Genomic DNA, 72,089 nt, shown 5'->3' with positions numbered 1-72,089 from the left:
CGCGGTTGATGTAGTGGAACGTCCTCACGTCCCTCGATCCGCCCCGCGAACAATCCCGCGATCAGTCCCACGATCTAGTACCGAACGGACGGCACCTCCGCGTTCAGCACACGTACAGCTCGACGATGATCTCGGCCTTCTTGATCCAACAAGAGAGACGGAGAGGTAGAAGAGTTCTCCGGCAGCGTGACGGCGCTCCGGAGGTTGGTGATGATCTTGTCTCAGCAGGGCTCCGCCCGAGCTCCGCAGAAACACGATCTAGAGGAAAAACTATGGAGGTATGTGGTCGGGCAGCCGTGAGAAAGTCGTCTCAAATCTGCCCTAAAAGCCCCATATATATAGGAGGAGGGAGGGGGACCTTGCCTTGGGGTCCAAGGGACTCCCAAGGGGTCGGCCGAGCCAAGGGGGGGAGGACTCCCCCCCAAACCGAGTTGTACTTGGTTTGGTGGGAGGAGTCCCCCTCCCTTCCCACTTCTTCCCTCCTTTTTTTTTTCTTTTCCTTTGATTTTCTTATCTTGGCGCATAGGCTCCCTTGGGGCTGTCCCACCAGCCCACTAAGGGCTGGTGTGTCCCCCAAAAGCCTATGGGCTTCCCCGGAGTGGGTTGCCCCCCTCCGGTGAACTCCCGGAACCCATTCGTCATTCCCGGTACATTCCCGGTAACTCCGAAAACCTTCCGGTAATCAAATGAGGTCATCCTATATATCAATCTTCGTTTCCGGACCATTTCGGAAACCCTCGTGACGTCTGTGATCTCATCCGGGACTCCGAACAACATTCGGTAACCAACCATATAACTCAAATACGCATAAAACAATGTCGAACCTTAAGTGTGCAGACCCTGCGGGTTCGAGAACTATGTAGACATGACCCGAGAGACTCCTCGGTCAATATCCAATAGCGGTACCTGGATGCCAATATTGGATCCTACATATTCTACGAAGATCTTTATCGTTTGAACCTCAGTGCCAAGGATTCGTATAATCCCGTATGTCATTCCCTTTGTCCTTCGGTATGTTACTTGCCCGATATTCGATCGTCAGTATCCGTATACCTATTTCAATCTCGTTTACCGGCAAGTCTCTTTACTCGTTCCGTAATACAAGATCTCGCAACTTACACTAAGTTACATTGCTTGCAAGGCTTGTGTGTGATGTTGTATTACCGAGTGGGCCCCGAGACACCTCTCCGTCACACGGAGTGACAAATCCCAGTCTTGATCCATACTAACTCAACTAACACCTTCGGAGATACCTGTAGAGCATCTTTATAGTCACCCAGTTACGTTGCGACGTTTGATACACACAAAGCATTCCTCCGGTGTCAGTGAGTTATATGATCTCATGGTCATAGGAATAAATACTTGACACGCAGAAAACAGTAGCAACAAAAATGACACGATCAACATGCTACGTCTATTAGTTTGGGTCTAGTCCATCACGTGATTCTCCTAATGACGTGATCCAGTTATCAAGAAACAACACCTTGTTCATAATCAGAAGACACTGACTATCATCGATCAACTGGCTAGCCAACTAGAGGCATGCTAGGGACGGTGTTTTGTCTATGTATCCACACATGTAAATGAGTCTTCATTCAATACAATTATAGCATGGATAATAAACTATTATCTTGATACAGGAATTATAATAATAACTATACATTTATTATTGCCTCTAGGGCATAATTCCAACAAACCATACCTCACCCATTAAGCTCTGCTAGTCTTGATACCTTTGGAAATGAGATTGCTGAGTCCCCTGTGGCTCACAGATTACTACAACACCAGTTGCAGGTACAGGTAAAGATTACTTGACGCGAGCGCGTTGATTGTTCATTTCGAGTTACTTCTTCTTCATCGATCTAGGATGGGTTCCAGGCCGGCAGCCTGGGATAGCAAGGATGGACGTTGCTTTCTTTTCTCGTTTGTTTTCGTCCATAGTCGGACCCTGCTCTTCTTCTGATATTTATGTATTGTACTGATGTAACTTGTGGCGAGTGTAAGCCAATTCCATATACTCTTCTCTTCAGTACATGTACTTGTAATGATATCCATTCTTGCGAAACAACGAGATGCGCTTCTATCTCTGTCGAGTCCCTCGTGCCAAAATAAGGATAGGATCGCATCTTGGGCGTTACAAGTTGGTATCAAAGCAGTCCCGACCTAGGAGCCCCCTTGATTGATCGAACTTGTCCGAGTCGAGTCTAGTGAAAAACTATTTTGAGTCTTAGTTATATCGAAGAGTAGGTTTCTTTTTTCTCCTCGTCTATGCTCTCGTGAGGTTCACGACTTAGGAAATATTAATTATACTCCTCTTCTCACTCAAACTTTTTTTAGGATCATGCGTATATTTTTGGAATCTATATGATGTCGATGTGACGGAGTTCTGTCTTGGTGCCTCTTGTCTGACTTGATTTCTTCTGGGGAGTTGAGCTCTAGGGGATTCTTGAGCACATCGTTATCGTTCAAATTTCTTAGTATCTCATGACGATGGATGTTCGAAATTGCTTCAATACTAGTAGTGGCGAGAGTAGTCCGGCTTCCCCAGTACTGGTGCAGAGAGTTCCGGATGTATCGCCATACATAGTATCATTGTGATTACGAGTGTCTGAAATAGATGAGGTTCCGAGATTCTGGTTATGTGTTGCGGATGTGATACATTGGACAGGTTAGTATAGGAGTTGAGTGATATATTACTCCTTGTATCCATGGACCAGATTGCATGACCAGAAATTTTGGGAGTTCTTAGGTGGGAATTCAAGTAGTTACTTATAGGGAAATCTTCCAAAAAACACATGATGTTAGGTTAGGGTTCGACATCTAGTGGATTTAATTGTTCACGGTCGACTTACAGCGGTTCTCATTGTGTCTTAATGAGTCCTTGTAGCTTGCTACAACTCGGGGACGCTTCGTATGTCATGTGCACTGCCTTGCATAGGATGACTACTGTAAGGATCGAGCCCGTGCGATCCTATCCACGAAAATATCGGACGGAATCTCTCTCATGAATTTGTTCTGGCTTGTTTCATAAGCCTCATCCCTTTGTTTTGTTGGAGTATGGTAATTCGAGTTGCTTTGATTCAAGTGGTGAATTCATATCTTTCCAAGAGGCCTTCTCATATTTTTATGGGAATGCAAATTCTTTTCCTCAATCAAATTGTCCTATCAATTCTTTTCAACCGGAGTCGTCATTCAATTCCTTTTCAACCGGTGTGCTTCTCTTCAAGTAATTCTATCCTCTCCAATTTTGTAAGATCAATCTCTCTTTTCTTTCCAGAGTTCATCTCATCTGTCCCAAGTTGTCTTTCTTTTGCCCACCCTCCCGCCCTTTTTCTTCAGTGATTCATTATCATCCAAGTGTATTCCATTTCATTATAGCTTCCGCTATCTTTATCTTTTCTCTCTTATCCGGTGATTCATTGTGAAGATTCTCAGGAGCTTCATCTTCATCTTTATTTATTCTTGTGGTCTTTTCTGGTGAATTCAATTCAGTTATCTGTGCCATCATATCCTTTTCATCCTTTAAATTATTTCCTATGTTGGAAATTCTTATCAACCTATCTTGTTTATTCATTCCTCTCTCTTTTTATCCGAAGTGTTGAAGATATCTCAGAAGTTTCTTATTTTCAATCCTTTCAATTATTTCGAGGGCCTCACCTCATCTAGTTTTCATTTGTACCGCTGCAACATCTCTCTTTCTGAGCAATCTTTTCAACGGTGGTTTCTTTGAGTGGGCCCATAACCCACAGGCTTTTCCGAGGATCTTTTCTGGCTCTTGTAATCTTTCCGGAGTTCTCTTATTCTTTTCAACTATGACGTAAGTATGAATTTCATCAGTCGTATTCCTACTTCAAGATCAATTTGAATTATTTCCCGTCTTTGGCTCAACCTTTCATTCTTCATTATTACGGAGTGTCTCAGTTATTCTTGGTGGTGTTCTCCTCATCATTTTTAGCTTGGAAGACAGAAGGAGTGTTTTTCTTAAATCTTGCTCCATTCTTGTGAAGATTGTCATATTAGCTTGTGTTATCTTCTTAATTGTTGTCAATCATGAGTATTCCTTCCATATATATTCGGTGCATTTCAATGGTGTGTTCATTTCTCGATTCTCCGAAAGCCATCATTTCAGAAGATTTCTTCGGTCTCAGCTTTCAGCTTTCATCCCAAATTCTTCCCAATTATTGTCTCTTTGTTCGTCTCTTTATTATCCCGGTGCCTTGTTCAGTTTTCTGTTAGGCGGATCAAGATCTCTTCATTTCTCAAGGTGTTCTTCAAGATTCTTGTGGTAGAAGTTCTCATGTTCTTCTTCGTTCTTTCTTGTAATAGCTAGTTTCTATTCTTTCTAACGGAGGCCTTGTGATGTTGCTCTCTTCAATCGATCATTTTGTATTTTCGAGATCTCATTGTTCCCTTGTTCAATTTAGTTGTTTGTTGCGAATCTTGTCCAATTCTCCTATCTTATCGAATTTTTGTTCCCCTTTTCCTACCGAAGTGCTGCTGAAATGTTCTGTAAATTCCTGCTTGTTTCTCATGTCATTCTTCATCTCTTTGCAACCTTCAAGGATCGTTGGTTTCACTCGTTTGTCAAAGAAGCAATTAAGTTTCACCTCTTGCTTTCTCATCCTCTCCCCTTTTCATTCTTGGATCTCGGGTCGAGATCCTCTTGTAGTGTAGAGAGTTGTGACAGCCCGAGACCGACGCTCCAAAAGATTCCCCTTTTATTCCATTTTCGTCGTGTGATTATTTTATTTTTCGCATCACCATCGCATCATGCGAATCATCCGCATTGCATCGGCACTCCATTGCCGCCAGTTTCAAAATTTGCATCCGTTATTAGCTGCCGGTTCTCTCCGTTCTCATTGCTGACCGTTTTGAGCCGAATCACACTCGCACGCGCCCGCGGCATCGTTTAAATCTTGTTTTTAAAAGTGTGTGTAAACTTTCTCTGATTGGGTTGAAACTTGGCGTGCGGTCTTATTTAGTTATAGGTAGGCCACCTGCCAAATTTCGTCGCAATTGGGGTTCGTCTGGTACCCGAACGGTCGACGGTAGTGGCACCGTCTTCGCACTATCATCAGATGTTTTCGGGGTTTAAATATCGTGTTGCCGCACCGCGCTATTTCCCTCTAACCTCCGCCTAGCCACTCTACACAGTCACCTAGACATCCCCGCGTCCGTGGTTGTTTGATCGCGATCACGTGGTCGAAAACTGATCCTGATTCGGATAAACCTAGCCCCTACGCCTATAAATAGGCACCCACTCTCTCTCTCCCTCGAAATCTATGCCCACCTAACCCTAGCCGCCACCCCCACAGCCTTCCCTCTCCCTCCTCCTCAGCCTCCAAGCCCGCCGAAGCCAATCCGGGGCCCGCCCAGGCCCGGATCGCGCCGCCCCCAGCCGGCTCCCTCCTCCTCCAGAGTTGTGCTGCTTCCCGCGCCTCCCTGCTCCCTCTCGCGCCGCCCTAGCCTCGTCGGCGAGCCACCAGGAGCCCGCAGGCCAGCCCTGCGCTATCCACTTCTTCCTCTTCTCTCGGTTCCTTCTCTCCCGTAACGTCTCTCTCTCCCTCCCGCAGGCACGAGGTGCGCCATGGAAGGAGCTCACCGGAGCTCCTAGGAAGCCGGCCGCCGACAGGAATGGAACCCTCGAGCCCGGATCCGTTCGTCCCCGCCGCCGATCCTCCGGATCCGGCAAGGGTCGGCTGAATCTCGCGCCTCTGCCATGACCTCGAGCTCCCTTGGCGCCTATTCCTGCGAGGGAAGGAAGGGGACGAGTCCCTAGCGTTGACCGCATGGGGGAACGTGGCTCGAGACAGCGCCAGCCCTAGATCGCCGCGGCCCACCTCGCGCAGCCTCCCCGAGCCGGCCCAGGCGCGCCCTAGTGCGCCAGCCGGCCTGCACGGCGACGCCGCAGGCCGAGCGCGCCCCTTCGGCCCATCCCCAAGCCTGCTCACCTCTCCAGTGCGCCGAGCCGGCCAGATCCGGTCCAAGAGCCGAGGTGAGACCCCAGCCCCCCTCTATTTTGCGCCCACGCGCTGATTAGTTATCATCCGCCCACTAGTTTCGGCCCAGTAAGTAGTTTTCGCTCATTTAGTACTTTAGGATTATTTTTTCTGTTAATTGGTATTTTTAGAAATTATTAGATATTTCAAACGCCCGTATCTTTTTACTCGTGCATCGATTAGTTTTCCGCGTAGATTAATATTTTACAACTTGCATGCATGTTTGAAGTAGTTTGACTTGTCGTATGCCCAGATTTGCGTGTTGTCCTAATAGTGGATTATTCCGTATTTATTTTCGTGCGTGTCCGGATTGCTCAAATCCCGTAGTTTAAATGCTCATGTTATTAGGTACCTTTTTCCATGTATTTTAGAGTAGTTGTTTGCATTTTTGCATGTAGGTTTCGTCGCTAGTTTGTTATATCGTGTTTAGGACATATTCTCGCATATACGTGTGGCGATATTTTTATTTTTGCAACCCCACATGTTATATATGTTTTAGGGGTAGAAAATCCATAGAATTTAACTTTGCATTTAGTTTTAGCTTTTGAGGAAGTTAGTGCACGTGATATTTTGCCATGTTGCCTTTTGTTTATTTTGTGGGATTTAATCCGTGCATGATATGAATGAGTTGTCAACTAGAGATATGCCCTTGGATGTGTAGGCTAGCCTCTGCTAATTTTGAATGAGTTGTCAACTCTAATTTTGGTTTGCTTGTTCTCAACATGCTAGAAAAAAGTGCTGGTTTGGATATGCTGAAATATTTCTAAGTCTGAAATCTGTTATATTTTGTTGTTGTCTTGCCATGAGTTTATCTGGTGATCTATAGCTCTTTTGAGGTTGGTGCAATGGAGTTAGTTGTAATCCTTAAGATTCTATAGCATGCTGTGAACTTTCATGCCATTTGGTGCCCTGTAGCATATGGTTTTGTTGCTGTCAATATGCCTTCAGATCAAAAATTGCACTGTCTAAACTGATATTTTCACTAAGTCTGAAACTGTGTGTGAGATGCCATTTTGTAAGTTCTTTTCCTAGTGATCCATGCTTCCATGCTAGATGTTATTAGTATCATGTTGTAGTGAATCTTTGCCTCTACTGTCTCATGCCTTGCTTGAGCATTTTGGAATTGTGAAGCTTGTTGTTCGAGGGTGTAGAAAATGATATGTGGCTGATTTTGGCAGATTATGACTATATCTTGTATAGCTTGTAGTTGTTGAACCGTTGCTCCGTTTTGATCGTGTCCTATATGAAAATTGCTTAGAATCTCGTGTAGTTTCATATTATCTTGCTAGTTATATGTTTAGGGATGCTTGTGACTGTTGTTGCACACATATTGCATTCATGCCATCATATCTTGCGGTGTTCGTATCTTTTGAACCGTAGCTCCGTTGGAGATGTTCCCTATGTGTAAATTGACTGGAATGACGCGTAGAATCATGTGAACCTATTTAATTTGTTGTTTAACAAATAGTAAAACATGTTAGTTCAGATATGGACAGAATTATAAATTGACGTATGAGGTCATCTCGGAGATGCTATATGTCGTTTCCGACCTCATTTAACATGCCTAGATAGACAGCTTAGTTACGCTTCACCCCTTACCATGTTTAACCACATTTAATATTGTCGTGTACCTAATAGTGAGATTACTAAATAATTCGCATGTGGAGTTTCGTCAATATGCAACTCGTTGCATATCGAACTTCACTTAATGTGTAGTGTATCTAGCCTGGTGTTTTGTTCCACCTTTGCCCCCTTAGCTTCGGCTACCGGTGTTATGTTCCATAAATGAGCGCTCCTAACATGCCTAGGGTTGTGATGGGTACCCCCTACATTCTCGTTTTTGGATAAAGCTTGTCTGGCAAGGCCCAACAATTGTTCTATATTTGCCCAACATAATAATACAGTTAATGCTGAAAAGCATAGGGCGTCATGAATCCGAGGATTAATTCTACATAATACAGGGAGGGCCAGTGCTGGTCCAAAACAGAGCCACTTGTGGGGCCACCCGGGGCAACTCGTGGGATTTCTATCCGGCCACCGTATGTATTGCTCATACGTCGTGTCCTGAGAATGAGATATGCGGCTCTTATCGAGATCGTCGACACGCCGAGTGGCCTTGCTGGACTTGTTTTACCTTTATTGAGCGTCTCGTGCGAGGGATTTTGAGGATGCTTTGAGCTAAACTTGAGGTTGAGGTTTTCCAATAGGGATCCGAGGAGATCACGGGTTTCCCTGATCGAGGTCATTCCATCGCAGCGTGTGGTACTTTGTGATGGACTAGTTGGAGCACCCCTCCAGGGTTAAATCTTTCGAAAAGCCGTGCCCGCGATTATGTGGCAATGTGGAAACTTTGTTTAACACTGGTTCTAGATAACTTGAAGTTAACTTAATTAAAACTTGCCAACTGAGTGCGTATCCGTGACTGTCTCTTTCGCGAGTTCCTTCTCCGACCGAGGACATAGTGGGGTTATGTTTGACGTAAGTAGGTGTTCAGGATCATTCATTTGATTATTTGTAGTTCACGTACGTTGTGCATAGATCTCCCCCCCCCCCCCCCTCTTTTATTCTTGTACTCGTAACTTAGCCACTAAATATATGCTTAGTCGCTTGCTGCAACCTCACCACTTAACCATACCTCACCCATTAAGCTTTGCTAGTCTTGATACCTTTGGAAGGAGATTGGTGAGTCCCCTGTGGCTCACAGATTACAACAACACCAGTTGCATGTGCAGGTAAAGGTTACTTGACGCGAGCGCGTTGATTGTTCATTTGGAGTTTCTTCTTCTTCATCGATCTAGGATGGATTGCAGGCCGGCAGTCTCGGATAGCAAGGATGGACGTCGCTTTCTTTTCTCATTTGTTTTCGTCCATAGTCAGACCCTGCTCTTCTTCGTGATATTTATGTATTGTACTGATGTGACTCTCATGTAGCTTGTGGCGAGTGTAAGCTAATTCCATATACTCTTCTCTTCAGTACATGTACTTATAACAATATCCATTCATGGGAAACGACGAGATGCGCTTCTATCCTTATCGAGGCCCTCGTGCCAAAATAAGGATTGGATCGCATCTTGGGCGTTACAAGTTGGTATCAGAGCAGTTCCAACCCAGGAGCCCCCTTGATTGATCGAAATTGGCCGAGTCGAGTCTAGTGTAAAATTATTTTGAGACATAGTTATATTGGAGAGTAGGTTTCTTTTTTATCCTCGTCTATGCTCTCGTGAGGTTCACGACTTAGGAAATTTTAATTCTATTCCTCTTCTCACTTAAAAAATTTACGATCATGCGGATATTTTTGGAATCTATTGAGGTCGATGTGACGGAGTTCTGTCTTGGTGCCTCCTATCTGACTTGATTTCTTCCGAGAAGTTGAGCTTCAGGGGATTCTTGAGCATATCGTTATTGTTCAGATTTCTTAGTATCTCACGACGAAGGATGTTCGAAATTGCTTTAATACTAGTAGTGGCGAGAGGAGTCCGGCTTCCCCAGTACTGGTGCAGAGAGTTCCGGATGTATCGCCATACATAGTATCGTGGTGATTACGAGTGTCTGAAATAGATGAGGTTCCGAGATTCTGGTTATGTGTTGATGGATGTGATACACTGGACGGGTTTTTATAGGAGTTGAGTGATATATTACTTCTTGTATCCGTGGACCAGATTGCATGACCAGAAATTTCGGGAGTTCTTAGGTGGGAATTCAAGTAGTTACTTATAGGATAATCTTCCAACAACTGCATCATGTCAGGTTGGGGTTCGACATCTAGTGCATTCATTTGTTCACAGTCGACTTACAGCGGTTCTCGTTGTGTCTTAATGAGTCCTTGTAGCTTGCTATGACTCGGGGACGCTTCGTATGTCATGTGCATTGCCTTGCACAGGATGGCTACTGTAAGGATCGAACCCGTGCGATCCTATCCACGAAAATATCAGATGGAATCTCTCTCATGAATTTGTTCTGGCTTGTTTCATAAGCCTCATCCCTTTGTTTTGTTGGAGTATGGTAATTCGAGTTGCTTCGATTCAAGTGGTGAATTCATATCTTTCCAAGAGGTCTTCTCATATTTTTATGGGAATGCAAATTATTTTTCTCAATCAAATTGTTCTATCAATTCTTTTCAACCGGAGTCGTCATTCAATTCCTTTTCAACCCGTGTGCTTCTCTTCAAGAAATTGTATCCTCTCCAATTTTGTAACATCAATCTCTCTTTTCTTTCCGGAGTTCATCTCATCTGCCCCAAGTTGCCTTTCTTTTGCCCACCCTCCCGCCCTTTTTTCTTAAGTGATTCGTTATCATCCAAGTGTATTCCATTTCATTATAGCTTCCGCTATATTTTTCTTTTCTCTCTTATCCGGTGATTCGTTGGGAAGATTCTCAGGAGCTTCATGTTCATCTTTATTCATTCTTGTGGTCTTTTCCAGTGAATTCAATTCAGTTATCCGTGTCATCATATCCTTTCATCCTTTAAATTCTTTCCTATGTTGGAAATTCTTATCAGCCTATCTTGTTTATTCATTCCTCTCTCTTTCTATCCGGAGTGTTGAAGATATCTCAGAAGTTTCTTATTTTCAATCCTTTCAATTATTTCAAGGGCCTCACCTCATCTAGTTTTCATTTGTACCGGTGCAATATCTATCTTTCTGAGCAATCTTTTCAACGGTGGTTTCTTTGAGTGGGCCCATAACCCATAGGCTTTTCCGAGGATCTTTTCTGGCTCTTGTAATCTTTCCGCGTTTCTCTTATTATTTTCAACTATGACGTAAGTATGAATTTCATTAGTCATATTCCTTCTTCAAGATAAATTTGAATTATTTCTCGTCTTTGGCTCAACCTTTCATTCTTCATTATTCCGGAGTGTCTCAGTTATTCTTGGTGGTGTTCTCCTCATCATTTTCAGCTTGGAAGACCAAAGGAGTGTTTTTCTTAAATCTTGCTCCATTCTTGTGAAGATTGTCATATTAGCTTGTGTTATCTTCTTAATTGTTGCCAATCATGAGTATTCCTTCCATATCTATCCGGTGCATTTCAATGTTGTGTTCATTTCTCGATCCTCCGAAGGCCATCATTTCAGAAGATTTCTTCGTTCTGAGCTTTCAGCTTTCATCCTCAAATTCTTCTCAATTGTTTTCTCTTCATTCGTCTCTTTATTATCCTGGTGCCTTGTTCAGTCTTCTGTTAGGCGGCTCAAGATCTCTTCATTTCTCAAGGTGTTCTTCAAGATTCTTGTTGTAGAAGTTCTCATGTTCTTCTTCATTCTTTTTGTAAGAGCTAGTTTCTATTCTTTCCAACGGAGGCCTTGTGATGTCGCTCTCTTCAATCTATCATTTTGTCTTTTCGAGATCTCATTGTTCCCTAGTTCAATTTAGTTGTTTGTTGCGAATATTGTCCAGTTCTCCTATCTTATCGAATTTTTGTTCCCCATTTCCTACCGAAGTGCTGCCAAAATTTTCTGTGAATTCTTGCTTGTTTCTCATGTCATTCTTCATCTCTTTGCAACCTTCAAGGATCGTTGGTTTCACTAGTTTGTCCAAGAAGAAATTAAGTTTTACCTCTTGCTTTCTCATCCTCTCCCCCTTTCATTCTTGGATCTCGGGTCGAGATCCTCTTGTAGTGTAGGAGAGTTGTGACAGCCCGAGACCGATGCTCGAGAAGATTCCCCTTTTATTCCGTTTTTGTCGTGTGATTATTTTATTTGTCGCATCATCATCACATCATGTGCATCATTCGCATTGCATCGGCACTCCGTTGCCACCAGTTTTCATATTTGCATCCGTTATTAGTTGTCGGTTCTCTCCGTTCTCGTCGTTGACCGTTTTGAGCCCAATCACACTCGCACGCAGCCGCGGCATCGTTTAAATCTTGTTTTTAAAAGTGTGTGTAAACTTTCTCTGATTGGGTTACTTGGTGTGCCGTCTTATTTAGTTATAGGTAGGCCGCCTGCCAAATTTCGTCGCAATCGGAGTCAGCATCGTACCCGAACGGTCGACCGTAGCGGCACCGTCCTCGGACTATCGTCGGATGTTTTCGGGGTTTAAATATCGTGTTGCCGCGCCGCGCTATTTCCCTCTCACATCCGCCTAGCCACTCTAGACAATCACCTAGACATCCCCGCGTCCGTGGCCGTTTCATCACGATCACGTGGTCGAAAACTGATCCTGATTCAGATAAACCTAGCCCCTACGTCTATAAATAGGCAGCCACTCTCTTTCTCCCTTGAAATCCGTGCCCACCTAACCCTAGCCGCCACCCCCACAGCCTGCCCTCTCCCTCCTCCTCAGCCGCCGAGCCCGCCGAAGCCCATCCGGGGCCGGCCCAGGCCCGGATCGCGCCGCCCCGAGCCAGCTCCCTCCTCCTCCCGAGTTGCGCTGCTTCACGCGCCTCCCTGCATCTCCGTGCTGCACCGCCTCTCCGCCGCCCTAGCCTTGCCGGTGAGCCACGAGGAGCTCGCAGGCCAGCCCCGCGCTATCCCCTTCTTCCTCTTCTCTCGGTTCCTTCTCTCCCGTAACCTCTCTCTCTCCCTCCCGCAGGCACGAGGTGCGCCATGGAAATAGCTCGCCGGAGCTGCTAGGAAGCCGGTCGCCGACAGGAATGGAACCCTCGAGCCCAGATCCGTTCGTCCCTGCCGCCGACTCCTCCGGATCCGGCAAGGGTTGGTCGAATCTCGCGCCTGTGCCATGACCTCGAGCTCCCTTGGCGCTTGTTCCTGCAAGGGAAGGAAGGGGACGAGTCCCTCGCATTGACCGCACGGGGGAACGTGGCTCGAGACAGCGCGAGCCCCAGATCGCCGTGGCCCACGTCGCGGAGCCTCCGTGAGCCGGCCCAGGCGCGCCCCAGTGCGCGGGCCGGCCTGCACGGCGACGCCGCAAGCCCAGCGCGCACCTTTGGCCCATCCCCAAGCCGGCCCACCTCTCCTCTGCGCCAAGCCGGCCAGATCCGGCCCAAGAGCCAAGGTGATGCCCCAGCCCCTCTATATTGCGCCTAGGCGCTGATTAGTTATCATGCGCCCACTAGTTTCAGCCCAGTAAGTAGTTTTCGCCCGTTTAGTATTTTAGGATTTTCTTTCTCTGAATTGGTATTTTCAGAAATTATTAGATATTTCAGACGCCCGTATATTTTCACTCGTGCATCAGATCGGAATGTTTTAAATATGAAACTTGATTAGTTTTCCATGTAGATTAATATTTTACAACTTGCATGCATGTTTGAAGTAGTTTGACTTGCCGTATGCCTAGATTTGCGTGTTGCTCTAATAGGGGATTATCCCGTATTTATTTTCGTGCGTGTCCGGATTGCTCAAATCCCATAGTTTAAATGCTCATGTTATTAGGGACCATTTGCCATGTATTTTAAAGTGGTTGTTTGATTTTTGCATGTAGATTTCATCGCTAGTTTGTTATATCACGTTTAGGATATATTCTCGCATATACGTGTGGCGGTATTTTTATTTTTGCAACCCCACATGTTATATATGTTTTCGGGGTAGAAAAATCCATAGAATTTAACTGTGCATTTAGTTTTAGATTTTGAGAAAGTTAGTGTGCGTGATATTTTTCCATGTTGCCCTTTGTGGATTTTGTTGGATTTAATCCGTGCATGATATGAATGAGTTGTCAACTAGAGATATGCCCTTGGATGTGTAGGCTAGTCTTTGGTAATTTTGGTTGCACTAGAAATCCATGTTTAGGTGTTGTTTGCTTGTTCTCGACATGCTAGAAAAAAGTGTTGATTTGGATATGCTGAAATATTTCTAAGTCTGAAATCTGTTATATTTTGTTGTTGTCTTGTCATGAGTTTATCTGGTGATCTATAGCTCTTTTGAGGTTGGTGCAATGGAGTTAGTTGTAGTCCTTAAGATTCTCTAGCATGCTGTGAATTTTCATGCCATTTGGTGCCCTGTATCATATAGTTTTGTTGCTGTCAATATGCCTTCAGATCGAAAACTGCACTGTCTAAACTGATATTTTCACTAAGTCTGAAACTGTGTGTGAGCTGCCATTTTGTGAGTTCTTTTCCTAGTGATCCATGCTTCCATGCTAGATGTTATTAGTATCATGTTGTATTGCATATTTCCCTCTACTGTCTCATGCCTTGCTTGAGCATTTTGGAATTGTGAAGCTTGCTGTTCGAGGGTGTAGAAAATGCTATGTGGCTGATTTTGGCAGATTATGACTATATCTTGTATAGCTTGTAGTTGTAGAACCCTTGCTCCGTTTTGATCGTGTCCTATATGAAACTTGCTTAGAATCTCGTGTAGTTTCATATTATCTTGCTAGTTGTATGTTCAGGAATACTCGTGGCTATTGTTGCACACATATTGCATTCATGCTATCATATCTTGCGGTGTTCGTATCTTTTGAACCGTAGCTCCGTTGGAGATGTTCCCTATGTCTAAATTTATTGGAATGACTCGTAGAATCACGTGAACCTATTTATTTTTCTGTTTAACAAATAGTAAAACATGTTAGTTCAGATCTGGACAGAATTATAAATTGACGTATGAGGTCATCTCGGAGATGTTATATGTTGTTTCCGACCTCATTTAACATGCCTAGATAGATAGCTTAGTTACGCTTCACCCCTCTCCATGTTTAACCACATTTAATATTGTCATGTACCTAATCGAGATATTACTAAATAATTCGCATGTGGAGTTTCGTCAATATGCAACTCGTTGCATGTCGAACTTCACTTAATGTGTAGTGTTTGATTGTTGTGAATTGCCATGCCATGTCTTGCATATCTTCAACCGTTCATGCATCATATGTGTTGTTCATCGCGTGGTGAGTATCGTGTGTTGATTCTTGTTTCCGGTTTGCTTTGTCTCGATAGAGTTTCGCAAGCGTGTCGGAAAGTGAGGACCCATTCGACTACGTCGCTTCGTCTGCTTCACGGAGTCGCTCTTCTTCCAAGCGGGATCTCAAGCAAGATGACCATTTCCCCAGATACCATTACTATCATTGCCATGCTAGTTTTACTGTTTCTATTGTTACGTCTCGCTGCCTACCACCTGTTAAATATCAGCCTCTAAACATTGCCATGAAAACCTTCAACCTGTTCACCACCTAGCAAACCACTGATTGGCCATGTTACCGCTTGCTTAACCATGTGTTAGCGTTGCTAGTTGCAGGTGCAATTTCTTCCATGTGATAACATGGGTTCCTTGTTATATCACCATATTAATGCTATCTAATTTAATGCACCTATATACTTGGTAAAAGGTGGAAGGCTCGGCCTTTCTAGCCTCGTGTTTTGTTCCACCTTTGCCCCCTTAGCTTCAGCTGCCGGTGTTATGTTCCATAAATGAGCGCTCCTAACATGCTTGGGGTTATTATGGGGACCCCTTAGATTCTCGTTTTAGGATAAAGCTTGGCTGGCAAGGCCCAACATTGGTTCCATATTTTCCCAACATAATAATACTGTTAATACTGAAAAGCATAGGGCGTCATGAACCCGAGGAGTAATTCTACATAATACAGGGAGGGCCAGTGCTGATGGTGCTGGTCCAAAACAGAGCCACTTGCGGGGCCATCCGGGGCAACTCGGGGGATTTCTATCCGTCCACCGTACGTATTTCTCATTCGTCGTGTCCTAAGAACGAGATACACGGCTCCTATTGGGGTCGTCGACACGCCGGGCGGCCTTGCTCGACTTGTTTTACCTTTATCGAGCGTCTCGGGCGAGGGATTCTGAGGATGCTTTGAGCTAAACTTGAGGTTGAGGTTTTCCAATAGGGATCCGAGGAGATCACGGGTTTCCCTGATTGAGGTCATTCCGTCGCAGCGTGTGGTAGTTTGTGATGGATGATACGTCTCCAACGTATCTATAATTTTTTATGGTTTCATGCTATTATCTTGTCAAATTTTGGATGCTTTGTATGCCTTTTATATCTTTTTGGGACTAACTTATTAACTCAGTGTCAAGTGCCAATTCCTGTTTTTTCTATGTTTGTGACCCTTTTCAGAGAAGGATTTTAAACGGAGTCCCAACGGAACGAAACTTCCAAAAAGATTTTTTTTTCCAAAACAAAAGACGATCGGGAGACTTGAGAACCAAGGTAGAGGTTCACCAGGGACCCCATGAGCCCTCATGGCGCGGCCAGGGGGCCCACGCCTCCCAGGCTTCTATGTTTAGAAAATGCTATGTGACTGATTTTGGCAGATTATGACTATATCTTGTATAGCTTGTAGTTGTAGAACCGTTGCTCCGTTTTGATCGTGTCCTATATGAAACTTGCTTAGAATCTCGTGTAGTTTCATATTATCTTGCTAGTTGTATGTTCAGGAATGCTCGTGGCTATTGTTGCACACATATTGCATTCATGCCATCATATCTTGCGGTGTTCGTATATTTTGAACCGTAGCTCCGTTGGAGATGTTCCCTATGTGTAAATTGATTGGAACAACTCGTAGAATCACGTGAACCTATTTATTTTTCTGTTTAACAAATAGTAAAACATGTTAGTTCAGATCTGGACAGAATTATAAATTGACGTATGAGGTCATCTCGGAGATGCTATATGTTGTTTCCGACCTCATTTAACATGCCTAGATAGATAGCTTAGTTACGCTTCACCCCTTGCCATGTTTAACCACATTTAATATTGTCATGTACCTAATCGAGATATTACTAAATAATTCGCATGTGGAGTTTCGTCAATATGCAACTCCTTGCATATCGAACTTCACTTAATGTGTAGTGTTTGATTGTTGTGAATTGCCATGCCATGTCTTGCATATATTCAACCGTTCATGCATCATATGTGTTGTTCATCGCATGGTGAATACCGTGTGTTGATTCTTGTTTCCGGTTTGCTTTGTCTCGATAGAGTTCCGCAAGCGTGATGGGAAGTGAGGACCCGTTCGACTACGTCGCTTCGTCTGCTTCACGGAGTCGCTCTTCTATCCGTCCACCGTACGTATTTCTCATTCATCGTGTCCTAAGAACGAGATACACGGCTCCTATTGGGGTTGTCGACACGCCGGGCGGCCTTGCTCGACTTGTTTTACCTTTATCGAGCGTCTCTTGCGAGGGATTCCGAGGATGCTTTGAGCTAAACTTGAGGTTGAGGTTTTCCAATAGGGGTCCGAGGAGATCACGGGTTTCCCTGATTGAGGTCATTCTATCGCAGCGTGTGGTAGTTTGTGATGGATGATACGTCTCCAACGTATCTATAATTTTGTATGGTTTCATGCTATTATCTTGTCAAATTTTGGATGCTTTGTATGCCTTTTATATCTTTTTGGGACTAACTTATTAACTCAGTGCCAAGTGCCAATTCTGTTTTTTCTATGTTTGTGACCCTTTTCAGAGAAGGATTTTAAACGGAGTCCAAATGGAACGAAACTTCCAAAAAGATTTTTTTTCCGAAACAAAAGACGATCGAGAGACTTGAGAACCAAGGCAGAGGGTCACCAAGGACCCCACAAGCCCTCATGGCGCGGCCAGGGGGCCCGCGCCTCCCGGGCTTGTGGGCTCCCTCGGCCACCTCTACATTAGGTCTTTCGCCTATATATTCCCTAAAATCCCAGAAAATATCAGGAGATCATCGAAAGTACTTTTCCGCCGCCGCAAGCTTCTGTCTCTGCAAGATCCCATCTGGGGCACGTTCTCGTGCCCTGACGGAGGGGGGATTCAGATACGGAGGGCTTCTTCATCAACACCATGACCTCTCCGATGATGCGTGAGTAGTTCACCATAGACCTACGGGTCCATAGCTAGTAGCTAGATGGCTTCTTCTCTCTCTTGGATCTTCAATACAAAGTTATCCATGATCTTCATCGAGATCTAACAAATGTAATCTTCTTTTGCAGTGTGTTTGTCGAGATCCGACAAATTGTGGATTTATGATCAGATTATCTATGAATCTTATTTTAGTTTCTTCTGATCTCTCTTATGCATGATTGCATATCCTTGTAATTCTCTTCGAGTTGTGGGTTTTGTTTGGCCAGCTTGATCTATGATTCTTGCAATGGGAGAAGTGCTTGGTTTTGGGTTCATACCGTTCAGTGACCTCACCCAGTGACAGAAGGGGTAGCGAGGCATGCATCGTGTTGTTGCCATCAAGGGTAAAAAGATGGGGTTTTCATCATTGGTTTGAGTTTATCCCTCTACATCATGTCATCTTGCTTAAGGCGTTACACTGTTCGTCATGAACTCAATACACTAGATGCATGCTAGATAGCGGTTGATGTGTGGAGTAATAGTAGTAGATGCAGAAAGTATTGGTCTACTTGTCTCGGACGTGATGCCTATATGTATGATCATTGCCTTAGATATCGTCATAACTTCGCGCGGTTCTATCAATTGCTCGACAGTAATTTGTTCACCCACCGTAATATTTGCTATTTTGAGAGAATCCTCTAGTGAACACTATGGCCCCCGGGTCTACTTTACACCATATTTTCAGTCTTACTCTTTTACTTCGTTGCACTTTCCGCCTTCAGATCTCACTTTGCAATCAATCTTGAAGGATTGACAACCCCTTTATAGCGTTGGGTGCAAGCTCTTTTGGGTACTCTGGACTTGACGAGATTCTCCTACTGTATTGATACCTTGGTTCTCAAACTGAGGGAAATACTTGCTGCTCCTGTGCTGCATCACCCTTTCCTCTTCAAGGGAAAAACCAATGCAAGCAAGTCTCCGTCAACGTGTCAATTTCTGACGCTGTTGTTTGAGAAGTAGCAGAAGGATTTCTGGCGCCGTTGCCGGGGAGGATCAAGTCAAGAACTCATCCAAGTAAGTGTCGCAAACTCCTCTCTTGCATTTACTTTTTTTGCCTCTCGTTTTCCTCTCCCCCACTTCTGAAAAACAAAAATTTACAAAAATATTTGTCTTTTTCGTTCGCCCTTTTCTCTCGCTTGCTTTCTGTTCGCTTGTGTGCTTGCTTGCTTGCTGAAGTCACCATGACTAAAAACACCAAACTTTGTGACTTCTCGAATACTAATAATAATGATTTTATTAGTACTCCGATTGCTCCCCCCACTAGTGCGGAGTCATACGAAAGCAATGCTGCCTTGCTGAATCTTGTTATGAAAGAGCAATTCTCCGGCCTTCCTAGTGAACATGCCGCATCCCATCTTAATACCTTCATTGAGCTTTGCAATATGCAAAACAAGAAAGATGTGGATAATGATGTGATTAAATTGAAGCTTTTTCCTTTCTCGTTGCGAGATCGAGCTAAATCTTGGTTTTCGTCTTTGCCCAAAAATAGTATTGATTTTTGGAATAAGTGCAAGATGCTTACATATCCAAGTATTTTCCGCCGGCTAAGATTATCTCTCTCCGTAATGATATCATGAATTTTAAGCAACTTGATCATGAACATGTTGCACAATCCTGGGAGAGAATGAAATTGATGATTAGAAATTGTCCCGCTCATGGCTTGAGTCTTTGGATGATTATACAAATCTTCTACGCTGGCTTGAATCTCGCTTCTAGAAATATCTTGGACTCCGCCTCAGGTGGAACGTTCATGGAAATCACGTTAGGAGAATCCACAAAACTCCTAGATAATATCATGACGAACTACTCTCAGTGGCACACTAAAAGGTCACCTACTAGTAAGAAGGTACACGCTATAGAAGAAATTAACGCGTTGAGTGCTAAGATGGATGAGTTAATGAATTTGGTTGCTAGTAGAAGTGCTCCTTTAGATCCTAATTATATGCCCTTGTCTTCCTTGATTGAGAGCAGCAACGCTGGCTTGGACATTAATTTTGTTGATAGGAATAATTTTGGCAACAACAATGCTTTTAGAGGAAACTATGTTCCTAGGTCTTTTCCTAGTAACCCCTCTAATAACTTTGGCAACTCCTACAACAATACTCATGGAAATTACAATAGATTACCCTCTGATCTAGAGAGTAATATCAAAGAGTTTATCAACTCACAAAAGATTTTCAATGCGTCCATAGAGGAAAAACTACTCAAAATTGACGATTTAGCTAGGAGTGTTGATAGAATGTCTAGTGATATTGATGCTTTGAAAGTTAGATGTGCTCCTCCCAAGATCAACATGGATGAAACTTTGAAAGCTATGCGTGTTTCCATGAGTGAGAGCAAAGAAAGAACCGCCCAAATTCGTGCTAGACATGAATGGCTTAAAAAGGCGTGTTCTCGTGATAAGAATCACGAAGATCTTAAAGTGCTTGGTGTGACTCCCATTGAAACTTTGTTTTCTTGTGTCAAACCTAATGATGATGGGGCTGGATATGAATCCACTTTGGTTGAAAAACGCCCCAATGATTCGGAGTCCATCTATCTTGATGCTAAAAGCATTGAAAGTGGAGTAGAAGATATTAAAACTTTGAGTAGTAATGAAATTACTACCTTAGATTTCAAGAAGTTCAATTATGATAGTTGCTCCTTGATTGAATGCATTTCCTTGATGCAAACCATGCTAAACTCTCCACACGCTTATAACCAAAACAAGGCCTTTACCGATCATATCGTCGAAGCTATGATAAAATCTCTTGAAGAGAAACTTGAATTGGAAGTCTCTATCCCTAGAAAGCTTCATTATGAGTGGGAACCTACTATCAAAATCAAAATCAAAAACTATGAATGCAATGCTTTGTGTGATTTGGGTGCTAGTGTTTCCGCGATTCCAAAGTCTTTATGTGATGTTCTCGCTTTTAATGAGATTGAGAAGTGTTCTCTTAATTTGCATCTTGCGGATTCTACTGTCAATAAACCCATGGGAAGGATCAATGATGTTCTTATTATTGCAAATAGGAACTATGTACCCGTGGATTTCATTGTGCTTGACATTGATTGCAATCCTACATGCCCTATTATTCTTGGTAGACCTTTCCTAAGGACTATCGGTGCTATCATCGATATGAAGGAAGGCAATATTAGATTTTAATTTCCTTTAAAGAAGGGCATGGAGCACTTTCCTATAAAAAAAGTAAGATTGCCTTATGAATCCATGATGAGGGCTACTTATGGTTTGAGCACCAAAGACGACGATACATGATTCTATCGCATTATGCCTAGCTAAGGGCGTTAAACAATAGCGCTTGTTGGGAGGCAACCCAATGAATTTATATTTTTCTTTCTGTTTTGTTGCGTCCACACCATCATAATTATGTTATGATAGTGTCTTTTGTGTTTCTTTATGTGTTTGAGCCAAGCAAAACCTTTATGACTAGTCTTGGTGATGGTTGTTTAATCCTGCTGGAAAAAGACAGAAACTTTTCGCTCATGAGATTATTTTTCATTTTTATTTAGACAGAGTTTTTGAGTTGATTCTTTTTGCTGCTGGTTGATATGCCTTTTGCCCAGGCACTCGTAATTGTTCAGAATTGTTGAGGTACGAGAAGTATACGAAGTATACAGATTGCTACAGACTGGTCTGTTTTTGACAGATTCTGTTTTTGTTGAGTTGGTTGCTTGGTTTGATGAAACTATGAATAGTATCAGGGGGTACTAGCCATGGAAAAGTGAGCATACAGTAATCTAACACCAATATAAATAGAAATCAAGATTTCTACAGTACCTAAAGAGGTGGTAGTTTGTTTTCTTGTGCTAATGATATCACGAGTTTCTGTTTAAGTTTTGTGTTGTGAAGTTTTCAAGTTTTGTGTGATGTTCTCATGGACAAAGAGATAAGGAGTGGAAAGAGCTCAAGCATGGGGATGCCCAAGGCATCCCAAGCCAAATTCAAAGTACACCAAAAAGCCTAATCTTGGGGATGCCCCGGGAAGGCATCCCCTCTTTCGTCTTCAATCCATCGGTAACATTACTTGGAGCTATATTTTTATTCACCACATGATATGTGTTTCGCTTGGAGCATCTTGTATTGTAGGAGTCTTTTATTTTTGTTGTGTCACAATCATCCTTCCTGCACACCTTTTGAGAGAGACATGCACTCATCGTGATTTTGCTAGAATGATCATCGTGCTTCACTTATATCTTTTGAGCTAGATAATTTTGCTCTATGTGCTTCACTTAGATCTTTTAGAGCATGGCGGTGCGTGACTTGGTAGTTGGCTTGTGCTATGAAAGTAGTCCCAAAGGTGATAGGTACCCAAATAGGATACAAAAACCTCCATCTTCATGTGCATTGAGTAGAAAGACAAGTTTTGATTCCCCTCAATTAGTTTTGAGGCGTGGATTTGGTAATATTAAGAGTTATGTTAGTAGGGTGTTGTGAATCTAGAAATACTTGTGTTGAAGTTAGTGATTCCCGTAGCATGCACGTATGGTGAACCGCTATGTTAGGAAGTCGGAGCATAATTGGTCAATTGTTTGTCATCCTTTGTGTTGTGGTCGGGATCGCGCGATGGTTAACACCTACCAACCCTTCCCCTAGGAGTATGCGTTTAGCACTTTGTTTCGATTACTAATAAAAACTTTCGCAACAAGTATGTGAGTTCTTCATGACTAATGTGAGTCCATGGTATAGATGCACTTTCACCTTCCACCATTGCTAGCCTCTCTAGTGACGCGCAACTTTCGCCGGTGCACAAACCCACCATATGCCTTCCTCAAAACAGTCACCATACCTACCTACTATGGCATTTTCATAGCCATTCCGAGATATATTACCATGCAACTCCCACCATTCCGTCTCATGACTTGTGCCGTCACTCTCATATTGCCATTGCATGATCGAAAGATAGCTAGTGAGATGTTTCAACGTCATATGCCAAGCTAGATCGTTGCACATCCCGGTACACTGCCGGAGGCATTTCTTATAGAGTCATCATCGTTCTGAGCTTTGAGCTGTGAGTAAATAAAAGTGTGATGATCATCATTATTAGAGCATTGTCCCATGTGAGAAAATAAAAAAGGTGGCCAAAGAGCCCAAATAAAACATAAGGCCAAAGTTTCCCACACACACAAAAAAAGGCCAAAGAGCCCAAATAAAACATAAGGCCAAAGTTTCCCACACACACAAAAAAAGGCCAAAGAGCCCAAATAAAAAAAGAGAAAAAGAGAGAAGGGACAATGCTACTATCTTTTTCCACACTTGTGCTTCATAATAGCACCATGTTCTTCATGATTGGGAGTTTCTTGCTTTGTCACCACCATATACTAGTGGGAATCTTTATTATATAACTTGGCTTGTATATTCCAATGATGGGCTTCCTCAAATTGCCCTAGGTCTTCGTGAGCAAGCAAGTTGGATGCACACCCACTAGTTCTCCTTTTGAGCTTTCACATACTTATAGCTCTAGTGCATCCTTTGTATGGCAATCCCTACTCATTCACATTGATATCTATTAATGGGCATCTCCATAGCCCTTTGATACGCCGAGTCAATGTGACCATCTCCTCCCTTTTTGTCTCACAACCACCACCACACTCTATTCCACTTATAGTGCTATATCCATGGCTCACGCTCATGTATTGCGTGATAGTTATAAAAGGTTTGAGAAAGTAAGAGTGCGAAAACAATTACTTGGCCAATACCGGGGTTGTGCATGATTTAAATTAGTTGTGTGAGGATGATGGAGCATAGCGAGACTATATGATTTTGTAGGGATAAGTTTATTTGGCCTTATTATTTCGAAAGTTCATGATTACCTTGCTAGTTTGCTTGAAGTATTATTGTTTTCATGTCAATAGCAAACTATTGTTTTGAATCTTACGGATCTGAATATGCATGTCACATGAAAGAAGTTACAAAGGACAACTATGCTAGGTAGCATTCCACATCAAAAATTCAGTCTTTATCACTTCCCTACTCGAGGACGAGCAGGAGTTAAGCTTGGGGATGCTTGATACGTCTCCAACGTATCTATAATTTTTGATGGTTTCATGCTATTATCTTGTCAAACTTTGGATGCTTTGTATGCATTTTATATCTTTTTGGGACTAACTTATTAACTCAGTGCCAAGTGCGAGTTCCTATTTTTTTGTGTTTTTGACCCTTTTCAGAGAAGGATTTTAAACGGAGTCCAAACGGAACGAAACTTCCAAAATGATTTTTTTTCGAAACAGAAGACGATCGGGAGACTTGAGAACCAAGGCACAGGGTCACCAGGGACCCCTCAAGCCCTCATGGCGCGGCCAGGGGGGTCGCGCCTCCCAGGCTTGTGGGCTCCCTGGGCCACCTCTGCCCTAGGTCTTTCGCCTATATATTCCCTAAAATCCCAGAAAAAATCAGGAGATCATTGAAAGTACTTTTCCGCCGCCGCAAGCTTCTGTCTTCGCAAGATCCCATCTAGGGCACGTTCTGGTGCCCTGCCGGAGGGGGGATTCGGATACGGAGGGCTTCTTCATCAACACCGTGACCTCTCCGATGATGCATGAGTAGTTCACCATAGACCTACGGGTCCATAGCTAGTAGCTAGATGGCTTCTTCTCTCTCTTGAATCTTCAATACAAAGTTCTCCATGATCTTCATGGTGATCTATCCGATGTAATCTTCTTTTGCAGTGTGTTTGTCGAGATCCGATGAATTGTGGATTTATGATCAGATTATTTATGAATCTTATTTGAGTTTCTTCTAATCTGTCTTATGCATGATTTCATATCCTTGTAATTCTCTTCGAGTTGTGGGTTTTGTTTGGCCAGCTTGATCTATGATTCTTGCAATGGGAGAAGTGCTTGGTTTTGGGTTCATACGGTGCGGTGACCTCACCCAGTGACAAAAGGGGTAGCGAGGCGCGCATCGTGTTGTTGCCATCAAGGGTAAAAAGATGGGGTTTTCATCATTGGTTTGAGTTTATCCCTCTACATCATGTCATCTTGCTTAAGGCGTTACTCTGTTCGTCATGAACTCAATACACTAGATGCATGCTGGATAGCGGTCGATGTGTGGAGTAATAGTAGTAGATGCAGAAAGTATCGGTCTACTTGTCTCGGACGTGATGCCTATATGTATGAGCATTGCCTTAGATATCGTCATAACTTTGCGCGGTTCTATCAATTGCTCGACATTAATTTGTTCACCCACCGTAATATTTGCTATTTTGAGAGAAGCCTCTAGTGAACACTATGGCCCCTGGGTCTACTTTACACCATATTTTCAGTCTTACTCTTTTACTTCGTTGCACTTTCCGCCTTCAGATCTCAATTTGCAATCAATCTTGAAGGGATTGACAACCCCTTTATAGCGTTGGGTGCAAGCTCTTTTGTGTTTGCGTAGGTACTCTGGACTTGACGAGATTCTCCTACTGGATTGATACCTTGGTTCTCAAACTGAGGAAAATACTTACTGCTCATATTTTGCATCACCCTTTCCTCTTCAAGGGAAAAACCAACGCAAGCAAGTCTCCGTCAACGTGTCAATTTCTGACGCTGTTGTGTGAGAAGTAGAAATGGACTAGTTGGAGCACCCCTTTAGGGTTAAATCTTTCGGAAAGTCGTGCCCGCAGTTATGTGGCAACGTGGAAACTTTGTTTAACACTGGTTCTAGATAACTTGAAGTTAACTTAATTAAAACTTGCCAACTGAGTGCGTATCCGTAACTGTCTCTTTGGCGAGTTCCTTCTCCGATCGAGGACACGGTGGGGTTATGTTTGACATAAGTAGGTGTTCCGGATCATTCATTTGATCATCAGTAGTTCACGTCCGCTGTGCGTAGATCTTCCCCCCTCTTTTATTCTTGTACTCGTAAGTTAGCCACTAAATATATGCTTAGTCGCTGGCTGCAACCTCACCACTTAACCATACCTCACCCATTAAGCTTTGCTAGTCTTGATACCTTTGGAAATGAGATTGCTGAGTCCCCTGTGGCTCACAGATTACTACAACACCAGTTGCAGGTACAGGTAAAGGTTACTTGACGCGAGCGCGTTGATTGTTCATTTGGAGTTTCTTCTTCTTCATCGATCTAGGATGGGTTCCACGCCGGCAGCCTCGGATAGCAAGGATCGACGTCGCTTTCTTTTCTCGTTTGTTTTCGTCCGTAGTCGGACCCTGCTCTTCTTCGTGATATTTATGTATTGTACTGATGTGACTCTGATGTAGCTTGTGGCGAGTGTAAGCCAATTACATATACTCTTCTCGTCAGTACATGTACTTGTAACGATATCCATTCTTGCAAAACGACGAGATGCGCTTCTATCCCTGTCGAGGCCCTCGTGCCAAAATAAGGATAGGATTGCATCTTGGGCGTTACAGGAGTCCTCACTAGGGTGTCCACCTCCCTTGTGGGAGGAGGACTCCTCCCACTTCGACCGAACCCTCCCTCCTTGGAGGATGGGCCAAGGCTAGCCCTACCTACCCCTTCGTCCTATATATAGTGGAGCTTTTGAGGGCAGCCAGCACCTGAAAAGCCATGTGCTGCCCTCTCCTCTCTAGATCGTCTTCCTCCTCTAGATTAGTTCGGTAGAGCTCAGCGAAGCCCTGACGGATTGGTTCACCACCACCGCCACCATGTCGTTGTTCTGTCGGAGAACTCATCTACCTCTCCGCCCTCGCTTGCTGGATCAAGGAGGTGGAGAGCGTCATCGAGATGTACGTGTGTTGAACGCGGAGGTGCCGTCTATTCGACACTAGATCGTGATTGGATCGCGGGACGGCTTGCGATTTGGATCGTAAAGACGTTCAACTACATCAACAACGTTTCTTAACGCTTCCCGCTTAGCGATCTATAAGGGTATGTGGATCCGATCTCTCCTCTCGTACATGCTCATCATCATGGATAGATCTTGTATGTGCGTAGGGTAATTTTTGTTTCGCATGTAACGTTCCCCAACATTCCTCTGCCAAACTTTGGTGTGACATTGGTTGGCAGGGTGACGGCAGGTACAATTCAAATGTGCTTTATTATTCAGTACATCATGTGACTATTTATCTAGCTTACGATTTTGATGCTTCTACTCCCCCCCCCCCCACACACACACACACGAACATACTATTTTCTGGCTCCGGCCCTGTCTGTTACCGTCTCTATGTTATTACCCACTATGAAGATAGTAATTTAAACTAATGACATATGCATGTTACTGTTGTATATTACTTTTCATTGTGGATAGTCTAAGTTAACTTCCAGTGTGCCCGCTATCACCACCAATGCATGTGACCGTTAGTTATCCCTGCCTTCACATGATCTAAAATATTTACAAGCCCATGTAAATCTCTGATCATCTGCTCCAAAGTTCAAATGCTCATCTACAAAGAATAGAAAGTTAATCAATATCAAGTTAAATAAATGAATTGTGTCCACATGCATGTTAACATTGTATAAACTAAATGAACATGCAAGTGATATGGCGGTTACAGTTTAAAACTTTGACAGGACATATAAGTGACATGCATGTTCAGCTTATAAATTTCACGAGCCAAAAGATTGTCATTCTGCATCGGCTCTAGAGGTCGCTTAAGCCCTCGGATTAACGTTATCCGAAAACCATAGTCGTTCGATTTGATGAGAATAAAAAGTTTCATGTTTGACGCTTCCCCGTTTGGATACATCTTGATGACCGAATCAGCCCCGCCATACACCAGGCATGTAACAGAAAATGACTGGAATTAGGCGATTATATTTTAGCTTTGGAGGTTTCATATGACCCTTGATAGAGATGACCCAAAAAGTCAAAATAGCATCTAATCTAAAAATGTTAAAATAAATCAGTCTAATACGCACAACAATCTGAAACTTTCTCCAGAGGTAATCAAACACAATTACAGCAAGGGTCGCATGAGCCCTTTGAAAATTGTTTTCATCTGGCAAGGATTCCATCACAGAACAACCTTTGACCACTCACAAGCAAGAGAGGGTTTCCATCTCTAAAAATTCTACCGAGGACGAGGGGACGGCTGCCATCTCTAAAAATGGTTTGGCTTTTCTCTTTTCCTTTTTGTAAAGAGGGTTTCCTCTTTGATTTCATTTGACTAAAACCACGGTGTATTTTACAAACTACCAAACGAAAGCCGAATAAAAACATATTTCCTCCGTTCCAAAATATATATATTTTTTAAAGATTTTCTATGGATTACATATGAAGCAAAATAAATAAATCGACACTCTAAATTATGTCTACATACATCCGTATGTAGTTCGTAGTGTAATTTTTTAAAAAACTTATACTCCCTTTATCTTAAAATAAGTGTCTTAATTTTATAATAGCTACTGTATAATATAAAATTATATTAAATTTAAGACATTTACTTTGTAATGGAGAGAGTATTTAGAAATGGAGGGAGTACTATATACCCATGATGGGCATAGGTCTCATGTTTCAGTCACCCACAAGTCGGATCCTCAAACAACATGAGCTGGAACCATGCCGGATATATAAGAGGCAGCAATTCTGACGGTGCCTCCACAAACCAGCAAGACCAATTATATAAATATACTTTACCAGCAACCATTATCCTAACGCAAATCAAGAAGACCACGGCAGGGGTACTGTATTATTAGACAAAAACAGGAAGAGAACATCACCACTTTTCATGCCTGAAAAACGAGATGGAGAGCGGAATCCACAGGTGCACCAGAATCAGAAAATCAAAAATGAAACAAATGGCAAAAGTTTCGCCACATTTCATACTGTGGAAAAAGTGCGGTGTTTGGTAAGCCACAAACACGGCTGCCTATAAAGATTATTAAGCACCACAGATTTTCCAACCGACAAGAACTGCTAAAGACTGCTGACTGCGTGGTTTCTGATTTTCCAGATGCACCGGACAACAGCGGCGCTTGCATAGACTAAGGATGTCTGAAAAAATAGGTTCGAATAAGAGGAATTCTTTACACGAGGCGAATGCTTCAAGAGGAAAGGTATGACCCGGTATAAGAAGCTGAAAAAGTTAAAGTAAAAAATAAAGATGCATGTATATTAGAGTTTTTATTTTTTATTCTTTAATGAGCCTATTAATGATAGCTTGTATTAGAAGAAAAATCAATACAGATACCTCAAGCCATTTTTTATAATAAAATATTTATATATGTATGCCAACATTATACATGCCCTAATGAACGCAAAGCAGCATGTTTCTTGTTGGGCATCCGGAACTTAATTAGCACTAGTAGTAGATTCATAATTTGTGTATCTATATCTATACCTAATAATAAAGAGGCTATTGCTTCCGTCGAAAAACCCATCGAGGCATTTTTATAAAGAAGCCCTTATGACTTTACAAAAAAAATATGAAACGTTGGGCCTTGACGTTGTGAGAGGCAGCCTTGCGCTGCGGCTTGGGCTGCGCGGCCCACACGAGCGGATGGGGCAGCGAGCGAGAGGCCAACGCGAGCTCGCCCCCTTCCTCCTGCCCGAGGTAGGGACACAACGGCGATGGACTCCGGCGAAGCAACGACGCCTGGGGCGGATCCGGCAGGAATGGGTCCATGGCAACAGCATCTGGGCGAGGGAGTGTGGATCTGAGAGTCGACGTGCTAGATATGCGGCTGGGAGCTCGGGCGTCCATGGCGGTGTCTGGTAGAGAAAAGATGGTGAGGCAGGAGAGAGATAAAAGGGAAGAAGAAGGGGCGAGCGACGCTGATGGCCCGCGAGGCTCCGGCCGGAGTTGGTCGACATCGCGAGGTGGACGGGGTCGGGCGGCGTGGGAGCTTCGGCTGCGGTCAGACTCGGAGCTCCTCTCCAGATCTGGCGCGGGGCGCGGGCGACGGCTGTTCGGCCCGGGGCAGCTCGAATCTGGGCGGCGGCGGCGGCGTTGTTGTCACCGACGAAGAACCAGCTGGCCACCGTAGTGCGCAGCCGCAGCTGCTCGAAGATGAACACCTGCACCACCGCCCGCAGCGGCAGCCGCTCGTTCTGCGTTGCATGCGTGCACGCCTCCAGTGACAGCTTCTGGCAGTTCATCAGCCAGCACAGCTGCTCCCGCTCCGACTCCGTCAACCACGGGTGTGCCTGCCATGACAGAGAGGTATCAAATGCAAGCTCAAGAACATTCATTAATTCATGGCCGCCACTGGCCATTACCTATCGTGATGAAGTTGTCGATGGCGCGGTAGAGGCCGTCTTCGAGGGAGCGGACGTAGTCTGGGACGAGCGTCGCGATCTGCTGGAACTGGGAGCACTTAAGGTTTGCGTCCGTGCCGACCTCGGCGAGGTACCCGTCAACGAACTTGGCTACCGTGCTGGCGGGCATGTGCTGGCCGGGAGGGGCCTCGTCCGTCGTGATCTCCGGCAAGGGATCGGCGTATGCTGTCGTGTTGGATAGCACGAACTGTTCCTGCATGCGCTGCATGCAGTCCACGTCGTAGAGCGTGTCCGTGGAGTAGGTGGTGTTAGGGATCAGTAGGTCCTCCAGCGCCGCCTCCTCCAGCTACTCGCCAGCCCGCCTCTCCAGCGCGTCCCGGCATGCCGCGCCGGCATGCAGGATCGTCACCGTGCGGAGCATGCCGAGCAGAAACCGCGTCGTCGCGACGCCCTTCTCGACTGGGAGCAGTGCCACGATCTCCTCCAGAAGCACGCGTTGCTCGCCGACCACGTCATCAGACGACGTGGTGTCCGACGCAGTGCCGCCGCCGACATCGCGCCTGTTGAGGCCAGAGAGGTGCCGCCTGGCATAGTGCCAGAGCGAGCCGGCGATGCTCTCAGGGCTCATGCCCCTGGCCTGCATCTCGGAGATGAGCCGCTCGTACAGGGGCAGCCGGAGCGACGACGCCTGCGTGTATCACCACCCGGCTCCCGGCGAGCGCGGCTTCCCGTAGGTCCCGTTCCACATCACGGGCGGGGCGGCCGCCTCTACGCACCTCGCCATGTAGTTCTCGGCCATGGGGCATCCGAAGAGCGTCGGGTCGGCGCACGCCTTGGCCGCCAGCGACTCGATGCACCGGGGAGCGAGGAGGAGGTCCTCGGCGTGCTGCGGCACTCCGTCATCTCCGTCATCGCAGGCCTGCAGCGTTCGCACGGTGTCTTCCCAGCTGCCGAGCACGTCGCGGACGAAGAAGGCCTCGGCGTTGCCGACGAGGTTGCCCTCGCCGGCCATCCCTAGGCGCTCGGCCGCGCAGCATACTGGGACCACGTTGGCCGCGTTGAGCTCGAATTGGACGTCGTAGCAGAACTTGGCCGCGAGGTCGAAGGCGGCCGGGTGAAAAGACCTCGATATCTACAGGCCGGGTGAATAGGCTATTTAAAACTTCTTCGGATTTGGCTTGAACCTAATGCGGAAATAAACTAAGAGGGTACTTGTCAAGCACAAATCCTAAATGCACTAGGCACTGCAACGTGTATCAACAACACGATCTACCAAGATGGACACAATACAGTTACTAACAAATACAAGTAAGTTACACAAACTTACTTGAGCTATATCACACGACAAGTAGGTGAACAACACAAGATACTAGATCACACTATATCAACACGATGTATCAAGGGATGCAAGTATGAACGTGTGGATATAGAGGGTATGCTTGAAAGATTAATCTTGTACAAGAAAAGGCCAACAAAAATATAATGAGCACAAGCAATATGCAATGTATGTATGCTCAAATAACACAAGTAAACCACAAGTAAGGAGTTAGGGTTAAGGATAACCAAGGTCACTGAGACGAAGATGTATCCCGATGTTCACTTCCTTGGAGGGAAGCTAGTCACCGTTAGAGAGGTGGATGTTACCACGAAGGCACACCAACGCCACGAAGGCTCACCCTATTCTCCCTTTGAGATAACACCACGAAGGCGTTTCTCAACCACTAGTGGTAAGCCTTTGAGGTGGCTTCCAAACCCTCACAAACTTTTCCGGGGGAAATCACACGGATTGATTCCTCTCCGAAGAACTCCTACCGCCTAGGAGTCTCTAACCTCCAAGAGTAACAAGATCACGGGGAATGTTCAAAACTTTCTCAAATCACAAATAGCTTGGGTTGAGAGAAGGAGAGGGAGACGATCTATCTTTTGATTGGAACAACTCTCAAAGGGGCTCACAAATGCTCTTGGGATCTAAGATTTGGAGTGAGCAAATGTGTGTGAGGTGGAAATGTGTTCTTATGTGGATAAGGTTGTGTTGGGCTGCCCTCTCACGAAGTGGGAGGGGGGGTATTTATAGTGGGGAGAGAAAAAGAGCCGTTGGGGACACTTTAAGTCACACAGGGTCCGGATGTCCGACAGTTGTCAGAAGTCCGGGCGTTCGCGAGGGGTCGGACGTCCGACAGGGGTCGGTCGTCCGAGGCCTGTAGATACGACTGAAAATATTTTGAATTAAACAGCTACCAGACGTCCGACAGGGGTCCGTCATCCGAGGCCTGTAGATACGACTGAACCTATGTTGAATTTATCAGCCACCGGACGTCCGGAGAGGACCGGAAATCCGAGTTATACAACTCAACTTCTACTGGTGGTAGGTTCCGGATTTCCGATGGGTGTCGGACGTCCGGCGCTCGGACGTCCGGAGGGAGCCGGATTTCCGAGATATAGAACACAACTTCTACTGGTGCAGGCTTCCGGATTTCCGGAACTTGGCCGGACATCCGGGCCTCGGACGTCCGGAGGGAGCCGGAAGTCCGAGTTATATGGCTCTGATTTCTCTGGTATAGGATTCCGGATTTCCGAACTAGTCGGTCGTCCGGTCCTCGGACGTCCGGAGAAAGCCGGATGTCCGAGGCACTGGTTCTGTTTTCAGATAACAACAAAACAGTGGAGATGTGGTCTGAGCAGAAAGTGATGATGTAGTTTGAGCAAGTTCATCGCAAAACCTGTGATCCCCTCTTAATAGTGCGGGATCCCTAAGGACTCAAGAATCATAAAAGAGTACTGATGATCCATACTTGAGTGTATACTTTTATTCGCTGATCATCACTCCGCACAACTAACGTCAAAGGAACTGATACCTTTGAGTTAGCCCTTTCACCTGAGCTTGATGTTGTTGTTCCTTCTTGGCTCAAGTTGAAAGCAAGACATGATGAAGTCTTCAAGTAGCTTTCCCATACACAATGCGGAAAGCCTAGCTTATGTATTCATCTTTATTTGTCCATCATGTGAACATCCACAAGAATCAAGCATGAAGTTCTCAAGAATGCTTATCTTGATCTTGTCCTGTCCACCATGTGAACATCCACAAGAATCAAGCAAGTAGTGCTCAGGAATGCTTATCTTGATCTTGTCCTTGTTAGCACATGAGGTTTTCCTTGTGAGCACATGATCATTGACAATAGTTTCAATGATATATTCGTGCTAATCCGCTTGAACTTGCACACCACAATCTTGATGACGATCACCACTTGACGTCATCCTTCATGGGTTGTATGAGATCTTCCTTTTGACGCAAGCCCAATGGAAGCACACCTAACCCCCACATAGGAGTCTCACAAAGACCATGGGTTAGTACACAAACACGTAATGGACAATGCTTACCATACCATGGGATCACTTGATCCCTCTCGGTACATCTTGTACGCTTTGTGTGTTGATCATCTTGATTTACTCTTTGTCTGAGATCTTGATCAACCTAGTGTTTCTATGACCATTCTTTGGATAATACCTTGAATAACATCTTGGTCATCATATAAACTCCTTGAACCCAACAGATGGACTTCAAGAAGTGCCTATGGACAAATCCTATAAATATAACTTAAAGCAACCATTAGTCCATAGGAGTTGTCATCAATTACCAAAACCACATATGGAGATATATGCTCTAACAATCTCCCCCATTTTGGTAATTGAAGACAACCACTTCAAGAGAGTTTATATAAGGAGATAAGCATAACCAAGCGCACACATACAAGGTAATAATGCATGTGTGCAAGATGTAAATGCTTACGCAATAAAAGCAAAGCCCTCTAAACATATCCAAAGTAAACTTTCTAAACTTCTCCCCCATTGGCATCGATTGCCAAAATTGACGAAAAGTTTAGAAAGCCAATATAGTAGGTGGTCCTCCAAAAAGTGTGTACTTCTCAGCAAATGAGTGCAGAAAAATACACAAATACAGTGATAAGTAGTTGGAGGAAAACAAACTATATTGAGGACCCAAAGATTGCAAATAAAAGGATCGTATGCCAAGAAGACATACAGAGATAGAGGCAAGCAATCAAAAGATTCCAGATGGAACAAACAATCAGATGGTCCTTCGAACCATATGAATAAAAGATATTATGATAAAGGCAACATGGTGCTTTATCAAAAACTAGAGAAGCTCCCATGATTTGTGCACTAATATGAGATTTTTGTATTTGACACAGGTGCACAAAATAGGATCGTTGCTCCCCCAGAATTTATAAAACACACAACGAGTGCAAGGGAATAGATGAGACAATAGGCATATTAATTCCACAAAACAAATGGTTGAGCAACATGTAATAGAAGAAACTTAAGAATAGGCTCAAACAAAGTAATGTGTATGAGTCATGGCAAAGCACTTGAGAAGACTAAGATAAGGATGAGTATTACTCATCAACATAGTCTTGATGAAATGAGATACAAAGTGCAAGACATATCATTCCCACACACACATATTAGAAAATGGGTTCACAAGCTTACTAATAAACAAAATAAGAACTAACGCTTGTGACAACCCATTGTGAAGATAGGAAGTAAGAACCTTGTCAAGAGGAGGGATACTAATTGAAAATGGCAAAACCCTCATCAAGACAAGCATGAGGAAAAATAATCTTCACAGCCAAAGAGTGCATCAAGATGTAGAAATAAGATGCGCACTCAAAACAAATCCTTTCACGAAGCCATAAAAAAAACTTGAAAGAGGAAATGCAACGATGGATGTGAAAGAAAAGAGGATATCATTTAGAGATGTAACTTCTCTCATGTGTAAAAGATTCTAATTAGAAGACAATCATGATGATATATATCCACAAAGAAGGATGTACACACGAAATGGTTACAAGAAGCAACAAACTAGATATACAAAAGGAAGTCATAAATATATATCAATGAGATCTTTTGCTTGGAAGCATAGCACATGGCCTAATATTTTCTTATTGTACAATATGAACTTCCAACATGCGAACATCAAAGACATCCCAACTAGTAGTAAGACATCATCGTTCGGATGCTTTGAGAAAGCAAACAAGTACTACAAGAACAAATCAAGAGATTCATGCCATGATGCAACCTGGAAGAGAAAAGATAGGCTGGGTCCTTTGCAAGACAAGAATGCATGAAGTGGATACTTGTTACCGAGACAACATTGGATTGATGTAGTAGATAGTTGTTCTTTGATCATCCTAACTTGGCTCCAGTAATCACATGGTCTCAACATCTTCCTTATAGGGGAGCCGAGCATCCAATGCATCTCCAGTTGTTCCTGGAACAACAAAACAAACAAAATGGTATCCAAACTCTTTGGGACCAAAGAGTTAGAAAACCAGCAATACATAGGACAAACTCCACATACATATGTGCATATAGATATGAATTTGAATTTCATGCACACTTTAGCCAATTTCTGACAAGGTGGAGTTTCCCCTATATATTGGGTCAAATAAGGAAAGGAAGCAAAAGAAGTTGTATATAGTAGCTAGATACGCATGCTCAAGACTCTCAAGAATCAACTCAACACAAAGTTGATAAGTCACCAAAAGACAAGGTATCAAGTGATAATAAGATCCTAAAACAAAAAAAAACTATCACTTGAAGGATATCAATTAAAAGATACCTCAAGGAATGAGATATCCATTGACACATGCCAAATAGAAGGCAACAAGAAACCAATTGAAGGAAAACAAACACGAAGTATCTAGTTTCCAAGAGAGAGATAGGTTCCAACAAACAAAGCCCTCTACAAATTTTCATGATGGCACAAAGCATCATAAGGAGCAAGACGTGCCTCCCATCAACACACACTTGATGGGGATCAAATGATTTTATGATGGGTGAATAAAGAGAGTGTTTTAAAGAGAATAGGATAGCTCCCCCCAAGGGACGTGCATTATATAGAATTTGCATTTGAATACAAAACGCAAACGATGGGATCATCACTTTCTCTATATCTATAAAAACACTAGACATGTTAAAAATAGATTCATAAGAGGCAAGGAAGACAAACGAAACACAAAATCCAATGTAAAGATGATTAGCAATTCCAATCACATGATGGGAATACCAATTGTCAAGGACGAGAAGTATTTTTGAAATGATACTCATTGGTAGATCACAAATATATCCAAGATCATCTTTACCCATAAAACGCAAGCAAATGACACTTGTAGAGCTAACATGCCACCTAGGAACAAGATAATTTACAATATCAACACTAAGTGGCAATACGTCAAATGTACACATTTTCTAGGTTTGTAATATGCACATAGCATATTACTCTCCCATAATGTGATAAACCAATAACATTAACAAGTGGAAAATTAAAACCAACAAGAGATACTTAATGGACCATATAGAATTTGAATTTCTCATGAGTAAGACATACCACATAGACACTAGATAATCTTGAAGCATCAAAACTAAGTGGTATTCCCCATGTATACACATTTATAGGATTGTGAGGTGTGCAAAGCACATCACTCCCCCACAATGGGATAGTCCATTAATCTCTCACAAGAGCCAACAAAAATACAGACAAGATGCAAATAGGCTCAATACAAGACTCACATGTACATGATGTGCAAACCAACATACACATACTCGATTACTCAATATAAGCACGTTGGAAGCACAACATATACAAACGCATGCAAGGTACAAAACCACAACATGCAAAGGGGCAAGCACCTAACAATGTAAACAGTTTAAGTATAAGTTACCGTAAGGAGGCACATTGGATATAAGATAGAAACTCGATAATCCAAATGACTTGGCTTGAGATAATATGAATGATGAAGATCCCTTAATTCTTCATTATGTATCCAAGTCTCTAATGTCCTCCCTAGTCACCTATTGATCAAGTTTGAGCTTGTTGGTCCCCAACTACGTTGGGTCCTAAGAGGTTAATCACAATAGGCTTGGCAACCCAAATGTTTCTTTTCTTGACACCATCTTGAGTACCAACAAACTTGGCAAACACATTGCCAACCTTATCCTTCCCAAGGGAATAGATATCATCAATAGTGATTGAGTTGGATAAGTTACCTCTTGTGCAAGACGAAGCGACGTGACCCTTCTCACGACATAAGTAGCAACATCTACCCTTTGCTTTCTTCCCAATTGATTTCTCACCTCGGGGAGCGTTGGCTTGGGTCTTATTGGAAAGAGGCCTTCCTTCAAATTGTAGTTGAATATGTGATTGAGTTTGTGGCCGCTTCCCTTGTTGCTTGTGACTTTGAGACTTCGTCTTCAGAGGGCAAGATCTAACATGGTGCCCTTTAACTTTGCACTTGAAGCAAATGATTTTGGCCGAATTCTTGACTTGTTCTAGGCCCCTGTTGTTCTTGTTTGAGTTTACTCCAAACTCATTTTTGTCATTCGGAGATGTTTGCTCACACAGGACGTTGTTGAGTGTGGGCATCCCTTCATGACACTGTTCCAAGTCTTTCTTCAAGGAAGTGACTTGGGCCTTGAGCTCTTTGATTTCCTCTGCACAGTTAGTATCAATGCAAGTACTAGAGGAAGTGTAGGCTTCAATGTTAGAGCAACAAGGATAGGAAAGTAATTCATCACACGAGGTAGCAACATTATGAGTAGACGAATTACGAGGACTAGCACATGGAAATATAGTACTTTGACTAGAAGTAGTGCCATTGTCCACATGAGGCTCACTTGATGTTACCTTGGTGATGATAGCCTCATGAGCTAACTTTTGCACATTATGGGATGTTAGAAGATCGGCATGAGAGCTTGTGAGCATTACATGGTTTTTTTCCAACTTCCCATAATTGCTAGTTAGTAAATCAAGTTGAGCACGTAGCTCAACATTCTCCTTCAATGTTGATACTTCAAATGAGGTAGAGTTATATGTACAAGTATCATCAACAATATGAGAGGAGTAAGTAACAAATAGAGACTTCTCATGAGTAGATTGAAGCTCCTCATAGATCTTAGAGGTTTTGATGAGCTCTCCCTTGACATTATTGCATTCAAGGAGAAGGACCTCAAAATCCTTTTTAAGTTTATCATGAGCAACTTCAATCTGTCCTTTTGAAGATCTTAAGTCTCTACATGCTTGATGACTCTTCTCAAGTTCATGTTCAAGTTGTTCACTTTTAGCTTGTTCATGATTAAGTGAATCATTACAATTTTCAAAGTAAGCAAGAACATCTTGGAATCTTTGAAGAGCGTTATTTTTAGCTTTATGAAGAATTTTACTGATCACATAGATATTTTCAGTCAAGTCATCATCATCATCCTCATCGCAAATATCATCGTTATTGCACAGGGAAGATGATACCTCATTATTACCTCTTGCCATGAGGCACATGTGAACTGGAGGAGTTGATGATGATTCTTTTGGTGAATCAGATTCTTCATTAGTCAAAAGTACTTCATATTTCTTGATATCCCCTAAATGATTAGTCATAGAGAAACTAGGGAGAAACAAAATATTTTGATCAAGAGGACACGAGGAAGCAGGCATATCACCATAGACATCTGTCAAGGAATCTTTAGGTGAAATGCATGACCTATCAGCACAATAATTTACACTATGCGTGGTGCTAGATATGCTCGTGTCCATAGAGGCTATGACATTTTCATCAACATATATTTCTTCACTCACCATGTCATTACCTTGTGAGATTGAAGATGCTGAGGTGTGCAAGCAATCGGATATGGAAGTAGTGGTGGACTCTTTAAGATCAAAAAGAGTGAAGAGTTCATGCACCAACTCCTTCATCATAATACCGTCTTCATCAAGATTGGACCCACCATATATATATTCAAGTTTAGTCCAAACTTCATGAGCTGACTTACAAGTCGAGATAGACTTAAACACTTCAGGACTTATGGTTCGATGAATGGCAAGAAAGGCCTCACAATCAAGATACATTTCATTAGTAGATGAAGATGCATCATCCTTTTTGTCAGCAATCCCTACAAGAACAATTCGTAAAGTATTTGGGCCCATGGCCCGAAAGTGATGCAGCATACGAATTCTCCATAGGGTAAAATTTGTGCCAACAAAGTCAAAGATGCCATTGTGCAATAATCCAATAGTCGACATCGATACTCTCTAGGTCGTGAAACCTAATTAAAGAGAGACCTAGCTCTGATAACAATTGAAAAGACCTCGATGGCGCCTAGAGGGGGGTGAATAGGCTATTTAAAACTTCTTCGGATTTGGCTTGAACCTAATGCGGAAATAAACTAAGAGGGTACTTGTCAAGCACAAATCCTAAATGCACTAGGCACTGCAACGTGTATCAACAACACGATCTACCAAGATGGACACAATACAGTTACTAACAAACACAAGTAAGTTACACAAACTTACTTAAGCTATATCACACGACAAGTAGGTGAACGACACAAGATACTAGATCACACTAGCACACGATATATCAAGGGATGCAAGTATGAACGTGTGGATATAGAAGGTATGCTTGAAAGATTAATCTTGTACAAGAAAAGGCCAACACAATATAATGAGCACAAACAATATGCAATGTATGTATGCTCAAATAACACAAGTAAACCACAAGTAAGGAGTTAGGGTTAAGGATAACCAAGGTCACTGAGACGAAGATGTATCCCGATGTTCACTTCCTTGGAGGGAAGCTAGTCACCGTTAGAGAGGTGGACGTTACCACGAAGGCACACCAACGCCACGAAGGCTCACCCTATTCTCCCTTTGAGATAACACCACGAAGGCGTTTCTCAACCACTAGTGGTAAGCCTTTGAGGTGGCTTCCAAACCCTCACAAACTTTTCCGGGGGAAATCACACGGATTGATTCCTCTCCGAAGAACTCCTACCGCCTAGGAGTCTCTAACCTCCAAGAGTAACAAGATCACGGGGAATGTTCAAAACTTTCTCAAATCACAAATAGCTTGGGTTGAGAGAAGGAGAGGGAGACGATCTATCTTTTGATTGGAACAACTCTCAAAGGGGCTCACAAATGCTCTTGGGATCTAAGATTTGGAGTGAGCAAATGTGTGTGAGGTGGAAATGTGTTCTTATGTGGATAAGGTTGTGTTGGGCTGCCCTCTCACGAAGTGGGAGGGGGGGTATTTATAGTGGGGAGAGAAAAAGAGCCGTTGGGGACACTTTAAGTCACACAGGGTCCGGACGTCCGACAGTTGTCAGAAGTCCGGGCGTTCGCGAGGGGTCGGACGTCCGACAGGGGTCGGTCGTCCGAGGCCTGTAGATACGACTGAAAATATTTTGAATTAAACAGCTACCAGACGTCCGACAGGGGTCCGTCATCCGAGGCCTGTAGATACGACTGAACCTATGTTGAATTTATCAGCCACCGGACGTCCGGAGAGGACCGGAAATCCGAGTTATACAACTCAACTTCTACTGGTGGTAGGTTCCGGATTTCCGATGGGTGTCGGACGTCCGGCGCTCGGACGTCCGGAGGGAGCCGGATTTCCGAGATATAGAACACAACTTCTACTGGTGCAGGCTTCCGGATTTCCGGAACTTGGCCGGACATCCGGGCCTCGGACGTCCGGAGGGAGCCGGAAGTCCGAGTTATATGGCTCTGATTTCTCTGGTATAGGATTCCGGATTTCCGAACTAGTCGGTCGTCCGGTCCTCGGACGTCCGGAGAAAGCCGGATGTCCGAGGCACTGGTTCTGTTTCCAGATAACAACAAAACAGTGGAGATGTGGTCTGAGCAGAAAGTGATGATGTAGTTTGAGCAAGTTCATCGCAAAACCTGTGATCCCCTCTTAATAGTGCGGGATCCCTAAGGACTCAAGAATCATAAAAGAGTACTGATGATCCATACTTGAGTGTATACTTTTATTCGCTGATCATCACTCCGCACAACTAACGTCAAAGGAACTGATACCTTTGAGTTAGCCCTTTCACCTGAGCTTGATGTTGTTGTTCCTTCTTGGCTCAAGTTGAAAGCAAGACATGATGAAGACTTCAAGTAGCTTTCCCATACACAATGCGGAAAGCCTAGTTTATGTATTCATCTTCATTTGTCCATCATGTGAACATCCACAAGAATCAAGCATGAAGTTCTCAAGAATGCTTATCTTGATCTTGTCCTGTCCACCATGTGAACATCCACAAGAATCAAGCATGTAGTGCTCAGGAATGCTTATCTTGATCTTGTCCTTGTTAGCACATGAGGTTGTCCTTGTCAGCACATGATCATTGACAATAGTTTCAATGATATATTCATGTTGATCCGCTTGAACTTGCACACCACAATCTTGATGACGATCACCACTTGACGTCATCCTTCATGGGTTGTATGAGATCTTCCTTTTGACGCAAGCCCAATGGAAGCACACCTAACCCCCACATAGGAGTCTCACAAAGACCATGGGTTAGTACACAAACACGTAATGGACAATGCTTACCATACCATGGGATCACTTGATCCCTCTCGGTACATCTTGTACGCTTTGTGTGTTGATCATCTTGATTTACTCTTTGTCTGAGATCTTGATCAACCTAGTGTTTCTATGACCATTCTTTGGATAATACCTTGAATAACATCTTGGTCATCATATAAACTCCTTGAACCCAACAGATGGACTTCAAGAAGTGCCTATGGACAAATCCTATAAATATAACTTAAAGCAACCATTAGTCCATAGGAGTTGTCATCAATTACCAAAACCACATATGGAGATATATGCTCCAACACCGGGCCGCCGAGTAGGTCATCGAGCTGCACGGTGCACTCCTTGCCGTCGTTGTCGTTGGGGGCGGTGGTAGATTCGGTGATGAGCTTCTGCAGAGTGCTGCTCCGGATAATTAAGGGGAACTGGATGAAAAATTGAAAAAACCGAGGGTAAGTTAGTTTGCTGCATGTAGAAAAACTGAACAAGAACCGTACGTCGTTGGCTATTTTGTACAAAAGCCCCTACAATTTTAGATAATCAACCCGCGGTACGTTATTAAGTCGAACGAATCGTTTCTCTCTTTTGCATTAAAGCCCCTACAGTTTCAGATAATAAACCCACAGTACGTTTTTTAGCCGGACGAATCGTTTTTTTCCTTTTACAAAAAGCCCCCATACTTTTGTACTAATGAACCTGCAGTCCGATTTAAGTCACAGCGTTTTTCTGAATTTTTACATATAACCCCCTAATATTTGCATTAAACAACCCGCCATCCGTTTGAATTTTTTTTAAATAATCATATCTTTTAAACCTTAACTTCAATTTCAATATATTATATATGAAATTTGATTAGGAAAATGCATAGAATCTGAATATGATGTAATATCTATCTATTAATTATTTTAAAAAAATAGGATGCAACCTAAATCAATAATGCATGATTCATCATTTCTTCGTACCAAAGTCGTAATGCAAATAAACGTGCCACACGTATTGCTCTTGTTACTTGGCGAGGAACGAGCGAGGGAAATAGTTACAATGAATCAATTACCATCCGTATGCTTGTTGTACTTCCACCAGCCTCTCTTTTTGTACATGTCACATGATCGAACATGCTATGTATGTATTTCCTTTGGTCAAATCCACACGGTAAGTTTACCAACGGACTACACAGTTTTTACAGTGAATACATAAATCATTTTTGTAGCATATACATACATTTATAAAAGTCATGAACATTACAAGTACATGAATATTTATTTTAGAAATATCCAAACAATTATTGTGATAGTCATGAGCATTAATATTGAAACCGATGCATCTTATTTTGTGTTTCATCTGCTGCATGTAACTATGACACATATAGAACTTTTTAAATCTATATGCAAACCATATTTAAATAGAAGACATCTGGAATCTTGAAATGTGTTTTGTAGGCTAAGATCATCTTTGTTTGGGTATTAGCTACAAATACTCAAATTATAGATCATTTTTTAAAAATTGAGAGTATGTGGTCTTCTTTCCTCCCGTTGCAACGCACGAGCCCTTTTGCTAGTCTTTTCTATGTTAGGTTGACCTCTTCTCAAGTGGCCCAACAGCCCACCGGATCCGGATCCACGCGTCCTGATCGCGGGCACCCAACCCGTTATGGTTGGTGGACCCCTGTGACCCGCGCTATGATCAGGGCACGGACTACAAGATTCGTTGCCGCCACACTTTCCACCTACACGCCCTACCGATCTAGGGTTAGCGCGTTGCTCGGGGGAAGCACTACCGCCACCACATCTCTCCGTCACCGCCGCCCGTCACCACCTCTCCGATGAACACCGGCGGGAGCTCCTCAAGTGTGGGGCAAGCTAAAACCATCTTATCTACTACTGGAATCCTAACCGATCTGATCCAAAGGAAGCTATCGATGGCATCAGACTATCAAACCCCCCACGAGACAAACCCTAGCATGGCAAAGTTCAAAAGACAAGAAAAGAATCACCGGAGCCCTCTTTGGCAAAGAGCGTCGCCTCGGCCACGTCTGTTCCCCTCGATCCCCACACGCATCGGCAATCCGAGGTGTGGGGAAGAAGAACACACCCCTCCGGGGGCAAAGTGCAAATCGGACTTGATCCGAAAAAGCAAACAAAAAATGCAAAGAAAAAGGCAGAGAGACCACCCCTCCGGGGGCAATGAACATGCACCGCAGCCACGCCGTTCGACAGCGGCGCGCTTTCGCTAAGGGAAACGTGTCACCCGCGAAGGGGAGGCAACGGCGCAACGGCACCCTAAATGGCGCAAAGAACTACTCCCTCCGGGGGGCAAAGGGCACCACCACCACACCATTTTGACGGCGACGCGTTCACCTTTGAGGTGCTCGCGCACGCCGGCAAAATGGGGGAGGAGGCGCGGATGCAGGCCACTGCAGGAGCCTCAGGAGCCTCAGGTTGTTGAGGTGCTACTGTGGGAAAAGAAGAGGAGCCACTGCTCCGGCGAAAGAGAAAGGGCGGCCGAAACGTCTCCTGCCTCGAGCTGCTCGAGGAAAGAGAGCACAGCGAGCGGCGCGCAGGGGAGGGGACCGCCGGTGGCCGACGCGTCTCCTGCCTCGAGCTGCTCGAGGAAAGAGTGTAGAGTGAGCTGCGCGAGGAGGGAGAAACAGAGGCGCGGGGCAGGGACCCTCGTCGCCGTTGCCGGCTCGCCACAGGGTGACGAGGCCGAGAGAAAAGGTCGCCGCCGCGGGGCGAGAGAGCTGAGCGACGAGGAGGAAGCTACACGGGACTGAATGGGGCTAGGGTTTCCCCCCTATCGACTAGAGCTCTCTTTTGTTCAGCCGCATGCGGTGGGTTACCGTCGAATCCCATCTGACGGCCCAGATCAACCTGCGCCGAAACCCTAACGCAGCTCGGGCCTTCGGGCCGAAAGGGGAGAAGGGCCGGCCAGGGCGAAGTGCGCCAAAGGGAGGCGCGCGCTTAAGCGGGTCTGCAGCTGCGCGAGAGCAGCTCGACCAAAAAGGCCATTGGGCCGGTTTCGACCAATGTTTTTTCTTAAAAAGTTCCTGTCTTTTTTTGTTCAGTTTCTCTTGACATTTTTAGGCGGATTTAAAAAATGTTCATTCTATGCACTATTTTCCGACGAAAATCTTGCTAAAAAATAGAAAGAAAAATGCAAGTTTATGTAAAAGTCATATAATTTTTTTGGAAAGAAAAATTAAAAGTTTCTAAAAATAAAATAGAGTTCTTTCAGAAAAACAAAGTTCATCGATTTTATAAAAGGGTTAATAAAGTTCATGATTTTTATTAAGTAACAGTATAGTTTTTTGTAAAGTAAAAAAAGTGCATGAATTTTATATTTACGTTTTCCGCTGCAAAGTAATTTTAATAGTGCTCTTTTATGAAGTAAATAAAGTTTAGAGAGAATAAACTTTAAGAGCATATTAAAGTGATTATTGAAATATGGTTATGTTATTTTTTTTATCAAAGTTGTTGATAACATAATCATGTTGCATTATTGGCATTAAAGATGCATTTATTTCTATCATTTGCCCAACGGTAATATAAATTTATTTGCATAGGCAATTGTATGTTTAATTTTACCAATGTTAGATTATTGCATATGATTGTTATACTGCTATCACTTACATTGTGATTTAAGGAGGCTTTCACCTCATGAGTTGCCTAAATGACGTTCCTACACTCAGAGGTGATAATTACATCGAGTGGAGGAAGAAGGTTGACCTGGCAAATTTGTCATTTGGTATAATAATGCTTATGTGGGTGATGCTTTCCTTCACAATGAGCTTTATTTGTTATCACTTCGTGAAAAAGTGCATTATGCATATAATGTGAATGAGCAAAGTTCCTCGTCGAACAAAGAACAAAAGAAAAGAAAGAGAACTCATGACTCATCAAAATTATGGCATTGTCGCTTGGGCCATATTTCCAGGGGGAGAATAGAAAGATTAGTCAAAAGTGAAATTCTTCCTCCGTGGGAGTTTTCTGACTTAGAACAATGCATGGATTGCGTTAAAGTAAAGTATGTAAAACAAATAAAAAAAGGTGCAAACCGAAGCACAAAAACACTCGAAATTATTCACACTGACATTTGTGGACCATTTCCTGTGAAAAGTGTAGATGGCTATAATTCGTTCATAACATTCACAGATGATTACTCCCGCTTCGGTTATATTTATCCAATCAAAGAAAGAAATGAAGCATTGGATAAATTCAAAATATTCAAAGTTGTAGTTCAAAATCAGCTTGACAAAAAGATAAAGATAGTGAGGTCAGACCGAGGGGGAGTACTACGGTCGACACACTCCATATGTCCAAGTCCGTGTACCTTTTGCAAAGTTCTTGCAGGAGACTAGCATAGTTGCCCAGTATTCAAAGTCGGACGAGCCTCGGCAAAATGGAGTAGCTGAAAGGCGTAACCATACCCTTATGGATATGGTGCGCAGCATGATGAGTTACTCCAACCTGCCATTTGGATTATGGATGGAAGCGCTTAAAACCGTCATTCACATTCTCAACAGAGTACCAAACAAGTCGGTGTCCAAAACACCGCACGAGCTGTGGACAGGAAGAGTACCATCCCTGCAACACTTCAGGGTGTGGGGATGCCCAGCTGAGGCCAAAATGTTTAATCCAAACATTGGAAAGTTAGATCCCAAAACAGTGAGTTGCCATTTCATTGGCTATCCTGATAGATCAAAAGGTTTTCGTTTCTACTGTCCAGAAAGATACACAAAGTTTGCAGAAACGAGACATGCGGTCTTCTTAGAGGACGAAATGATGAGGGGGGCATGGTAGCTCAAAAAATGATATTGAGGAGAAGAGGGTGCATGCACCTAATCCGATGATTCAAGAGCCATTTTTCGCACTACGTGTTGTAACTCCAACCATGACAACTATGGGAGAAGATCCGGAACCTGTCCTTCAGGGTCCGACTGAACCTGTTGTTGAGCATGAAAGGGAGGTACAACAACCAATTTTAGAGGATGTGCGAGAGAATGAGGCACTTAGAAGATCTAACAGAACAAGAAGATCAACCATTTCTGCTGATTATAAAGTTTATAACACATAATTGGTTCATATGGAAGGTGATCCCAGTTCATATGAAGAAGCGATGAGAAGTCCTCACTCATCGAAGTGACTAGAGGCAATGGAAGACGAGATGAAATCGATGAGTTCCAACGATGTTTGGGACTTAGAAAATATTCCTAAAGGAGCCAAAACAGTAGGGTGTAAGTGGGTCTACAAAACAAAGTATGACTCTAATGGGAATATAGAAAAGTATAAAGCACGACTCGTCGCAAAAGGATTTACACAAAGAGAAGGGATAGACTACAATGACACGTTTTGCCCAGTCTCATGTAAGGATTCCTTCAGAACCATAATGGCATTAGTTGCACATTTTGATTTAGAGTTGCATCAAATGGATGTAAAGACGTCATTTTCTAAACGGAGATTTAAAAGAAAATGTCTACATGAAACAACCCAAGGGTTTTATCATGGAAAGCAAGGAAGATATGGGATGCCGCCTTAAGAAATCCATTTATGGACTAAGGCAAGCCTCTAGACAGTGGTATCTAAAGTTTAGTGATATTATTAAAAGATTTGAATTTCAAGAAAATGTTGAGGATAACTGTGTTTATGCAAAGTTTAAAAATGAGAAATATATTTTCCTAATCTTGTATGTGGATGATATCTTGCTTGCAAGCAATGGTGTTAGTTTACTACAAGAGACAAAGAAGTTTTTATCATCAAACTTTGATATGAAAGACCTTGGTGATACTTCATATGTTTTGGGCATTGAAATTCACCGAGATAGGAAAAATGGAGTCTTAGGACTGTCGCGGAAAGCATATTTAGAGAAGGTTCTCAAAAAGTACAATATGCATAAGAGTAAAGCTACACCTGCTCCTATAGTCAAGGGCGATAGTTTTGGGAATTACCAATGTCCCAAGAACCAGTACGAGCTCGATCAGATGAAAACAGTGCCATATACTTCGACTATTGGAAGTTTACAGTATGCACAAGTGTGCACACGCCCTGACTTAGCTTTTATCACCGGGATACTCGGTACATATCAAGAGAATCCAGACCAAAAGCACTGGAAGATGGCAAACGAATCATTGCGTTATGTGCAAGGCACAAAGGATATCATGCTAACATACAGACGATCTGATTCCCTAGAGATAAAAGGGTATTCAGACGCAGATTTTGCGGGATATAGAGATGATAGAAAATCCACATCTGCATACACGTGTTCACTCTCGCTGGAGGGCTATTTCATGGAAAAGCTCAAAACAGACCATAGTTGCATCGTTTACGATGCAAGCAGAGTTTATAGCATGTTTTGAAGCCATAGGGCAGGTGATATGGTTAAAGAAATTTATACCCGACTTGAAAGTGGTAGATTGTATTCACAAGCCACTAAAGATATACTTTGACAACCAGCCCGCAGTATTTTATGCTCACAACAACAAGTCGAGTAATGCCTTCAAGACAATAGATATAAAGTACTATGTTATGAAAGATAAAATCCAGGATCACACTATAAGTCTCGAGCATATAAGTACAAAGAATATGCTTGCAGATCCGCTAACGAAAGGCTTACCACACAATGTGTTCAAGGAACACTTAGCCGGCATGGGTTTGATGGAAAGCCTATGATTCCTGGATCTTAAGAGGCCCAAAAGTAAAAAAAAATGTTTCAAAACAAAACGTGTGTTGTGGCTGTATGATTCTATCGGCAATTAAGTTGTGACGATGAGACATGTTGTACATGCCTATATGTGATGGAACAAATAAACTAGAAAATATAAAGTTAAAGTAAAAGTTTGATCAAGGGGGAGAATGTTAGGTTGATCTCTTCCCGAGTGGGCCCAATGACCCTTCGGACCCTGATCCACGCGCCCTGATCGGGGATGTCCAACCCGTTATGATTGGTGGGGCCCTATGACCCGCGCTATATAAACATAGGTGAAGGTCGGGGCACGGACTACGAGATTCGCCGCCGCCACACTCCCCACCTACACGCCCTACCGATCTAGGGTTAGCGCGGTGCTCACGGGAAGCACTACCGCCACCACATCTCTCCGTCGCCGCCGCCGTCACCACCTCCCCGATGGACGCCGGCGGGAGCTCCTCAAGTGCGGGGCAAGGTAAAACCATCTTATCTACTACCGGAATCCTAACCGATCTGATCCAAAGGATGCTATCATTCTATACCTATATTATTAAAGGACGGAGTGTTTCTGTTTGTACGTCATGAAAATTGCCTCTAAATATTACTCTTGGATTGGATTATTATTGTATGTTTACTAAAAAAATTCTTAAAATTCAGAATAATTCTTTGAATTACCAAGATTTTTGACAACTATGATATTTATTTAGAAAATGTGAAGATTGCTTCAACTTGTGAATAAATTTAAAAGAAGAAACATGTTCTTGCATTTGTGCACAAAATTTCAAAATCAAGGGATGGTGTGTGAACATAATGTGGTCATCATTATTAAAAATAATGATATTTTTTTTTCCGTTGCAACGCACGGATCCTTTTGCTAATTTTACCAAAGGACCTGGATAGTGCAGGCCAAATCTTTTTGGCTCAAGTACACAAAGAACAGGTGAAAGTTCTCAACAAAAAAAATTCAAAAAAAGGTGAAGCACTGGGTAGAGCCTCGCTATAATAATAAGTAAGTACTCCGTAATAAATAACACAATTAATCCTCAGTTTCTTTGTCCGTTTATCTCCTTTTAAGGTTATATATCTATGTCTAGTCATAATCTTGTTATGAGACATTAATCAGAGGAAAACTTGCACTCCAGGGCCCTATCAGGCTATCACACAGGTCTGGTGCTGTTATCACCAGAGTTATCCGACAGGAAGGATCACCCAGTGTCAGCGGTTGTAAGCATAGATAACAAAGCATAACTTCAGAGATGCAGTGGCCACAGGCACAGTTTGGCACTGCAGGTACATTCGTCTGCACGGCTGGCAACATGCCACTCCTGCCAGATCTATAAACACTTCCATCTCTGAAGCTTGGCTGTTGCCTGTAGCTGTAGGTCACAGCATCCGACCGACACCAGACACAGTTGAAAAATCCAATCAACATAACTTGTGGGATATTCTAGTATCGCAATAAATAGATGTCACTCTCGTCTGTCAATCATCTAGATGAAATGTATCTAGATGTATTTTAATTTTAAATACATTTAGTTCAGAAAATGCTACTCCAAGGGGTGGTTTTCACAGTACTGTTTGTTTTCCTATGTGGAATCTCACAAAAAAAAGACCAATAAAATGGATGGCTAATCCCTATGTCATCATAAGCTGAGATACACCATTGTACCACAGCATCAAATGCACGATGCTGCTTTATTATCAAAGCAAAAGCAAATCTTCAGGTTCAAAACCATCAAACAAACAAAGATAACACAGCAAACTGGAAACATGTCTCAACAAAGAACAAATTTAAAACGGTTCATCTTCATCACATTTCACAAGAAACGAGCAAGGCAGGCGCAGCAACCCAGCGCCCTACCAAACAGCAAATCCTCTCCGGAGTTCAGGTCCACTGCAAAAACTCCCAAGCCTCTTTTCATCTCCGCCTCACTGCAGCTGCTCACGGAACACCCTCAGAATGTCGGCGAACGTGACGATCCCGGCGAGACGGCAGTCGTCCTCCTCGTCGAGCACCCACAGGTAGCTCACGCGGTGGGCGAGCGCCTGCACCATGACGGCCACCAGCGAGCTCGCGGGGCTGCACACCACGGGCTCCTCGGTCGACCGACGCCCAAAGCTCCCCGACGACGGGCGCCTCAGGTGCGGCCGGCCATTGTCATCGTCCGACGACGAGGAGGAAGACAGGGAAAAGGACGTCATCGTCTCGTCCTCCATCAGCTCAAGCATGGCGTCGAGGCCCTTGGCCTTGAGCCCCGTCTTGATGGCGCGCAGGATGTGCTCCGGCGGCGAGCCAAAGTAGTCGATGTATGCCATGAGGTCGGCCGCCGAGAGCGTGGCGATGGCCGCGGCCGCCGTCTCGTCGCAGGCCGCGAGATGCGCCGTGGAGATCTCGCCGACGAGGTGGCCATCGGCGCTGACCACGGCGACCGCGGTCTCCGCGGCGATGGATCGGCGGATGAGGGGCACGGCGGACAGGGCTGCCTCGTCGGGCCGCACCGACAGGAAATCGGGGCGCACGAGGCCGAGGGAGGAGACGGAGCGGGCGGCGACATGGTAGAAGAGGGAGATGGAGTTGAGGAAGTAGCGGACGAGGTCCTCCTGCGTGAGCCAGCAGAAGTCGCTGGTCACGCCAGCGACGCCGCCCAGCTGCTTCTTGCGGCCGCCCGGGCGTATTGGGACGGCGAGCACCTGCGCGCCGCTCAGGATCTCATCAAGCGCTTCCAAGACACTGCAGGAAAAATCAGTCGCATGCATCAGCAAAGCTGAATAAAATCGAATTCATGATTCAGAAAAAGTGCAAGAAAAATTCATGATTCAGAAAAAGTGCAAGAAAATTTTCTCATCTCAGATCCGATGCAGGAAACAAAAAGGAAAGCATATTCCGATGCAGCACACATCAATAAGAGATCCTTAAAAAAGGATGCTGTGTTTTTTTTGTCCAGGATTCGTTTGAAAAGCGCAATTTCTGAACCACATGTAGGGTAAGAGAAATCTTCGTGGAAGCGACCGAGCCTGTCAACAATCTCGCAAGGAGACGTGGGGAACGTCGCGATCGGCACAGGAGGACACGAGGATCGGCGCCACAAGATCGTCCCGGATGCGTCGGACGATTTGACACGAGTCGTCCTACTAGCCACCCGTTCGAATATCCACGCATATTCGGCCAAATTCTCCACGTAATTCGATAAGAATCGTCAAATTATGGACCCTATGTGTTCCTCCTGAAACTTTTTTTTACAACCATGGGGAGCGCCGGAGAGGAACTTGGCAATATCTCCAACATCAAAATATTACTCATGTTCTTTTCAACAAGATTACGAATTATGATGTTTGCCACGTAAATAAAAGCTTTCAATTAGATCTTGAGTAGAAACGCGTCGTCTTGTACTAGCAAAACTCCAATCTTGAACAGGCGAACGGAAAGACCAAAGACGCGTCCGTTTCCACGAAAAAGTAATCACCGTAAAAAAAAACGTGCCAAGAGGGGGAGGAGGAGTACCTTGAACGGGGATCTACGCGGCGGACCTCGCCGGCGCCGTCCTTGGGGAGGAGCGCGGAGACGGGCCGGTCGAGCGCGGCGGCGGGGCGCGCGAGCGCGTCGGGGGAGGAGCAGAGGAGGCAGAGGACGTCGGCGAGGCCGGCGCGTCCCACGACGGCGCCGCGCGCCGGGCCGACGGCGATGCAGGCGGCGGCGGCGGCGCGGGGCCCCTTGCGGACCGTGGCGGCGAGGTCGCCGGCGGCCGCGGAGAGCGGGAGGGACCTCACGGCCGGCTTGCCGATGCAGAGGTCCGACACGTCATTGGCCAGGAGGCTCACTGCCATGCACTCGCGGGCGGGCCCTGTGCCGGTTTCGACGACGAAACCCTCACGCGGCGTGGAAGGGGAAATTTTTCGACGGGAGGACGAGACAGTCCGGGAGGTGGAAGCCGATGAGAGGGATCTGGATTGGGATTTTCGGCCATGGCTGGCGGGTCGGGAGGGAGCATATATAGGCTTTGGCGCGGCCGGGGACGGAGGTACGCGTTTTGAGGCTTCTGGAAGTCTATGAAGGGTGGGGTCGGGTGGGCGATGGGCCCACTGGGAAGTAGTAGGGGTGGGAGCTGCGCGTGGTTGGTTTGACTGTAGCCGTGGTTTATGCGGTGGTGTCATGGTGTCGAGGAGCTCCGTATTAGGATCGGCTACGGTTTAGAAATAGTTTGAGCCGAGCCGAGGAACAGATGCAGTGCAGCCTGTGTGCAGTAGTGCTCCCGTAGCCGGCGAAGCTACCGCCTTCCGAGTCAAAGGAGCACAAGTTAAAGATTGTCTTTTTTTACATGATGCTTCTTTTACAGTATCTTTGGTTCAGATCCGATACACATAAAGATCTCCTCTAAACAATACGGTATTTACTACTTCCTCCGTCTAAAATAAGTGTCTCAACCTTAGTACGGAGTATAACTTTATACTAAAGCTAGTACAAAGTTGAGACACTTATTTTAAAACGGAGGTCCCGTTCCTGTTTTTTTAAAGACAACAAAATTCCATTAAGTAAAAGAAAGGCTGACATCCAAATACAAGTTGAGGTCAGAGACCAAGGAAGAAAATGTGAAAAATACAACTGTTGTCGGATTTGCCACGCAATCTAGTGAGCCGAGTCTAAGCTTTCAGCCCGAGTCGGAAAGTATTGGGTATCCTGCCAGTTTCCAAGTGGCAACTTTATCTTTTATTCGATTAATAAGCATTGGTACTGATAGCTCCTCGTGAAAAATCATATGATTACATCACAGCCATAGTTTCGAGCAGATCAACATTGCAAGTGTCTTTGCCCCTTTCCATGTCATGTGGACTTAGAGACTCAAGCCACTCACTCACGGATCCCTCAGCATTCCAAGTTGCTGACTGTAAGGATGGCGGGCCTATGGAGGCGGCCATGGCATCCTAGACCGTCCTCGACCAAAGACATTTTGAGAGAAGATGGATGGTCGTCTCAAGGCATCAGATGCATAAAGGGCAGAAGTAATTATCCTCATTGAGGATCTTGTTTTGCATGGCCATCTATAGAAATATCTTGTACTTGGTAGGCGCCTAAGTCTGCCATACACTGGTGTATAGTTGATAGTTGATCATACCCTCGAACTAGAAATGATAGGCTAACCTCGAGGTGTATGTTCCATCAGTTCTCAACTTCCACGTGATGAAGTCGTTTACAGTTGCGTTCAGTTGTATTTGTTCCAAAAAAGCGGAGAGCTCAACGAGTTCATCAATCATGTCATCACTCCATTGGCGTTCTAGATCATGAAGCCAGTTATCCCGCAACAGTGCATCATGGACAGTTTTTCCTTTCCTTGATGAACTCTCAAACAGCATCGGTGCAATATCTCATGGTGCCATCCTGTGAAGCCACGCATCCTTCTAGAATGGCACAGTTTTTCTGTCCCCTATGTTTACTTTTGTAGCGTCGGCAAAGATCGCGAAATCCTTCTCATCAAAAGCCCCCCCCCCCCCCCCCGCGCACCAACAATTGGAATTTTTGCGACGGTCTATCTGAGCCAAATCCACCTTAATCTGAGCGCACACGCAAATTTAACCATGTCATGCAGTCCAAGACCTCCAAACTATTTAGCACGACAGATGACCTCTCATCTTACCCTGCATTGTCCTCCATTGCATTTGTCTTCCGCGCACCAAAACGACGCTCTTGTGCGCTGGTCAAACCAATTTAGAAGCCACTTGGGAGGTTTATGTGATGAGAGCATGTATACCAGTAGAGACTGTAGGACCGCTCTCGCGAGTAACAGTCTATCTTCCTCGGACATGAGTTTGCCTTTCCAGCCCACCATTTGTTGTCAAACTTGGACATGTTGTTGAGATAATGAATCTTCCTATTTTTAAGATGTCTTAACTTCTTATTTGCTTCTGGATCGCGTGTATTAGAGTGACTGTTCCTCGTTGTAGTCCGTATATGTAGTCTCTATTAAAATATTTAAAATGATTTATAAAAGCATCTACAGCCGAAACTTGCAAATTCGGCTTCTTAAACGTTCGTGGATGCGTCTCAGCACACTGACGAGTCACGTCTCAAATAAAGGATACTACATTCGGATAACTCATATTAGAAATCTCAAATCCATATTATCACATGCTACGTAACCTAATACAAGTCCGCCTTTGTCGTGTCCATGTCTGACGGCTGGCTACGCTCCTCGTAGTATTGATCCGGTCGCCGGCTAAGTAGATTAGGACATGAGACACTAGCTGGCTCACGGGAGTTGAGCTCCCGCCGTCTCCCATGCCTTACTCTTCCTCGTCGGAGCCCGTAATACAAACGGTTTTCAGTGGACATGAGGTCGATGACGGATCCTTCCTCGGAGGAGCCGACGTCCACCGCGGCACAGTTGCGGCGCCCGCACTGGTCAACCCTACGAGGCGCTAGAGAGTGTGACTCCGCCTCTCCAATGCCCACCGCCGCGAGGGCCCCTACCGCCTCCCGTGCCCGTTGTCTCACCCGACGGGCACGTCGTGCCATGACATCATCCGAGTACGACCATGCTTCATGCTCGACGCGCCAACGGAGGGGTTGTGCTTCCGCCACGATGTTTGAACGCGAGATGGACCGCATCGCCTCCGATGAGGCAGCGACGTCGGATCCAAGCACCAGTTGTGTAGACGCAATGGATTCCCGACGTTGCGAGTCTGAGTGTTGTCATCGTACGACCTCCTCACGGGGACGGCGAAGCGCAACCTGGATGGCCATCTCCTCGTCGGGGTCGCATGGGATGAGCTCGTGGTCGACGGATCTGGAGATGAAGGAATCGAATCCGTTGCTCGCCATGTTGGAAAAGGCCGGAGATCGTCGGAGGTGAGCTTGGGTGGCGGATGGGAATAAAGGTGAGTTGAGTGAAGTGGTTGGTTTCGTCCAGCGAGCGAATGAGGACGAATATATAGGGTAGATGCGGGCCAGCGCTGGCTAATGCGGGTCATGATCGTCATATCCGTCTCATATTTAGGCTGGATATAAGGGATGTCGGTCAGTCCGGGCGTTTGAGGTCGGTTCGAAAGGCCCGTCTGGATCGTTTTTTCATGATCGGTTAGTGATCGGCCGGCCTGCCCGGTCGTTTGAAGAGGGTATGAGGAGTCCGGCTGTAGATGCTCTAACTCGTAGTAGTAGTCATGACCCTCTCTATTTTTAAATATAAATTATTTTAGAGATTTTACTATGTATTACATACATATATTTATAAACATATTTTAGAGTGTGAATTTACTTATTTTGCTTCGTTTTCTAAAAAATATTTAAAAACGGACGGAGTAGTACTTAGCAATGCTATACATACAACATTGACTTATGTATACTATTCGCTCCGGCATTTCTCCTTTTTAACTCGCAATGTGTGTGCGGATTTGATGTTTTGGATCACATATACACAGAGTAGTTTGTATGTGAAATTTGAGATTTGGATCAAGAGTTTTTGAACACGATGATTACAAACAGCAAGCAAATCTCTAATCTCGCTGATGTGGAGCACCACATATACATGATCATGAACACACCATCAACCCCACAAACGTCAATTGAACAAATGGCAAGATCCCGCGCACGTGCCATTGAATGAGATAAATGTGTGTGGCGCATGTAAATGCGATCATCTCATTTTAGAGTTTGGTGTGTGATCGATCACTAAAGTCCACAGTTCCTATCCTAAAAAAATGTCAACAATTCCACTGAGAAGTGGTTCATGTGATTTATGAGAAAGGTGATATCAATGTGGTTGCCCCACAATATACCACGATTCTATTGTCGACTCTACCATTTCGTCATGTCCTATTTTTTGGGATGTGGTGGCTGATCTAGAAATCCATATGCATACTCTTAGAGACAACGATATGCAATATGTTATTTATTGGCGCTATAAATTACGTCTTTCAGGTTGGTCCTTCCCTAGTCCCTCTTTGGAAAACATGATGCCATGTGTAATGCTCATGGCAAGCCCAAATATATGTGAAATGAAAACAGAAGAAAGAGTAATATAGTGTTAGAGCATTTACAATTGAATCCCTCATACGTGTCTCAAACATCCGGGCACGCCGTCCCGTGAGTGAGCGATCACAAAAAAACGATTCAACCGGACCTCTTAAACCCGTCTCAAACGACAGGTCTAATTGGCACCCCTCATATACAACCCAAAAGTACGGCGGATATGGGGCGACCTAGTCATGTCCAGGCGCGTACGCCAAACAGGCCCAGCACACCACTGACCCCATCGCTACACCACAAAATCCTCGCTCCACGCACCTCCTTTCGAACCCTAGCCCACCCTCTCTCGCTCCGTGCCCTCCACCCCTTCTCCGAGTCCGATCCCATCGAGTGCAATGTCGAGCTCCAGCAGCCGCTCTGGCTCCAACAACGAGTACGACGAGGAGCTGGCCCTCTGCATCGCCTTGGAGCGGTCCAAGGTGGAGACCGGCGACAACTCCAGACCTGAAGCTCATCAGCAGCTCCCCGTGTCGGCGGATCTATGACGCCGCAGGTGGACCCTCCCGTCTCGCGCTTAGCATCGCCAGAACTGCGCATTCCGCACCTGCCCCGCGCGATGTCCTCTTCACCGGGCCGCTCCTCAATGCGGGTAACGTTGGGTCCTAGTGCCCGCATCGTTGGCCCGCACGTGCACTCCAAAATTTGAGGCGTGTCGCCCGTCGTGAGAGACAACGGGCAAGGGAGAGGGAAGCAGAGCAGTCTGCGTGCCGCCGCGGCGGGATGCCGGCGGAGCTCGACAAGCACGAACGCCTTCTCGCATGGGTCTACCGTCAATCCCTCGCGACGACAGAAACGGACGCTCGACGCCTCCAATGGAAGAACGCTAATGCGCTCCGGCTTGCTACTGAGCAGTCGGAGCGCGAGGCGATGGAGCTAGCGAAGAAGAAGGCCCGACTCGCAAAGATGAAGTAGGAGCAGGACAGGACCGTGTGTCGAATGAAGGGTCTCATCGTCCTCTCGGACTCCGACTCCGACGGGGACAACAGCGGCACATCACCCTCCAACCCTCCTCCAGCCTCGGACGGCTAAAACTGTGTCTCCAACCCAAAGGGCAAAGGGTCGGCGAGGAAGTGGTGATCTACCCCCACTCTGCCCCCTACGCAATGTTTATAGAGTTTTTAGTAGTAGTAATTTAAGATGTATGTCCAAAGAACTATAGATGCTCTTTTTTACGGATGTTTGATGTCCATTTGAAGCCGATTTTGTTGTCTGATGTTTGATCACGTAGAGTAGCTCAACGTTGCATGGGTATTATGGATATAGGACGCTGTATATGAGATATGCGGTTGTGAAAAGGGAAATATGAGACGTGCCAAGTGAGTGCGTGCGAATGTGTCCGCGAGTGTTTGAGGGGCCGGATGTGCAAGTTCCGGCTGTAGATGGTCTTAGTGTGTAAATGTTGTCAGCAAAATCCACAAGAATGCCAAGAACTACATCATTTTTTTGCGAAAGTGATTGAGATCTATCATCAAAGTTCACGAAAATACAAAGCACCTCAAACATAATAAAAAATTACATCGAGATTCCAAGACCACCGAATGACCACTACTATTGTCAGAACGTGTCATTGACGCGCCGTTATCGTTGCTCCCCTACTGGAGCCGGCTTGACATTGTCAATGATAGCCGAGAAGTCTTCGTGCACGTGCCCTTAAGGATTAGCACCCTAGAGTTGCAGTCGTTGTTGTTCAACCCTTGAATAGATCTGAAACACCTGCCACCAAATCTCGCCACACGACGAAAAACCCTAACCTCACCACCCCATGGAGAACACAAGAATCTTTACCAGAGCTCTCTCGACTTCGTCCAAATGGACAAACTCGATCGGGCCAAAAATACAAACTCGAAAGAAAAGTGTCGCCTCCCTCCCGAACGACGCACGTGCAAGGACTACCAAATCCCGACTTAAACTACTAGCCATAACAAAGACACCAGGACTCTTTCCTGCCACCAGGCACTGGAGCGGCACGCAGAAGGAAGGCAAATCCATGGACTCGCTGGCGAAATCTGAAGGGAAAAATTTATGCTAGCCGTGAAGGATGAGAGAAACTCCAACGGAGCGGCCTAAATCGTCCGCTCGCGTCCATTTGGGTCGGTGCACACAAAAGTGAAGGCCCAACGCGCCGACACAAACCCAAAACGTGTCTGCTTTGTGTCTGCGCTCATAGAGGCGAGGGGCCTGATTTTTCGGTGAGATGGTGGCTATCGATTTGGTGGATACGACTTTGACGATTCGACTACAAATGTGCAAGATGTTGCGCCTTAGCAATCGCTAAACCAACTCTAAGAGGTCATTAACCACGTCGGAGCACAATCAACCTAACCACGAAGGTTTCTTCCTGCAAGCAATCGGAGATCAAGCAATGATGTGATAAAAGCAATCTGGATATTGCGAATATATATGAAGTATTAATAAGGGTGGGGATTCGAAAATGTTCTTGTTTGGTCGTTGGACACAAACGAAGTACACAAAGTTGCAATGGCTAACTTTTAACTAAAAAAATCTCAACCAAAAAGCTACTAGGTTGATCTACTTATATAGGAGCAAGGGGTGGCGGCCAAGGAGGTGGGAGGATGTCCTAAGGCAGCCTAAAACTAACCCTAAGTCGTACAAGGCCTATGGGCCCAAGTGGAGGTGACGCAACACCTTTGAAGTTATAATTTGTCTCGGATTCTGGTGCAATGTCACATTGTTTCGTCAATATCTCCACGCTCCGAACGAATTTTAAGGTGAGTACGATTGGACTGGAACGCACATAAAATCTACTTTGCAACAAAAAAATCAACCAATTCGGAGTCCATATGAAAAGTTTGTTAATGTTTTGAGACATGTATGTCTGTGTAGTCCAAATCTTAGTCCAGAACGTGGGAGACTTGTACTTTATCTTCTCTTGGGCTAAAAGTAACGTGGGAGAACTTCTTGAATAACACATAATCATTTCCTTTGATGCGAGAGGACTTCTTGAACAACACATAATCATTTCCTCTTTCTTTATCTTCACACGTAGTTCGTGCAAGCATTCGACAATTCTGCATTTAGGCATGGAGTAAAAATATATGAAGTATTTTTATTTCGGATAACATAAATAAATTATTGCATAATTATTACAAGAAATCACCTCAAAAATATGTAAATATGAAATATTTTTGGCCGTATCCAAGGTAGCCATCTCCTCATCGTCCTCCCCTTTTTGAAAACAAAGTCGTCCTCGACGTTGCTTAATCTGAAATATGGCCAAGAAAAGAGACAAAGCATACATGTTGTATATGTCTATGTCATCCATTTTTACTTCCCTTGTTTTTTGCACATATGACACATGTATACATGAGTAACTTTCATATGTTATGAAATATAAAGCCAAAATATTATCATAAGAAGTAGAAGGCATGAAAATATTGCAACTCAGTTTGCACATATAAGTGAAGTCCTTATTCATATCAAAAGAATGACAATCTTCATCATTAAACCATCCTAAATTGGTGAATACACTTCCATTGTTTCAAATTTACATGCTAGAACATGCTTAAATAAACAAACATGCAACAAGTCATTTGGCATAGAATCAGCTAGGGATGACAATTTTATCCATGGATCTGGATACCCGTGGATACCCGACCCGGTTGGGCAAGGGTATGGAGCGCATTTCTGCGCATGGATCTATGGATGTGGATACCCGCGAAGAACCGGGTTGGGCAGAGTTGTAATTTTTGCTCCATGGATATCCAATGGATACCCGTATGACACGTGCACCCATATGGTTATGAAGATCAAAGCCTTGCCCCAGTTCACTTATGGTCATAGAAGATCAAAGCCTTGCCCATGTTCCCTAATCCCCCACACCCCACTAACCTAATTGTTAAACCTAATCTAAATTAATGAAAGATGGTGAGTTAATCTGATCTTTCAGAAGGTATCATGTTGATTTTTCTATGTCCATGGAGCTCCATGGGTATCCAGATATCCAATGGATTTGGGCATGGGCACAATTTGTGCCCATGGATGCTCTGATGGATGGGCACACGGTATGAAGATGGTCCATGGTTCGGATGTGGACCAGCTCCAGCCGCCCCAAACCCGACTCATTGCCATCCTTAGAATCAACACAAAGATTAGAGGTCGTATCAAAATGATTAAACATTGGCACAATTATTTAAAAAAACATTTGACGCAAATTTGGTTTATTCTCTGATTCACATAGTTTTTTCTCATCAATAGTTAATTCAATGTGTTCACTCAACATTGTTGATACTGTAGTTATTTGATCACATTGGCAAAGCCAAATCATGAATATAGTCCTCTAAAATAGGGGGTGTAACCAAAGTAATGTGTAGCTCATCATAGGGTACATTGCAATTGACTATGCATTCATCATACTTATTTGAAGGTGGAAGATAAGTACCTTTGTCATTACCCCTTATGATTAACTCAGATGATGTAGGCACTCTCGATGGTAACGTGTCACATGGTGAAGGTGATGTAGCCCTCACAACAATTGATGTGGTTGTCAACGTACACCCAGTAGTTGAAGGAACAACCGTATCAACTCTTGGAATATGCACCTTGCGCTCTTTCTCCTTATGGGCAACACATCGTTTTATTTTCTGTTCAGCTTTGCAAGCAAGACGAAACAAACGATTCATAGGATAACACTTTTCATGAATTAATATCTCTTGAATATCACGGTTTAATCCTCCCTAAAATCTATTCATAAAATCTTCTTCACTTTCTTCTAATAAGGAATGCAACAAGGTCGTTTGTAAATCATCATAATATTTTGTTACGGTGTCACTATCTTGTTTTAAATGTTGTAACGTTTTAATCATGTCACGAGTACAATAAGCAGAAACGAATGTGTGTCTCATGGCAAGTTTCAAACCATCCCAAGTAGTAGATATATACTCAGGCTGTAACCGACAATATCCGCTCCACCAAACTGAAGCATAACCGATGAAAGAACCAACCGCGACCTTAACTTTCTTATGTTCAGCAAAATTATGGGAAGTAAATATATCATTTATTTCAAAATCCCATTCAATATATAAAGCAGGTCCAAAATGGTCATTAAATGGTGGTATAGAAATATTAACCTGTTCATGCGCATTTGGATCTCTATGCACCTTTCATAACAGTTGTTTTGGTGGCACGTCTCCCACGATCGAAGAAGCCCATGAATTGACAACTCTGGATCCTGTCATGACTAGTAGAAAAAAATCCAAGAATATTGTTCCTATGAACTACTCCCTCCGTTCCTAAATATAAGTCTTTTTAGAGGTTCTACTAGAAGACTACATACGGATGTATATAGACATACTTTAGAATATAGATTCAGTCCTTTTACTTTGTATTTAGTCTCCTAATGAAATCTCTTTAAAGACTTATATTTAGGAACGGAGGGAGTACTAGGATGTGGTGATAAAACACTCACAGTATAGCAAATATCAATGTCTTACAAATTCTTACCATGCAGCAGGCGGTGACCGGCAACCGACGGTGTCAATATATCCAAAGATTGAGTAAAGTGATTACCAGGTGAACATATGTATACTCAGTGTAGAAATATGTGGAGCTAGGAAGGCTTAATATATGGTAGCAAAAGATTAGCAATAATCAATTCAGAGATGCAATGTTGAATAAACTCTCAACAACGATACTATGTGGTGGTCCTAGGCTAGACCGTACTAGAGACGCGAGCCTAGAACACTAAAGGAGTCACGACATACCATAAGTATCAGCAACAGATGATACGAAGTAGCTGAAAATAGCAAGATATAAGTGAATATCACATTTGGAGTAAAGATAATGAAGATAAATGATCGCTAAGCATGATATACCATAAATCTCTTTGCAAATTTCCCCCGGAAAATATTATGTCAAATTTCTGATATTTTTTCTCAATATTTCCACTAACCCAAGATTGTCAATACAAAAAGAATCAATCAGTTCCGATTTTGTGTGAGGAGTCAAAAAAATCGGGAACGAACATGGAAAAAATTGACAAACTGTGTTTGTGACCTTCGGAGGGCAAAAAGCCCTATTTAGAGGCTGGTTTTGAGGTGACAATAATGAACAGCTTGATGAACTATTCTCATGCGACTCGTCGATAGCTCGAATTTGAGTACTTGTGGAGTCAAGACGGGGTTCGTATGAAGAAGACACACCTGTTTTACCGAACACTCCACAAAAGAGTTTTCAATTCGAATTCAGATACGAGATTGAGTCTAGATAGATCCGAAATTTGTTTTTTCTCTTCTCTCTTTTTTTCTCTCACTTTTGTTACTTTTTTCTCTCAATTATTTTTTTATTTATTCTCTCTATTTTTTCTTTCACTTTTTTTCTCTTCACTCCAACAACCAAATAAGATGCAGATTGGATCAAGCATAGATGCGAACGATCTCAAGTATGATAATGACAATGATCAAATGGAGCATGTGGTGAATATTGATGGATGGTGGTGGGCGACAACGGAAGAGATGATGATGCAACGGTGATGTGACTAATGTGAATAGAACTCAAAACTCTAAAGGAACACGACACTAAGACCAACAACTCGACATGATGATGCAACCGATTATTTAACTATGCAATCAATGCAAACAAAATTGTAAAGGTTCAGACTGGCTTGGACAAAGGATGAATAGATCTAAATTTTCGTCTGTGGCTTTTTCTTGGACAATAGATAAGAAAAATAAATCAAATATAGGGATAACTGGAAATTCTCACCGAGCAACCTGAAAACCGATACCACTTGATAGAGGCAAGGGCCCCGATTTTTCGGTGAGATGGTGGCTATCTATTTGGTGGAGACGACTTTGACGATTTGACTACAAACGTGCACGATGTTGCGTCTTAGCAATCACTAAACCAACTCCAAGAGGTTATTGACCACGTGCGGAGCACGATCAACCTGACCACGAAGGTCTCTTCCTGTAAGCAATCGAAGAACAACTAAGAATATAATAAAACCAATATGAATATTGCGAATATATATGAAGTATTTATAAGTGTGGAGATTCGAAAGCGGTCTTGGTCTGGTCGTTGGACACAAATGAAGTACACGAAGTTGCAATGGCTAACTTTAACTAAACAAATCCCAACCAAAAAAGCTACTAGGTTGATCTACTTATATAGGAGCAAGGGATGGCGGCCAAGGAGGTGAGAGGACGTCCCAAGGCAGCCTAAAACTAACCCTAGGTAGTACAAGGCCTATGAGCCCAAGTGGAGGTGATACAACACCTTTAGACTTATAGTTTGACTCGGATTCTGGTGCAACGTTAGATTGTTTCGTCAATACCTCCACGATCCGAATGAATTTTAAGGTGAGTCCAATTGGGATGGAACTCACATAAAATCTACTTTCCAACCAAAAAAATCAACCAATTCAGAGTCTATATGAAAAAGTTGTTGATGTTTTGAGACAGGTATGTTTGTGCAATCTGAATCTGAGTCCACAACGTGGGAGACTTGGACTTTATCTTCTCTTGGGCTAAAAGTGATGTGAGAGAACTTCTTGAACAACACATAATCATTTGCTTTGATGCGAGAGGACTTCTTGAACAACACCTAATCATTTCCTCTTCCTTTATCTTCACACGTGGTTCGTGCAAGTGTTTACAATTCTGCATTTAGGAATGGACTAAAAATAGGTGAAGTTTCTTTTGTTCCGGATAACATAAATAAATTATTGCATAATTATTACAATAAATCACCCCACAAATATGTAAATATGAAATATTTTTGGTCGTATCCAAGGTAGCAATGTCCTCATCACGCACGGACCCATTTCCGGCCTAGTATTACGCGTGAAATGCGATGGCGCGGATGCGAAGCGCGCCTTCTCATGTCCACACCGGTCCACACATGGCGATCGGTCAAAGCGAGGGCCGTCGTTATTAACGACAGCCGTCCACCGCGGGCCCACTCGTCAGCGAGCCACGGATGTCCTTTTTAATCCGACCGTGTGTTGGGGAGTGCCGGCCTCATCCTCTTCGAGAAGTCGCCCCCATCCCCACCTAGCCACCCGCTGCTCCCCCGCCGGCGGCAAACACTAGCCACCACCATGGGGTTCTTCTCCGGCAAAGACAAGGGCAAGTCCCCCGTCGTCCGTGTCCGCGCGCTCCCGTCGCTGGCGTCTTCCCATCCGCCTCAGTCCCGAGTTGTACGCCTAGGACGGGATGGTGCGCGAGTGGGTCAGCGTGCCACCCGTATGGTTGGGTGTTATGGCGGAGTAGGAGGCGGCCTACCTGGAGCACTAGCGGCACCGACGGGTGTAGGAGGAGAACCGACGGATCGAGTTGATGGAGCGCGATGCCTAAGCTGAGGAGGAGGAGTGACGTGCTGCCCAGCGAGCGCCTCTGCAACCACGGGCGGACGACATTGTCGCCGCCTCGAAGACAACCTTCCCTTGGGCTGGCCTAGCGGCGATGCTCGTCGACCTCATCGGCCCCGACGATGATGACGAGGAGGACACCTAGGGTAGTCGTTTTTAGTTTATTTAATTTTATGTTTAGTGTAATATGGACTATCGCCGGACTTCCAGGCCAGCATTAAATGCTTAATTAATGGTTTCTATACTTTTAAAATGTTTAATTATGCTTTTTTCGCGCCGCTTAAAAATAAGTTGTTGATCGCGTTGGACGTAAACACTGATCCAATTATAAAAACAGCTACAGATGTCCGTCGAATCGATCCAAACAGATAAAATACTGATATAGCGTGTGTTTGTTTGGGCCAAGCAGTACGAGTTACATTTAGGAGAGGAGATGATGAAAAGATGATAGTTGCTGGTGAGGAGGAGAGCTACACCCTTGCTCCAAAGTCTAAAGGACCACCGGTAAAATAAAATTTACAAAGTTTTGTACTACACGTACAAGATCATTCCGAAAATCTTTCCACGAAAAAGACATGTAACCCTTATTTCTATGGAATAAAACTTCCGTTTACCCCGAAAAAAGGAAAGAAAAAGATACTGGTTGGGTTCAAAGAACACGTGCGAGTGTTCGTGTCGACATCATCAGCAGGATCATCTCTCTACGAGCTGAGTGGAACCGCAGGTACGGTCTACCTTGGCGTGCAGCCGTCATACACGGAGAGCTTTTTCTGACTAAGACGAGACCATGTGCCACGGCCGCCAGTCCGCCGTTATTTTATTACCATGTGCGTGATTATAGAGTAGTGTAAAAAAAGCATGTGGTTGCAGCTCCAGCTTGGCAGTGACTCACTCGCACTGGCCACTGCCGCCTTTTTAATCTCTGGGGTTACCTTTAACCTCGTCATTCCTTTGAGACAGACAATGTTTGTAGTCTGATCTGGATCTGGTCAATGCATGATGACGTCTGCGTGTTTTATACTCCATTGACTCTGAAAACATCATGTGAGAGCATAATATAACCGGACTCCTTAAATCTTTTTTAAACATCCGAACAAGTCGCCCCGACCAATAAAAAAAAACGACCCAGACGGATCCCTCAAATCGGACTCAAACGCCGAGGCTGACCGACACCCCTTATATCTAGTCCAAATATGGGGTGGATATGAAAGAGCCGGGACGCGCCCGTCTGGCCCGCGCTGGCCCACATCTATCCCACATATATTCGTCCCCATCCGCTCGCCGGACAAAACCTAACCACTTCATTCCACTCCCCTCCATTCCCATCCACCACCCAAGCTTACCTCCGGCATGGCGGGCAGCGGACCTGAGTCCTTCACCTCGAGATCCGTTGACCACGAGCTCGTCCCACGCGGCCCCGAGGAGGAGATGGTCGTCCAACTTGGGATACATCACTCCTGGGAGGCGGCCGCATGACGGCGGCGCTCGGACTCGCAACGCCGGGAATCCATTGCTTCTACACAACCGGTGCTTGGATCCGGCATTTTTGCCTCATTGGAGGCAGTGCGGTCCGTGTGACGTCCAAGCGCCGTGGCGGAAGTGCAAGCCCTCCGTTGGCGTGCCGAGCACGAAGAATAGCCAACCTCGGACGATGTCATGGCGCGACGTGCCCATCGGGCGAGGCAGCGGGCATGGGATGTGGCGGAGGCCCTCGCGGCGACGGATGTTGGAGATGCTGAGTCACACTCCCCGGCGCCCCGTATGCTGCACGAGTGCGGGCGCCGCAACCGCGTCATGGTGGATGTCGGCTCCTCCCAAGAAGGATCCGTCTGCGACCTCACGTCGACGGGCACCGTTCGGGTTACAGGCTCCGACGAGGAAGAGTTGGGCATGGGAGACGGCGGGAGCTCGACTCCCGTGAGCCAACAAGTGTCCCATGTCCTACTCGACCTCGCCGGCGACCGGAACGACACTGTGAGGGGCGCGGCTAGCCGCCGGACGAGCTCTGCTTAGTATTAGGTTTACGTTGCATGTAATAGCATGGATTTGAAGTTTTAATTTGAGATGTAGAATGCATTATTTGAGGCGTGACCGACGAGTGTCCGTAGACGCGCCCGACGAACGTTTGAGCGGCCGGATTTGCAAGGTACGACTGTAGATGCTCTCACCTCATCATAGTAATTTTATCTTTCGTGTCGTGCAACCTTGTGAAGGTGATCAATTATCTCAATTTTTGGCTGGTCCGGACAATTGCCGCAACCACGCAACCTTCGAATTTAAGCTACCCAGATCAACTTTTGAAGTGGTGTTTTCCACATGTGTGTTTCTTAATTACTAGTCATGACTTACGAAGACTAATGATCGCGGGGCTATACCTGGACATATGTCGGGCCAGGCCGGGATTCGGGCCAGGTCATAAAAAGCCCGGTGCTAAAAATTCAAACCCAAGCCTTGTTCTTCTCAACCGTCGGGCCTAATTAATCAGGCCCGAATGCGACCCAAGAACAAAAAATCCCGTGAGGCCCGGCCCGACCGGATTGTGGCTAAAATCACGTTTTCACAAGCCTGAGCCTGGCCGGATAGGACGATTAGGTCGTGCTCGACCCGGGATTTTCTGGCCGGGTAGAGTCGGGCCGTTCGGGCTCGAGTGCCCAGGGCTAATGTCGGTGTAAAACCGGCAAACCTCAGGGTAGGGGTTCCCAAGTTGTGGATCTCTGACAAATGGTAACAGGAACAGGGGGACAGTGTTTATCTAGGTTCAGGCTTTTTTTTGGAGGTAATACCCTACATCCTGGTCTTGCTTATATCAATGGACAAGTATCAAGTATAGAGTTGATCTACCTCGAGATCGTCCGATGTGTTCTAAATGTAGGGCTAGGTGGATGATTTGTGTCGATGTTCCCTATACGGGCTAAACCCTATGGCTTATATATACGTCAGGTAGGGTATCTAGGGTTACAAGATTGGTATCTTGGAGAAGTCCTGGAGTACACGACAAGCCTTCGGCAGACGCAATCCCGATCACGCCCCATCGTCTAGCTTTCAGAGTCTATCTTGAGAAGGAGGACCGAGCGGTGTAATCCGAGGAGCCTGGGCCGATTAGGTTAGGGCCCCCTATTCTAGGACACCCTAAGTAGCCCTTGAATTGGTCTTCGACACCGAGGAAGACGCTCCCGGACTCTGGTTCCCATAGTCTTTGGCTTGATAGGCGAGTTCCCTTGATTTCTCCGGCTTGGTTTCTCAAAGTCTTCGTCTAGGTTAGCGACTCTGCCCTATGGGCCCGACTCTGTCGCACGTGGCATCTAACAACTGACCTTCGTAACCACCTTTTATGGGGAAGTGGATTGCATTATGGCGAAAAGTTGAAGCGTTGAACTTTTCCTCTTTTTATTGGCAAGATAGTCATGTGAATGTACCACACGCCCTGGGATCCTTTCAAGCAAATCCCACAAGCGCGCCCCCTCTCCCAAGTGAAAGGATCGATATGGTTGACTAGAGGGGGGTGAATAGGCAACGACCACTTTTTAATTAATCTTAGCAAGTTAGGGTAAGCAACATACGGGTTCACTAAAATAGCAACAACGAGGTGAACCTATATGAAGCTAACAACAAGAACAACTAAGACAAGTAAGAGATAGACAACAACATAAGCATACACAAAGTAAAGGTTAGAGATAACCACAAGTGGAACCAATGAAGATGAGGATGTGTTACCGAAGTTCCTTCCCTTTGACAGGAAGTACGTCTCCGTTGGAGCGGTGTGGAGGCACAATGCTCCCCAATAAGCCACTAGGGCCACTGTATTCTCCTCACGCCCTCACAAGATGCAAGGTACCGTGATTCCACTATAGGTGCCCTTGAAGGCGGCGACCGAACCTTTACAAACAAGGTTGGGGCAAACTCCACACAAAGCTTGGAGGCTCCCAACAAGACCATGAAGCTTCACCACAATGGAATGTGGCTCCGAGGTGACCTCAACCGTCTAGGATGCTCAAACACCCAAGAGTAACAAGATCCACAAGGGATTGGTGGGGAATCAACCATTTTCTTGGTGGAAGTGTAGATCTAGGTCTTCTCAACCAATCCCTAAAGAATCAACAAATTTGATTGGCTAGGGAGAGATATCAGGCACTTTTGAGCTTAGGGAGCAACAATGGAGCTTGGGAGGGTCAAAGGTAGGGTTCTGCAGCAAGAAGAACCCCTTATATAGTGGGGGGGGGAATCCAACCGTTTTCCCACTCACAGCCCGAGCCTAGCGGTACTACCGCTCGATGCAGCGGTACTAGCGCTGGCACTCCAGCGGTACTACCGCTGGCTGCACCGGTACTACCGCTGGTACTCCAGCGGTACTATCGCTGGGCCCATGGTAGTGCAGAAGCACTACCGGGCCAACCACCGCCAAGAAAGTCTTCGTAAAAAGGTCCGACGAAGTACAACCGCTAGGAAGGCGTGTTGGGGAACGTCGCATGGGAAACAAAATTTTCCTACGCGCACGAAGACCTATCATGGCGATGTCCATCTACGAGAGGGGATGAGTGATCTACGTACCCTTGTAGATCGTACAACAGAAGCGTTAGAGAACGCGGTTGATGTAGTGGAACGTCCTCACGTCCCTCGATCCGCCCCGCGAACAATCCCGCGATCAGTCCCACGATCTAGTACCGAACGGACGGCACCTCCGCGTTCAGCACACGTACAGCTCGACGATGATCTCGGCCTTCTTGATCCAGCAAGAGAGACGGAGAGGTAGAAGAGTTCTCCGGCAGCGTGACGGCGCTCCGGAGGTTGGTGATGATCTCGTCTCAGCAGGGCTCCGTCCGAGCTCCGCAGAAACGCGATCTAGAGGAAAAACTATGGAGGTATGTGGTCGGGCAGCCGTGAGAAAGTCGTCTCAAATCTGCCCTAAAAGCCCCATATATATAGGAGGAGGGAGGGGGACCTTGCCTTGGGGTCCAAGGGACCCTCAAGGGGTCGGCCGAGCCAAGGGGGGGAGGACTCCCCCCCCCAAACCGAGTTGGACTTGGTTTGGTGGGACGAGTCCCCCTCCCTTCCCACTTCCTCCCTCTTTTTTTTTCTTTTCCTTTGATTTCCTTCTCTTGGCGCATAGGCTCCCTTGGGGCTGTCCCACCAGCCCACTAAGGACTGGTGTGTCTCCCCAAAGCCTATGGGCTTCCCCGGGGTGGGTTGCCCCCCCGGTGAACTCCCGGAACCCATTCGTCATTCCCGGTACATTCCCGGTAACTCCGAAAACCTTCCGGTAATCAAATGAGGTCATCCTATATATCAATCTTCGTTTCCGGACCATTTCGGAAACCCTCGTGACGTCCGTGATCTCATCCGGGACTCCGAACAACATTCGGTAACCAACCATATAACTCAAATACGCATAAAACAACGTCAAACCTTAAGTGTGCAGACCCTGCGGGTTCGAGAACTATGTAGACATGACCCGAGAGACTCCTCGGTCAATATCCAATAGCGGGACCTGGATGCCCATATTGGATCCTACATATTCTACGAAGATCTTATCGTTTGAACCTCAGTGCCAAGGATTCGTATAATCCCGTATGTCATTCCCTTTGTCCTTCGGTATGTTACTTGCCCGAGATTCGATCGTCAGTATCCGCATACCTATTTCAATCTCGTTTACCGACAAGTCTCTTTACTCGTTCCGTAATACAAGATCCCGCAACTTACACTAAGTTACATTGCTTGCAAGGCTTGTGTGTGATGTTGTATTACCGAGTGGGCCCCGAGATACCTCTCCGTCACACGGAGTGACAAATCCCAGTCTTGATCCATACTAACTCAACTAACACCTTCGGAGATACCTGTAGAGCATCTTTATAGTCACCCAGTTACGTTGCGACGTTTGATACACACAAAGCATTCCTCCGGTGTCAGTGAGTTATATGATCTCATGGTCATAGGAATAAATACTTGACACGCAGAAAACAGTAGCAACAAAATGACACGATCAACATGCTACGTCTATTAGTTTGGGTCTAGTCCATCACGTGATTCTCCCAATGACGTGATCCAGTTATCAAGCAACAACACCTTGTTCATAATCAGAAGACACTGACTATCATCGATCAACTGGCTAGCCAACTAGAGGCATGCTAGGGACGGTGTTTTGTCTATGTATCCACACATGTAAATGAGTCTTCATTCAATACAATTATAGCATGGATAATAAACTATTATCTTGATACAGAAATTATAATAATAACTATACATTTATTATTGCCTCTAGGGCATAATTCCAACAGTCTCCCACTTGCACTAGAGTCAATAATCTAGCCCTCACATCACCATGTGAATTACATTGTAATAAATCTAACACCCATACAGTTCTGGTGTCGATCATGTTTTGGCCGTGGAAGAGGTTTAGTCAGCGGGTCTGCTACATTCAGATCCGTGTGCACTTTGCATATATTTACGTCCTCCTCCTCGACGTAGTCGCGAATGAGGTTGAAGCGTCGTTTGATGTGTCTGGTCTTTTTGTGAAACCTTGGTTCCTTTGCTAAGGCAATGTCACCAGTGTTGTCACAGAACAAGGTTATTGGATCCAGTGCACTTGGCACCACTCCAAGATCTGTCATGAACTGCTTCATCCAGACACCCTCCTTAGCCGCCTCCGAGGCAGCCATGTACTCTGCTTCACATGTAGAATCTGCTACGACGCTTTGCTTGGAACTGCACCAGCTTACTGCACCCCCATTAAGAATAAATACGTATCCGGTTTGCGACTTAGAGTCGTCCGGATCTGTGTCAAAGCTTGCATCGACGTAACCTTTTACGGCGAGCTCTTCGTCACCTCCATACACGAGAAACATCTCCTTAGTCCTTTTCAGGTACTTTAGGATATTCTTGACCGCTGTCCAGTGATCCACTCCTAGATTACTCTGGAACCTACCTGCCATACTTATGGCCAGGCTAACATCCGGTCTAGTGCACAGCATCGCATACATGATAGAACCTATGGCCGAAGCATAGGGGACGGAGCGCATATGCTCTCTATCTTCATCAGTTGCTGGGCACTGAGTCTTACTCAATCTCGTACCTTGTAACACTGGCAAGAACCCTTTCTTGGACTGTTCCATTTTGAACCTCTTCAAAACTTTATCAAGGTATGTGCTTTGTGAAAGTCCTATCAGGCGCTTTGATCTATCCCTATAGATCTTAATGCCTAGAATGTAAGCAGCTTCTCCTAGGTCCTTCATAGAGAAACTTTTATTCAAGTAACCTTTTATGCTCTCCAAAAGCTCTACGTTGTTTCCAATCAGTAATATGTCATCCACATATAATATTAGAAACGCCACAGAGCTCCCACTCACTTTCTTGTAAATACAAGATTCTCCAACCACTTGTATAAACCCAAATGCTTTGATCACCTCATCAAAGCGTTTGTTCCAACTCCGAGATGCTTGCACCAGTCCATAAATGGATCGCTGGATCTTGCACACCTTGTCAGCATTTTTAGGATCGACAAAACCTTCGGGTTGCATCATATACAACTCTTCCTTAAGGAAACCGTTAAGGAACGCCGTTTTGACATCCATCTGCCAGATTTCATAATCGAAAAATGCAGCTATTGCTAACATGATTCTGACGGACTTAAGCATCGCTACGGGTGAGAAGGTCTCATCGTAGTCAACTCCTGGAACTTGTGAAAAACCCTTTGCCACAAGTCGAGCTTTATAAACGGTCACATTACCGTCAGCGTCCGTCTTCTTCTTAAAGATCCATTTGTTCTGAATAGCCTTGCGGCCCTCAGGTAGTGTCTCCAAAGTCCACACTTTGTTCTCATACATGGATCCTATCTCA

At 44.7% G+C, this 72,089-nt stretch overlaps 1 protein-coding gene and 1 pseudogene across 1 annotated transcript; both read right to left on the bottom strand.

Annotated features, from left to right (window-relative positions):
- Nucleotides 1-29,036: 29,036 nt before the first annotated feature.
- On the bottom strand, nt 29,037-48,401 carry LOC123398818 (annotated as a pseudogene).
- A 1,265-nt stretch (nt 48,402-49,666) lies between these two features.
- Nucleotides 49,667-51,887, bottom strand: LOC123432985 (CBS domain-containing protein CBSX5-like). The gene is made up of 2 exons (XM_045115428.1): nt 51,419-51,887; nt 49,667-50,647 (listed from the first exon to the last, which is right to left on the bottom strand). Exons 1-2 carry the CDS (start codon nt 51,739-51,741, stop codon nt 49,846-49,848), a joined length of 1,125 nt encoding a protein of 374 aa, XP_044971363.1. The 5' UTR covers nt 51,742-51,887; the 3' UTR covers nt 49,667-49,845.
- Between the last annotated feature and the right edge of the window lie 20,202 nt (nt 51,888-72,089).

The sequence above is a fragment of the Hordeum vulgare genome, chromosome 1H, assembly GCF_904849725.1.
Source record: "Hordeum vulgare subsp. vulgare chromosome 1H, MorexV3_pseudomolecules_assembly, whole genome shotgun sequence".
NCBI lineage: Eukaryota > Viridiplantae > Streptophyta > Magnoliopsida > Poales > Poaceae > Hordeum > Hordeum vulgare.
Note: the sequence above shows the minus strand (reverse complement) of the source record. Positions and strands in the feature narration are given on the sequence as shown.

Coding starts and splice junctions, on each gene's coding strand:
- LOC123432985 (XM_045115428.1), bottom strand. CDS start 51,741: ATGGCAGTGAGCCTCCTGGCCAATGACGTGTCGGACCTCTGCATCGGC. Junction 50,648..51,418: donor CGCGTAGATCCCCGTTCAAG/GTACTCCTCCTC, acceptor TTTTTCCTGCAG/TGTCTTGGAAGCGCTTGATG.